We start from the raw sequence: 71,477 nt of genomic DNA, 5'->3' as shown, positions 1-71,477 counted from the left end.
TCTCCACAGAGGGCCAGTTGGTCTACGTGCTGTGGAATATTCATTTTTCTGCCTATCCTTCATATTGCAACTGACATTTACTCCTGAAACTTTCTTTAAAAAAAATTTATTTATTTATTATAAGGCAGAGTTACAGAGAAGCAGAGGCAGAGAGAGAGAGAGATTCTTCTATCTACTGGTCTACTCCCTAAATGGCCACAACGGTCAGAGCTGGGCTGATCTGAAGCCAGAAGCCACAGCTTCTTCCAGGTCTCCCACATGGATGCAGGGACCCAAGCACTTGCGCCATCTTCTATGGCTTTCCCAGACCATAGCAGAGAGCCGGATCAGAAGTGGAGCAGCCATATGAATTCCCATATGGGATGCCGGCACTGCAAATAGCAGCTTTTCCTGCTACGCCACAGTGCTGGCCCCTCCTGAAGTTTTCTAATAACCACGCTGCATTTTACCAAAATAAAAAAAAATTAATGTGTGTCATTTTATTGGGATATTACATGATGTATAACACTATTCTTGTTCCTAATTTTCTTTGACATTTTGAAAATACTATGCCTAACTCTTTTGTGTGAATTAAAAAAAAAATAGCATGAATCAAATACTTTTTCTCACTTCCCTTAAAAACTGACGCAAACACCAAAAACAAAATAACATTTGTTGAAGCTCAAAGAAATGAGGCCCTCTGTTTGGAATCTTAATTACTGTCACCCCAAACTTCCCTAATTAGAAACGCTTTCATAATGAGGAAAAATTATTTTCATCGTGAATTAATTTGCAAGCAAAAACACTTCTGCCTTTCCAGAAGGAATACCTTGCATTCCTTACACGCATACTTTAGTTACACACTCTAATTAATAGTCATACTTAAAACCTGCACAATTGATTTCACTGTTAAAGGAAACATCGCTTTGTTTTTTGACAGTATAAAAACACAACTTTCCTTCTTGTAGACACTGGGCTACACATATAAACTTAATTTTCAAATTGGACAAAATGGAAATTATTTCACCAAAACGATTCATTTTATTGACTTTAGCCACTTCAAGTTTATGGACCTCAAATATCTTTTGTACAGATGAATTAATGATGTCCAATCTTCACAGCAGAGAAAATTACAGCAGATATTGTAAGGTAAGTTTTTTAAGTCTATCTGACATGACCAGCATGAATTATATTTGTCCTCAGTTTAATGATTTTGTAAAAAGTGATAAGTATGTTTCTTTGTGCTTTATTTGTGAACTTCAGCCTTCCTACAACAGTGTATTGATGCAATTTGCATTAGTTAGCACAAAAGCAGATAGCTTGGCCTCTCCAACGATAGTTTAAGTGGAGGCTATGACCCTTAGACTATGATGCTTAGCAAGCATAACATGCATTAACAATCTTCAGTTTACTCGGAACTGCACATTCTTAGTTATAGAACTAAGATCTAGATATAGTCAGCTGGTCATTTCCGTCGTCTACAAACTACAAACAAAAAATATCCTCACAACTTCTAGTTAGCAATTCCAAGCTGGTAAGTTTGTGGTAAATTCAACATTTAACTAAAATGATTAGCTCTAAAGGGAAGAATTTTAAGTTAGTTTTATTTTCTTCTTTATGTTTGTATGTATTTTCCAAACTGGCTGAAATTAGTATGTATTACTCATTTTATTCAAGTTACAATAGAAGAGCAATCATTTAAAAATCTTCCTATAAACTTTCATGATAAAACTAAATCTAATTAAATATTCACTGCTCATATTTTCCATGAGCCCTATAAAGTTGATAGATTTGTGGTATAGTAACTCACAAACCAATTGGTTCTTTACTAAAAATGTAATTTATGCTTTAATAAAAATACAATTGGTTTCTTGAGAAATGCTTTTAGAGTATGAAAAGGTAAAAATGAAATTCAATGGGAACTCCTCCAAGTGCGCCCTACACCTGGCTGGCACCTGTTTCCAGGTACCACGCTCCATGTGCATTTTGGTCTATAAATGGGGGTGCAACAAGAGACCTGGAAAGGGAGTGGGTACTTCCTTTAAAATCAAAATATAAAAATATGTAAAATATTTTACAGCATGAATCAAATAACTGAAGGAAAATAATTGTAGTAAAACAAACTTTTTGCTTCATTTCAATACTTCATTATATTCCTGCTGCTTGAACATATTGCTCTGTTCACTATATATATTTTATTAATATTTCATAGTTGTCTTACAATAGTCTAGGGACAGAGAAACTAGATTGTTTTAAGAAGCTTAATACAAATTATTTATTAAAAAATTCTGCACTTAAGAACACAAACTTTGTTTATAGCTCTAACAACTCTGCAAGATTAAATTCTGGATTCAAGTTCATTTGGGGTTTAAATCTGTAGCTTATCTCAAGAATAAATTATTTTAATGGTCAATCCTAATTATAGCTTAGAGGACACCCAGAAGAGGAAAAGGAAAGAAGTCTCCATTTTGAAGAATTAAAAGATTGGGGACCAAAAGATGTCAATAAGATGAGTAGCCCAACAGTCAACAAAATGCCACATGCGGCAGCCACCTTGCCTTTGAGATTTGGGAGGACCACGGAAGAAGAAAGCAGCCCGGGGCCAGTGGCCAACCTGCCTCTGAGATTCGGGAGAAATATGCAGGCGAGCATCTTGAGACGCATTCCTAACCTGCCCCAGAGGTTTGGGAGAACGACAGCAGCCAAAAGTGTCACCAAGACACTGAGTGACCTGCTGTCACCGTCTGCCATCGAGTTGCTTTACTCCATGGCCTGCCAGCACCAAGGAACTCAGAATTCTGACCCCAAACACCCCAGGTAAATATCTGAACACAGGCAGGGCGCAAGGGCCATTATAGAGAGCTGGTCCAGAAACTTGACAATGGACTGCATCTTTTGCAAGTAAGTTTCTTAGAAGGAGAAAGACAAAGACACAGGGAAATAAATACCTGTAAATTTAGAACCACAGGGATGCAGGTCTAATGAACATGGCTATAAAGTGGGATGGCTTTCCCTAAGCCACATCTGGGCATCAGTCCTATAACCCTACAGCCACACACTAGGCCCATGACTGACAGGATGGGGAATTTAAGCCTCAGACATATGGTCTGACACTGGACCTCTCTCAAGAGTCCCGGATGAGAGCACTGTCCTCAGGGAAAAAGAACACCATCCCAATAACTCGGGTCTCAAACACAGACACTTGTTCTCCCCAGCTTTTCATCACAGTTGTTTTTCTGTTTGTAAGTCAATCCATTTAGAATAATCCTTGGTATTCATGAGCAAATATTATCTACCATGTACAAATCAGAGTGCAGATGACTAAAGAGATTTTAAAATTAATATAACTTTCTAATAGAGTGTGTGTGTGTGTGTGTAGTGATATAAGGTAGGATACAATGCAGAAGGAATGGTAGTAGCTCTATCAGCTCATGAGAGAGGCCCTCTGAGAATATTCCTGTTTAATTCTTCCCATGGTACTTTATCCCCACCTGACAGATTGTACTCATAGGCCCATTTCCTCCACTAGAACTTCATTTCCATAAAATCTCATCATTTTTGTCCACTGCCAAATCCTCCATGTCCAGAAATGTGTCTGCCTTCACTAATGGCCAGAATGAGTGAAATGACCAGACGGCCCTCCTGGGTGACAATCTGGGGATGCGCCACGCACTGCACGTTGAAAGGCAGCTCTACTTTGGATGGTCAGAGGCTGTTGGGAGGAGAGAGGTCATTTTCAGGCAAAGGGAGGACTTTCAGTAAAGGCACAAAAGCAAGATGAGCCAGGAACAACCAGGTTCAGTTTGCAAGGGCACACAGTATGTGGAGAGGAGAGGAGAGGAGGCCAGAAGGTACAGTAGGCACAGAGTGCAGGCGCTACTGCTGGGGCAAGGACGCTGAGTGTCATTCATCGAGAGCGAAAATCCCTGACGTGCCTGCTGAGGTCCTCTGATACCATACAGAGGAGGACTCTCCGCTCACTGGATGTTAGGAGAGGGAGATCAGAGATTCAGCAGTAAGTTCTCAAGCCTGAGTGCCCATCCAAAAATTAGCATCCCACCCCCAACTCACTCACAGCACGTGCAACACCGCTCCCCTGACGTGTAACTAGCATTTTGGAGTGTGGGTTGTGTGTTACATGCTTTTGCTGACTACTGTTCGGATGCATGAGAACGTTTTGCTTCTTACATTTTAGGGGACTGGAATTCAGGAAAACAGACAATGCTGAGCTGCAGCAAGAAAAATCAGAAAAATCTGGAACCTGTCCCTAAAGATAATAATAAAAAAAAAAAAAAGGTGACCTGTGACTTACAAACAGCTCTACAGTGACAGCAACAAGGAAGACGGCAGCTCCCATCTGATGTGCTATGTATCACTGAGAGCAATTTTCCCTTGTCTTTGCAGCTAGTATCTTGAGAGTTATTAAAAACGACTTAGAGAACATTTGTAATGTATAATTGAAATCGCTTTTGTCTGAATAAAAAGAACACTGCAAATACTTAAAACGTCTCTGGTAATAGAGGGAGACTGAAACCACATCACCACCTTATGTAAAAATCATGGGCACAGTTATACTTACGAAAAAAGAACTAATAGGGTATTACTATTTCATCCAATATGATGAAAATTAAATGAACAGAATAACACGGGTTGACAAATAAATGGACACAGATAATCAATCACTTAGAAACATTTTGTACTTAGTTTTTCACTGTTAGTGAATTTATGACAGAGTATAATTTAAAACCTGGTATCTTTCTGAATAACATTACAAGATAAGGGAAACTCTTAGATTTTAGGGAGATAAAAGAAAAATGCAGCCATTAGTTAAGCTTTTTCTAGTGTCTCTTCTGCCTGTGTCCAGAAGTTTGCCCTTGGTGCATTTCTTTTCTCTTCACATTTCAAGTTTTGGATTTGCAAAAGAAATCTGGTCACTTTTCCACTAACAATGTATAAACTCAAGACTCCAGAGCCGGCGCCGCAGCTCAATAGGCTAATTCTCCACCTGCGGCGCTGGCACACCAGGTTCTAGTCCTGGTCGGGGCGCCAGATTCTGTCCTGGTTGCCCCTCTTCTAGTCCAGCTCTCTGCTATGGCCCGGGAGGGCAGTGGAGGATGGTCCAAGTCCTTGGGTCCTGCACCCACATGGGAGACCAGGAGAAGCACCTGGCTCCTGTCTTCAGATCAGCACGGTGCGCTGGCCGTGGCGGCCATTGGAGGGTGAACCAATGGCAAAGGAAGACCTTTCTCTCTGTCTCTCTCTCTCACTGTCCACTCTGCCTGTCAAAAAAAAAAAAAAAATACTCCAGAACACAAATGCCCGGTGATCTAACTTGAGCTTTTAGAGTATGAAGTCCTTTATCAGACATAAATGGTTCCTGTCTTAGGGTAAGCACAGGAAATAGTTTTATTTTTCTCCCATCGCACCTTCCCCTGCTGGGCAGAGATCCCCTAATGATACCTCGGACAGACTCCACAACTTCTCTGGCCACCTCTTGATATTAAAAAACTCCATCAAGTCCAGCTGAAAACGTCAACCTCATAACCAAGGTTCAGTGTCCCCTCCCCCATCTCTGGTAGGGTAGGGACTGGAAGGACCTGAACTTGGAAAGGAACAAGATCCACTCTTCTTCTTTTTCCCCACCTTCTCACCCTAGGGGCAGGGTGGTGGGAGGGAAAATGGCAGGTGGAAAATTAGTCTCCCCTCCTATCTTCTCCAGGGTATTGGGGTGAACAGGGGAGGGATGGGGGATTGAATTTCTGGCTCCTGGTTTCCTCACTGGCCCAGTCCTAGCCATTGTGAATATTTGGGAGCATGAACAAGCAAATGGGAGCACGCTCTCTCACTCTTTGTCTCTCTCTCTCTCTCTTCCTCTCTCTCCCTCTCCCTCTCTCCCTCCCTCTCAAATACACTTTTAAAACTTAAATTTAAGGGTTGGGGACAAGGTAGGGACAGGCTTCCCTGGTGGAAACATGACCAAATGCCATGATCTTCGTTGCTGTTCACAGGTAATGTCAGTCAAAGATACACCAGATTAATTGCATTCTCATCAACATTTCAACCTGCATTCAGCTATCGGTTCATTCTTTTTTTTTTTTTTTTAAATTTTTGACAGGCAGAGTGGACAGTGAGAGAGAGAGATAGAGAGAAAGGTCTTCCTTTGCCGTTGGTTCACCCTCCAATGGCCGCCGCAGTAGGCGCGCTGCGGCCGGCGCACCGCGCTGGTCCGATGGCAGGAGCCAGGTGCTTCTCCTGGTCTCCCATGGGGTGCAGGGCCCAAGAACTTGGGCCATCCTCCACTGCACTCCCAGGCCACAGCAGAGAGCTGGCCTGGAAGAGGGGCAACCGGGATAGGATCGGTGCCCCGACCGGGACTAGAACCCGGTGTGCTGGCGCCGCAAGGCGGAGGATTAGCCTAGTGAGCCACGGCGCCGGCTCGGTTCATTCTTCTCCCACTTTTCCTATGCCAGGGCCTGAGTTAGAAGACAGGAAGGTAATCGACTTCTGCCCTCTGTTCCTGCTTCATCTGCCTCCTCTCTCCCTGGCTGCTTTTTTTAGACTCCACTAGAGTGGAAGAGAATTTGGAGTGACAGCCCAGGAAACAGGACATTTCTCCACATCCTGGATGGACTCACTCTTAGGACCCAGAGGACGGAACTACCCCATATTGCCGCACCCTCTCCCTGTAACTGCGGTTTCCTATGACATCGTCCACTTCCAGGCTGGCTGTGAGCCTCAGCCATGAGCCATAGGCATCTACTCCATCTGTATGCCCAGCTCTCTTCCAGGGGTCCCTTGAGTAGGACTTGAAACAGATCCAGCAAATGTCCCTCCCCTGCAGACTACACCTTGCCCTCCACAGCTGGGCACCATCCCAATGTGGCTCCCCTATCCTACTGCCCCTGGCCTCTTTAGCTTTGGCCTTTGCTTCTCCCAACCACACAGAACATGGTTCCTCATGAAGGGTCAGTGACACAGTGACCCCAAAACCTGGACAGGGGTAGAAGCAGTCAATCCAGATAACACCTCTCCCCAAAGAAGTCTCTGCACAAACTCAAATCCTGCCCTTTTATCTCCTCCAAGTGGGTGAGGGAACCAAGAACCAGCAGAACTTTTCCAACCACATCCTTCAAAATGTCTACAATTGGTGATGTGGCTTTGGAATTTTACTCAGATCAGATTTGGGGGGTTTTGGTTAAAACTTCCCTTTGAGGACCTTTGCTAAACAGATGCATCTCATCCCATGAGCAACAACTACAGCTGCTAAAGTGATGTTCCTCTGAACCAGGAACCCTCAGTGCATTTTTCTGGGAGGAGTTCTAGGGTAGACTCTCAAAGGGTTTTGTGACCCCATGTAGTTAGAGGATCAATACAATTGAAGATTGTTCCTAGAATTGTTCCTGGTTAGTATCTAATTCAATTTACAGATGAATATGTCTATCTGTTCAGCCATTTAAGTGATGAGATCATAATGTTAAAACGATCCGAATTACTCAAATTATCAAGCCTGAATTTCCTCCAAACACTGGATTTTCAGGGTAGCCCAAAGCAGAAGTAAGGTAATCAACTGTGCTCTTCTGCCCATTGTGCTTCCCCAAAGCAGATTCCCCCAAATACTCCACACTCCACCCCTTCCCCTCTCTTCCAGCACTTCCCTGCCCCCCAGGAAATCCCATCTGGCTTGGTTCTGACCCATATCTCAGCCAGCCCTAGAAGAGGAGCAGAGTGCGGGGGTTGGGGGAAGAGACCCAGCCCACCTTCTACAGCAACATCTGCATGGAGGACAACGTCCACATCGACCCCTAGGTCCACATTTCATACATCGCACTGTGACAGTCACCCTTGGGAAATATAAAAAGGACCGAAAAATGTACTGACTCTGGGACAAATTTCTTAGGGTGGAAAATGAAAGGTCGGGGGCAGCGCTGTGGCGTAGCAGGTAAGGCCGCCCCCTGCCATGCCGGCTTCACATAAGGATGCCAGTTCTAGCCCTGACTGCTCCACTTCTGATCCAGCTCTCTGCTATGGCCTGGGAAACCAATAGAAGATGGCCCAAGTCCTCAGGCCCTTGCACCTGCATGAGAGACCTGGAAGAAGCTCCTGGCTCCTTTTTGGGGGAGTGAACAGTGGATGGAAGATCTCTCTCTCTCTCTCTCTCTCTCTCTCTCTGCCTCTGCCTCTCTGAAACTCTGCCTTTCAAATAAATAAATAAATCTTTAAAAAAAGAAGAAGAAAGAAAATAAAAGGTCAGTGTTCCTGTTAACCATTAGCAACAAAATGAAATAGGCAACAAAGAGGAGTTTAATGGCCTTCACTTTGCATATTTGTTCTTGCTTTTTTCCCCAAAGATCTTCTTGGGAGTATTATATCACCTCTTCCTTTGAAAGTCATCATACTATTTAATGCAAATACCAAATCACATCCAACTTCAGAAAACACAGATTTCATACTTCTATGCCTCTGCTTATGCTAATTCCTTCAGTCCAAACGCCTCTTTACCAACCAAAATTCCCTGAGACACACGTCAAATTTGGGTGTAACTGCATATATAACAGAAATTCCAAATAATAGTTTTCATTGAGACTTTTTTTAACCTCCCTTAAAAATACCTGGAAGGACAGTTCTGAATGGGTGTGCGAATTCCCCACGCACCAGAGACCCAGTGTTCGGCCTTCCCTCTGCACCACCCACTTGAGCCCAAGGCCCCTTCCAGATCATCACATCCCTTTCCAGGCAAAAAGGAAAGGGGCTTTTGCAAAAGAGCCCCTTGAAAGAGCACCATCCAGCTACTATTTTCTCTTTTGTGTAATTAGCTGCCCCAACCTGCAAATGAGCCTCTCCTTAGGCACACTGCTCCAACCACTACTACTATGAAAAACTAACTGTGGAGACTAGGCGAACCACCAGACAGGCTGCCCAGCCACTACAAAATCACTTGCCTATTATATAAATTAGGTAACATATTTGAATTGTTTTCCTTTGCTAGACCAGAGTTACAGTGGCACTATAGCCATCTGGGGCTGGATCATTCTTTGCGGGGGAGGAGCGGGTACCTGGAGCATAGTAGGATTTTCCGCAGCATTCACAGCCTCCACCCACCAAGTGCTAGGAGGACCACTCCCCAACTGTGACAACCCAACATGTCTTCAGACATTGGCAAATGCACTGGGGGCTAGGACCATCCCTAGTTAGGAAGCACTGACTGTCCGTAGCCTCTCTGAGCTCCATCCCCAGCTGCATTATAATAGGACCTATTGTTATGATAACAATATCTCCTGTTCACCATTCAACACTTTCAACTACTCTGCTATACTCATTTTCATACTTTTTTTTTTTTTTTACAGGTAGAGTTATAGACAATGAGAGAGAGACAGAGAGAAAGGTCTTCCTTCCGTTGGTTCACTCCCCAAATGGCCGCCATGGCCGGCGCTGCCCCGATCCGAAGCCAGGAGCCAGGTGCCTCCTCCTGGTCTCCCATGCGGGTGCAGGGGCCCAAACACGTGGACCATCCTCCACTGCCCTCCCAGGCCACAGCAGAGAGCTGGACTGGAAGAGGAGCAACTGGGACTAGAACCCGGCGCCCATATGAGATGCCAGCGCCACAGGCGGAGGATTAACCAAATAAGCCATGGCGCCAGCCCCCATTTTCATACTTGAGAACTGAGTTCAGGTCTGAAGGAACGAGAGCTAGGAAGTGGGTTCAGCAGGGCTGACTTTCAAAGGTTTTTCTCCTCCACCTCCATCTACTGCCCTACCCACTACGGCACAGCCACGAGCCCTCTGGACATATTAAACAGGAAACATGAAAAATATAACAAAAAGAGTGCACTACAGCCCAGGAATAAATCTTCCATGTTTTTTCTTCTTAAGATTTATTTATTTATTTGAAAGGCAGACTAACAAAAAGAGGCAAAGACAGAGAGAGCTATCTTCTGCCAGGGCTGGGCCAGACCAAAGCCAGGAGCCAAGAACTCCATCCAGGTCTCCCACATGGGTGGCAGGGGCCCAAGCACTTGGGTCATATTCTGCTGCTCTCCCAGACACATAAGCAGGGAGCTGAATTGGAAATGGACAGCTGGTGGTTTAACCTATGGTGCCACAATGCCAGCCCCTAAATCCTCCATATTTTAAAACACTGTTTACAAATTTTATTAGGAAGGAGCGACAGAAAAAAGGCTGGGAAGGAAGGAGGAAAAGGAGGAAGTAAAGGAAATGGGAAGTGAGAGAGGAAAAGAAAATGAAAGATTCTTGGATAGCCTGATTCTAGTTGTTCCTTAATTTCCATTTAGAGGTCGGGAGATGCCGACATTATCAGCAGTGCCTGTAAGGCGTAGATGCATCACAGGACACAAGCAGGACCAAAACTTAATTCTTCAGGATTAACTTGGGACTTTCTCCCCGTATGGCAGACAAATGCCACTGCTGATGATGAAATGCACCTGTCCATGTCTGCTTCAGGGACAGAACTGTGCTGGCCCTGGGAGTCCCTGGGATATGCAGTTGTATGAGGGGAATGGGGTGGTGGTGGTAGTAAACTTCTGCCTGGATACTGGATCCTGCACTCCAGGGGAATCTGCAGTCTGTTACAGATCTCAGGATGTGGAACAAAGCAGTAAAAGAATTAAAATAAATCAGAAGTAAGACACCGTGGGCCACTGGCAGGGATAGCAGTGGACTTTCCTTTCCTTACTCCTCTCAGATGGGTGCTTGGTGGAATATAATCACCTTGCTTCTTGGAGTCAGGCTTGAATTAGTAAAACATTATCGGATGAGTATTCATTCCTGAACTTAGTATTTAGGAAGTGGCTCTGAGTTCCTGAAATGCTTATTAGATGTTACATGTTTTATTCACTGTTGTTAAAAGTATTAAAAATAGGGGAAGAGGCAGGCATTTGGTACAGTGGTTCAGATGCCCACATGCCATATCAGAGTGCCTGGGTTCAAGTCCTGGTTCTGCTCCTGTTTCCAGCTTCCCACGTACTCTCAACGACTCAACCATTTGGTTCCTTGCCACCCATGTGGGCACCTGGATGAATTTCTGCCTCTTGGCTTCAACTTGGCAAAGCCTTGGCTGTTGTCATTTGGGGAGTGAACCAGTGAAATCAGTCTCTCTCTCTCTCTCTCTCTCGCTTCCTTTCTTGTCTTTTTTTTTTTTTTTTTTTTTGACAGGCAGAGTTAGACAGTGAGAGAGAGGGAGAAACAGAGAGAAAGGTCTTTCTTTTTCTGTTGGTTCACCCCCCAAATGGCTGCTACGGCTGGTGTGTTGCAGCTGGCATGCTGCGCCGATCCGAAGCCAGAAGCCAGGTGCCAGGTGCTTCTCCTGGTCTCCCATGCGGGTGCAGGGCCCAAGCACCTGGGCCATCCTCCACTGCCTTCCCAGGCCACAACAGAGAGCTGGCCTGAAAGAGGAGCAACCAGGACAGAATCCGGTACCCCAACTGGGACTAGAACCTGGGGTGCCAGCACCGTAGGTGGAAGATTAGCCTAGTGAGCAGCAGCGCTGGCCCCCTTTCTTGTCTTTCTGAATACTGTTTTTTAAAAAGATATTTTAAAAATTGTGGAGATTTTACTTTCCTTTTTTAATGATTTTATTACAGCAAAATATACCCAGCATCAATTTTACCATCCTAACCATCTTTTTTTTTTTATTTATTTAACAGGTAGAGTTATAGACAATGAGAGAGAGAGACAGACAGAGAGAAAGGTCTTCCTTCCGTTGGTTCACTCCCCAAATGGCCACTACAGCCGGAGCTGCACCGATCCGAAGCCAGGAGCCAGGTGCCTCCTCCTGGTCTCCCATGAGAGTGCAGGGCCCAAGCACTTGGGCCATCCTCCACTGCCCTCCCATCCACAGCAGAGAGCTGGACTGGAAGAGGAACAACTAGGATTAGAACCCGGCGCCCATATGGGATGCCAGTGCCGCAGGCGGAGGATTAACCAAGTGAGCCACGGCTCATCTTTACGTGTATAGCTCAGTAGTATTAAGCACATTTCACTTGCCTTCTTATATACCCTAGCACTTCTCACACTATTAATAGTTACATAACCACACTCAAAACTTCACCATGGTTTGTTGCCACCAAAAAAAAAAAAAAAAAAAAAAATCCTATGAGAACAATAACTCTGATGGGGTTTAGAGATACTCTTATTCTTTTTTTTTTCTTTCTTTCTTTTTTTTTCTTTGACAGGCAGAGTGGACAGTGAGAGAGAGAGAGACAGAGAGAAAGGTCTTCCTCTACCGTTGGTTCACCCTCCAATGGCCGCTGCGGCCAGCACATCGGGCTGATCTGAAGCCAGGAGCCAGGTGCTTCTCCTGGTCTCCCATGGGGTGCAGGGCCCAAGGACTTGGGCCATCCTCCACTGCCTTCCCGGGCCATAGCAGAGAGCTGACCTGGAAGAGGGGCAACTGGGATAGAATCCAGCGCCCCAACCGGGGCTAGAACCCGGTGTGCCGGTGCCGCAAGGCAGAGGATTAGCCTGTTAAGCCACGGTGCTGGCCGAGATACTCTGATTCTCACAGACTCGTATTGTTTAGGAATGTCATCTTCTTTCCCTTTGAGCCTCTTTGAAACACGCTAATTGTTGCTAATCCTTTTTCCCCTTGCACTAGGCCATCTCACCAGCTCACAGCATGCCGCATTCACCTGGGGCAAACTTGGTGCTTTTTGGAAATACCTGGGACAGCCAAGGTGTCTGGGAGCAGTCAGATATGGGGAGACACTGATTTCACAGCAGTAATGGAAATGACCGTGGAGGTGTCCTGGAACATGGAGGATGGTCAACACTCACTCCTACTCTGTTCTACACCACCTTCCTTCCAATGTCATTGCTCCACAACATTCTTCCTATTGCCTATCTTTACTGTGCTTCTCATGGGTTTCCCTGGTCTCTTTATATTACAGTCAGCAAAATGTAACATCTTAGGATGCACAATAAGAGTAATTAGTCAAATAGATGTCCAAGGATAACTAAAAAAATAGTGTGAGGTTGGTCTGTGCTGCAGTGGATTAAGCCACCTCCTGTGATGCCAGCACCCCATACTGGCACACCAGTTCAAGACCCAGCTGTTCCGCTTCCAATCCAGCTCCTTGCTAATGCACCTGGGAAGGCAGCAGAAGATGGCCCAGCTACTTGGGCCCCTGTCACCCACATGGGAGACCCAGATGGAGTTTCAGGCTCCTGGTTCTGGTCTGGCTCAGGCCCTGCCTTTGTGGTCATATGAGGAGTGAACCAGCCAATGAAAGATCCCTTTCTCCATTTCTCTCTCTCTCTCTCTCTCTCTCTCTCTCTCTTCTCTCTCTCTCTCTCTCTTTTTCTGCCTTTCAAATAAAATAAATCTTTAAAAGAAATTAGTGACTTATAAGATATATCATGGCATTTTCCTCATAATATTAATGTAACATATAGTTTAGCAAATTGTAAGTAATAACCCATTATTCTCTTCCTAAAAACAGGAACTAAAGTATGAAAAGAACCAAACAGGAAAACTACTATAAGAATTAGGAGTAGAATTAAATTATAACTATATTAGTGTCAAATTAATATTCTCTTTGAAGAAGTAAGGAAATATTAGTTTAATCCTGAAGAAAAATTATCTTAAAATTTATTTATATCTTGCTAAATTTCCAGGCACCGGGACATTGTGGTTAATAAAACATAAAACCATTTTTTCTCTTTCTTAAAATATGCACCAATGGTAATTAACTACAGCCATGCACCAACATAATTTGCAAACCAGTTTTAAAATATCATGTAGCTTTCCCCCTAGTAATTTAAAGCTCAGAATTGTAATCCACGTTGCAAAATTACTTTTCACCACTAGAGGGCAGAAAATGCTCCACGTTTGTTCAGAGTGAATTTTTAAATCCTTGGACCAAACAGCAACCTCCACCAACTACTCCCACAACAAAAAGGCCTCAGGGTTGTGTTTTATTCCACGCAACATACTGTACACCTAAGACTCAGTTAATAACCTGAAAAATGTTTTTAAATGTTAAACTAACATGCAACCTCAATGTGACAGTTTATAGAAACTTGAGTCCAGCTCTGAGTTAAAGGTCACTTATCAGCATCAGTAAGCCCTCAAGGAAAGGCAGAGTAAATAAAACAGTGCCCAATTATTTACATTAGGATATCTACTATGAAATGCAAAAGTGATATTTATGATAGAATCATAAATTTGTGACACCAAAGTCACAAAGCTACTACATGTTAATGAATCTGCATTTGGGGGCCGGCGCTGTGGTGCAGTGGGTTAACACTCTGGCCTGAAGTGCCGACATCCCATATGGGCGCCGGTTCTAGTCCCAGCTGCTCCACTTCCGATCCAGCTCTCTGCTATGGCCTGGGAAAGCAGTAGAAGATGGCCCAAGTCCTTGGGCCCCTGCACCCGCGTGGGAGACCCAGAAGAAGCTCCTGGCTCCTGGCTTCGGATCGGCCCAGCTCCAGCCATTGTGGCCAATTGGGAAGTGAAACAGCGGATGGAAGACCTCTCTCTCTCTCTCTGCCTCTCCTCTCTCTGTGTAACTCTGACTTTCAAATAAATAAATAAATCTTTAAAAAAAAAAAAGAATCTGCATTTGAATCTTTGTGTATGTTCTTGCCTTTGCAACACAAACCAACAGTGGATCTAATAGTGGTGAAGATGTTTTTAGTTTCCTGTTAATTTATCTTTGTGACCTAATTAACTTTTATTTCCCTCCCAATGAAGCCATTTTCATTTCAGTAACTAAAGCATTACTTTCTTTGATTAGAAACCACAACCTCTTCACTTTTCCACTCTCATTAATTAAAACACATCATGGTGAATTAAGCCATTTAGATTTCAGTCTGGGTGGTGACATTTTAACTACTGCCCCTTCAACCTTCTTCCTCTGTCAATCTCGGCCATGTCCTACATCACAGGACAGCGAGAGGGTGGTGGCGACCGGCTGATGGGGGACTGAAGCAGGCAGGGAGCCAGGGGCTAATATATCACACCGGCAGATGACTTCTCTGATGCATGAGGCTCTCGCTTGCCAATCAGACCTGAGACAGCTTCTACCTTGCAGGGTGCTGAGTGACTCTACCCGAGGTGCTAAATCATTTCTGCAGTCTCGTTTCTTAACCTGAGCAAACCTAAGCAAATCTTCTCCCCTCACTTCTCAGGGCTGTGGGCACTGTTCACTCTGACACTCATAAACAGTGCAGTGGCACAGAAAGCTGGAGGCAAGACAGGCAAGGGTGTTGCTGCTGGTGGATTAATGAAAACAATGCACTTCCTCAAGCGAGAGGAGTCACAAAAGGAAAAACGTCCTGTGTTATTACCTACTGGTGCAAGTTGCAAACTGACAAATTTGAAAAAAGCGTCTAACAAGGGTAGCTGCCCAGGAGCAGACCTGGCTAACATCAGCCAGAGAAAGGAGTACAAGACTAGTTCTATACATCAGGAATATCACAAAAAAAGTAGAGAAGACTCAAATAAAATAAGAAGTGGAAGTGAAAACGGATTATAATGGATGCCTCAGAAATAAAAAGACAGTAAGGGACCAGTATGAACAATTACATGACAAGTTGGATAACCTGGGGAAAATGGATAAATTCCTAGAAACATGCACCCTACTGAGATGGAGTTTGAGAGACAGAGGCTGAAGCAGTAATCAAAAAACTCCCAGCAAAGAGGAGTTCAGGACCAGATTGTTTCACAGCTGATTTCTATGAAGCATTTGAAGAATTATCACCAATATTTCTTAACCTCTCCCTAAAAAAGCTAAAGGGAATACTTCCAAGCACATTTGATGGGGCCAGCATCACCTTAATTTATAAGCCTGAAAACACATCACAATGAAAGACAACTGCAGGCCAATCTCTCTGATAAGCATTGGTGCAAAAATCCTCAATAAAATATTAGCAAGCCAAATCCAGAACAAAACATCAAACAACATGGCTAAGTGGGATCTGTCCCTGGCAGGCCAGGCTGGTCTCGCACACCCAAATCAGTGTGATACATCACATGCACAGAATGAAAGATGAAAGTCACATGACCATCTCAACGGGCAGAGAAGAAAACATTCAACAACATCAAATGTCTTTCTTGGTAAAAATTCTCAACAGTTGAGGTATAGAAGGAACATGCCTCAATATAATAAAGGCAATTTGTAAAAAAAAAAAATGTGACATATTATATAACACCATCAGTGAAGCAAAACCAAAAGCTTTTCCACTATGATCTGGTACAAGGCCAGGATGCCCACATTCACTATTCAGTGTAGTACTGGAAAATCCTGGCAAGCACAGACAAGAAAAGAAAAGGCATCTAACTTGGGAAGGAAGAAGGAAAGTTATCTGTAGTTGCAGATGACGTGATCCTATGAGAAAAATTCCAAATGAACACAATAAATTCAAACTAACAAACAAATGCAATAAAGTTGGAGAGTACAAAACCAATATTCAAAAACTTAAAACATTTTTATATATCACTAACAACCTAAATAAAAAAGGAATCAAGAAAACAATCTGATTTACAGTAGTCTCCACCACCACCAAACAATAACAACAACTTGGTTCCTTCTAGGAATAAATTTAACCAAGGAGGTGAAAGATCTGTACATGGAAATCTATAAACATTGATAAAAGAAACTGAAGAAGATTGAAGTAAATAGAAAGTTTGCCTATGCTCATGGACTGGTAGAAATACTATTGTTAAAATGTTAACATTACTCAAAGCAACGTAAACATTCAATGAAATCTCAACTGAATTCCGAATGACATTTTCTACATAGAAGTAGAAAAATCAAACCTAAAATTCATATGAAACCATAGAAGACCCTAATAGACAAAACAATTCTTAGAAAGAAAAAAAGTTGGAGGCATCACATTTCCTGATTCAAGATTATGTTACAGGACCAGTGCTGTGGCACAACAGGTTAAGCCACTGTCTGCAGTGCTGGCATCCCATAGGGCGCTGGTTCGATTCCCAGCTGCTCCACTTCCCAGAGGAAGCTTCTGACTCCTGGATTCAGCCTGGCCCAGCCCTGGCCATTGCAACCACTTGGGGGAGTGAACCAGCAGATGGAAGACCTTGCTCTCTGTGTCTCCTTCTCTTTCTTTACACTCTGCCTATCAAATAAATAAATAAATATTAAAAAAAAAATAAAGATTATGTTGCAAAGCTATAGTAGTCAAAGTAGTACAAAACTGATACAAGACTAACTTCCATTTATTAAAGAAGGAGAGAGAGAGAGTACTCTCATCCACTGATTCACTCCTCAAATGCCTATAATGGCTGGGGCTGGGCCAGGCCAACACCAGGAGCCAGGAATTCGATACAGGTCTCCAATGTGGGTAGCAGGGACTCAACTACTTGAGTGAGCAGTCATCTGTTGACTACCAAAGCCTCTATCAGCACAAAGCTGGAATTAGAAGTGGGATCCAGGACTTAAATCCAGGTACTCCAATATAGGATGCAAGCAGCTTAACTTGCATCTCACCATTAGGCTAACTGCTCATCTCACTGGCATAAAAATAGACACATAAACCAATGGAATGAAAGTCAGCTCATGAATAAATCCAAACATAGGCAGTCAAGGTAATTTTTGACAAAGACGCCAGGAGGACATAATGGGAAAGGGATAGTTGCTTCGATAAGCTGTGCTGGGAGAACTGGACTTGCAAATGCAAAAAGGACGCTTATCTTACGTTATATAAAAAATAAACTCCCAATGGATAAAAGACCTAACTATAAGGCCAGAAACGATAAAACCCCTAGACAAAAATATAAAAGCTCCAGGGCATTGGCCTTAGCAGTGATGTTTTTTCTTTTTTTTTTTGGATTTCACACCAAGAGCTGAGGTTACAAAAGCAAAAATACACAAATGATTGAGACCAAATCAGACTAAAAAGTTTCTGCACAACAAAGGAAACAATGAAACGAAGTGGCAGCCTATAGACTGGGGAAAATATTTGCAAGTGTTAATATTGGAGATGGCATTGTGGAATAGCAGGTTAAGCCACCTCATGTGATGTCCACCCAAATGAAGCTCCTGGCTCCCGGCTCTGGTCTGGCCCAGTCCCGGCTGTTGCAGACATTTGGGAAGTAAACCAGTAGATGGAGGATCTCTCTGTCTCTCCCTCTCTCTGTGTAACTCTGGCTTTCAAATAAAAAATAAATCTTTTTTTAAAAAGTCTTAATAGCAAAGATATATAAAGAAATTATACAACTCAACAGTGGAAAAATAAATAACCCAATTTTTAAATGGGCAAAAGACTTGATATTTCTTCAAAGCAGACATAAAATGGCTAACAGGCTATGGAAAGGTGCTCAATATCATTAATTATCAAGGAAACTCAAATCACAACCACGTAAGATACCACCTCATATTTGTTAGGATACTTATCATCAAAAACTTAAAGGGAGGGGCCGGTGCTGTGGCATAGCAGGTAAAGCCGCCACCTGCGGTACCAGCATCCCATATGGACGCCTGTTCAAGTTCCAGCTGCTGCATTTCCAATCCAGCTCTCTGCTATGGCCTGGGAAAGCAGTAGAAGATGGCCCGGGGCCTTGGTCCCCTGCACTCATGTGGGAGATCTGGAAGAAGCTCCTGGCTCCTGGCTTTGGATCGGCGCAGCTCCAGCCATTGCAGCCATCTGGGGAGTGAACCAAGAGATGAAAGACCTCTCTCCCTCTCTCTCTGTCTCTTTCTCTCTGTCTCTCTCTCTGTCTCTCTCTCTCTCTCTCTGGCTCTCCTTTTCTCTGTGTAACTCTTTTCAAATAAATAAATAAATCTTTAAAAAAAAAAAAACCTCCTTTCAAATAAATAAATAAATAAATCTTTAAAAAAAAAAAACAAACTTAAGGCGGCTGTCACTGTGGCACAGCAGATAAAGACACTACCTGCAGTGTTAGTGTTGGCATCCCATATGGGTACCGCCAGTTTGTGTCCCAGCTGCTCCACTTCCCATCCAGCTCTCTGCTATGTCCTGGGAAAGCAGTGGAAGATGGCCCAAGTGCCTGGGCCCCTGCACCCATATGCAAGATTCAGATGAAGTTCCTGTCTCCTGGCTTTGGCCTGGCCTAGCCCCAGCCATTGAGGCCATTTGGGGAGTGAACCAGCAGATGGAAGATAGAGCTCTCTCTCTCATTCTCTCTCTCACTTGCTCTCTTTTTCTCTCTCTCTCTGCCTCTCCCTCTCTTTCTGCAACTCTACTTTTCAAATAAATACTTTTTTAAAAAAAAAAGTTACAACAAACGGCAAGGGTATGGAGAAGAGGGAACACTCATATACTGCTGTTAGGAACGCAGTTCTGGAGAGCCATTGTGGAAAACAATACAGAGGTTTCTAAAGAAATTAAAACTAGAATTACCCTGTGACTCAGAAACCACTCTTTTGGGGACGTCCCCAAAGGAAATGCTATCACCACCTCAGAGACGGCTGCACCCCCATGCTCACTGCCCTGTGGTGCACAATAGCCCAGATAGGGATTCTGCGTAAGTGTCTGTCAATGGGGGAATGGATAAGGAACTGGGACATTTGTATAATGCGAGATTATTCGGCATTAAAAGAATGAAATCTTGGGGCTGGCATCATGGCACAGGAAGATGGGCTACTGCTGTGACACCAGCATCCTATATCAGAGTGCCAGTTTGACTTCCAGCTGTGCTGCTTCTGATCCAATTCCCTGCTGATGCACCTGGGAGAGCAGTGGAAGATGTTCTGAGTGCTTTGGCCCCTGCAACCCATGTGGGAGACCCAGATGGAGTCTCAGGCTCCTGGCTTCAGCATGGCCTAGGCCCATGGGGCAGTGAACCAAGAGATGGAAGATCTCTCTCTGTGACACTCTGCCCTAGGAAGGAAGGAAGGAATCGAGGAGGGGAGGAAGAGAGGAAAGAAGGAAGTAATATTTAAAAAAATTTTCAAGTGAGACACTGCCATTTGCTAAAACGTGAATGAGCACCAAGGACTTTATGCTAACTGAAATAAGCTCAATGAAAGGAAAATGTTGCATGACCTCACTTAGATGTGGAATCTAAGAATAAAAGTCACAATACAGTCATGCATCACTTAGTGTCTGAAATATATTCTGAGAAAGGCATCACAAGGCAAATTCATCACGTGTGACCATCATGGAACACACTTACACAAAGTCACTCGGTGGTGTAATCTTATGGCATACGGCTGACCAAATGTCAGCACACCACTGTATACAAGACAAAGAAGAAAAGAGTGGTTACCAGAGAAGACATGGAGCTAGGGGTCGGAGGGTATAAAGTAGCAGGTGCACAGGATGAGGAGTCTAGAGCTCTGCTGGGTAACGATGTGTCAGAAATTTCATCTCCAAGTCCACACCAGAGGTGTCTGGAGAAGCTTTGGGAGTGATTAGGATTAGACATGGTCATGAGTGTGGGGGCCCTGGTTGCATTAGTGGCTGGAGGAGATGGAGAGACCCTAGCTAGCACGCTGGCCCTGTCTCGCAGTGTGGTACCCTCTACCAGGCTATGACACAGGAGGAAGGCTCTCCCAGAGAGCCTTGCATTTTCCAGCCTCCAGAAATGCAAGCCACATAAACCTCTCATTTTTATAAATTACCAAGTCTGTGGTATTTTGTTATAGCGTAAGAAAAGAGACTAAGAGTTCCTCAAGGCAAAAAAGTTACTATTAAAATGTTGCTTAACTCATTTGCAGTTTAATTTCAAAGTCAGCAGAATACTTTCATGTATTAGTTGCCAGCCTAGTAAGTACAGTGGAACTAACGAGGCTTAAAGTTTTGTGATTTAAGGGGAAAAAATGAATATTTTAAATCACTAACAAAAGTTTCCAAACACGGCAAAAGTCAAAATTGAATTAAATAAAGTCAAATCTAAATTTTATTCATTTAAAAAATATCCCTATCTTCCAAGAAGTACTGAGCCCATCAAAAACCTACCCATTTTCAAATACCACCTTAAGGTCTCTATAACAATGTAAAGGACGGGGCGCAAAACGCGGCTTCTATGCCTTTTCTTTGCTGTGGGGTGGAGTGCGGGGGGGCACGCATGGAGGACAGAGGCCGCAGGGCTAGACCCTCAGGGACGGAGCAGGTGAAGGACTGCACCTGCAGGCCTGGTGCCCACCTGTCCCATGCGTATCACGACCGGTAAGACAGAGCAGAGCGCTGCTGGGTGCTACCCCCGGGCGGCCCCTGCAGAATCCAGCCACCCGTGTTGTACCCGAAGTGTCAGATTTCCACCAATTAAGACCACCAGGAGCCAAGGCTGATGCTAGCGCAAGAGTTTTATTTTAAACTCGAGTTTGGACCGACATCCACACCAGGCACAGCTGGGCTGGATCGGCGGCCCCTACAGTAAGGTCATCAGGGTTTTTATACAGTTGAACAAACAAGTTCGGCTGTACAGCATCTGATAGGCTTATATTTTAAATTTATACTTGTCGTTTTATGATTGGCTAAAGTTAAGGTCCGAGCTGCTAGGGGGTACGTGCCAAACTGCAGGGTTTCAGGGTGTCATCAATCACCGTAACTGTCTGCAAAGACACCTGGAACTTTGCGTATTTCCCTGCTGTTAATTGGCTGTTGCTAGGAGAGTTTATCATAAAGGGAGTTTTATTTTCTTTTTTAGGAGCTTTGTCTTAGGGTTCAGGGCCCGCTCAGGCCCGAGTTACAAGATGGAGGTCTAGGCCGGCGCTGCAGCTCACTAGGCTAATCCTCCGCCTGCGGTGCCGGCACCCCGGGTTCTAGTCCCGGTCGCTCCTCTTCCTGTCCAGCCTTTGCTGTGGCCCGGGAGTGCAGTGGAGGATGGCCCAAGTCTCTGGGCCCTCCACCTGCATGGGAGACCAGGAAAAGCACCTGGCTCCTGGCTTGGGATCAGCGCTGTGCGCCAGCCGCAGCGGCCACTGGGGGGTGAACCAACGGAAAAAGGAAAACCTTTTTCTCTCTCTCTCTCTCTCACTGTCCACTCTGCCTGTCAATAAATAAATAAATGAATGAATGAATGAATGATGGAGGTCTAGTCTAAACTAGCTGCGCCTTGATCCAGGCTCAGGTTTCTCACCTGACGCAACATCCCCGGCGCTGGTGAAAGACACAATGCTGGGGGCTCAGCCGGGTCTGTCACCCCAGCCATCTGCCCCTGCACCTGCGCTCTTCCTCCGCCCAGCGCGTGAGAGGCAACGCCCTCTCCCGGGGACACCCAGACACCAGCCAGCCCTGCCAGCACTACACGGTGCCACCGCAGCCGCCAGACGGCGCCCTGGCCGAGAGCCTCGGCGGTGGGCGGGGACAGGGACTGGCAGGGGGCGGGGACAGGGACAGGCGGTGGGCGGGGACAGGGACTGGCAGGGGGCGGGGACAGGGACTGGCGGTGGGCGGGGACAGGGACTGGCAGGGGCCGGCGGGGCTTCCGCTCCTCAGGGCTTCCGGCCGGCTTCCGTTCTTCCCAGTCCCAGACTCCTGGGCCGCCAGTCTTCGAGACCCCCAGAGCCTGTCGCCTCTCCCTGCCGCTCCCCGTCAGCCCCCGCCCCCCCCCCAGGGATGTATTACCTAGTGCCACGGTCACCGTCACCGTCACAGGCACCCTTGACCACACCCCCGGTCTGCGCGCGGTCCTTCTCCCTCCCTTTCCCGCACCTGCCCGCAAGCTCCCGGGGGCCGCAGGTGCGGACGACCGTGAAATTCCACGCCCCGCGGAGACCCGCCGGCTCTGGGGAGGGGACGGGGAGGCGCGGTGCAGCCGCGCTCCCAGGCGGATGACCCAGGTGCGTCGCTGGCACGGGAGGCCTGGTCGTCGCCGCTCCTCGGGCCTCCCGCCTGTCCAGGGGGCCGGGACAGGGTCACCCACAAGGTCAGGGGTCCGCGGACCGGACTCTGTCCAGACCCGCAGGGGCTGTGGAAGGACAGCTCCTGATGGCGCTGGGGAACCCATCACCCTGAGTCCGCAGACCCGGGGGAACGGCCGGCTCCGCTTTCTTGAACTGGCATGGTTGGCGAGGTGGACACACAGGCCTCCCATTCGGCGGAGCGGTGTCCGCGGCACGGAGCTGGCGTCCGAGGGGCTTCTGGGGAGGACAGCAGTCTCCGGGCGTGTGTGCAGGGCCAGTGGGCGTGAGCATGCCCACTCCCCATCGGAACGCATCCCTCTTTCCTTTGCAGAGCGTGCCTTGTTAGCCAGCAAGCATGGCGGTGGTCCACGGCGGGCCCTTCTGCTGCCGGGAGCTGGAGGGAGCCGACTTCCTGTCCGACACCTTTTACTCAAATGAGGTGCACACGCCCCTGCGAAGGGTCACTCGGGCGACGGCCTCAGACGACAGGTAAAGGTCGCCTGGGGAGAGGGGTCGAATACAGGAGTGTGCTTCTGCGTGTGCTTAGAAACCTGCACCGTTCTGGGGCTCCCCTGCCTGATGATGGCCGTGCGCCTCTGTCAGCAACTCCGTGACAAACTCAGGTTCTGTGCACCAGGAAGTCAGAGTCACTGCATTCCCCAGTCCCTTCATTTGCAAATTATTATTATTATTATTATTATTTTGGACAGGCAGAGTTAGACAGTGAGAGAGAGAGAGACAGAGAGAAACGTCTTCCTTTTTTCCATTTGTTCACCCCCCAAGTGGCTGCTATTGCTGGCGCCCTGCGCCGATCCAAAGCCAGAAACCAAGCGCTTCCTCCTGGTCTCCCACACGGGTGCAGGGACCCAAGCACTTGGGCCATCCTCCACTGCACTCCCGGGCCATAGCAGAGAGCTGGTCTGGAAGAGGGGCAACCGGGACAGAACCGGCGCCCCAACTGGGACTAGAACCCGCGGTGCCAGCGCCACAGGCAGAGGATTAGCATAGTGAGCCATGGCGCTGGCCTTGCAAATTAATCTCTTAATCATATACTTCCTGTTTTATAGTTTACAGTCATTCTCTATCATCCCCTAGTACTGTCTGTCCCAAAAGACTCGCAGAGTCTTGCTCATAGTTGCTGTCTAAATTTTCACTTTAACCACTAAATGCCCATTAAGGTTGAAATTCCACCTAAAATGATGAGTGATTAGGATGTGTCAGCACTTGGGGCCTGCATTGTGGCCTAGAAGGTTAAGCCTCTGCCTGGGATGCAGGCAGCCCATAAGGACACTGCTTGGAGTCCTGGCTGCTCCACTTCCAATCCAGCTCCCTGCCAACATGCCTGGGAATGCAGTGGAGAATGGCCCAAGTGCTTGGACCCCTGCACCTGTGTGAGAGACTCGGAAGAAACTCCGGCCTCCTGGCTTTGGCATGGCGCAGCAGCAGCCATTTGGGGAGTGAATCAGCAGATGGAAGATTCCTTTTCTTTCTCTACTCTCCCCCCCCCATTCTCCTCCCACTATAACTCTTCAAATAAATAAAAAATAAATCTTAAAAAAAAAAGAATGTGTCAGCACTGTCCCACGTGCTATAGTAACTCTTAATCCTCCCGCAAGTACTATTATTTGACCCATTTTAAATATGAAGGCACAGGAACAAACAGGAATTTGCCAGGCTCTTACTGCCAGCTTTTTCTGTATTGCATCTACTGGAATCATTTGGGGGGGGGGGGGACAAAACCCACTTGGACAGTGGAAACATACCCTGTGTGGTTGTTTTCTTTTGTGTTTTTTCATTTCACTTGCTCAGTTCTCATTTAATAATTCTTTCTTTAGGAAATCAGACAGGGAGTCACCTCACCCCAGTTGAAACATTTACAATGGGACATCACTGCCACACAGGCACTCCACTCCCGCTTTTTAATGCTCCTGAATATTAGATAGTTGTCTTCCTAATAACAACATTTTTTTCCTTGTAATTTCTCTCTGCTAACTGGTTCTTTCCTCAGACACCAGTCAAAATAATAATCCACCATGCTAGCAGCTCTTGAAACGTTTGAAGATTCGTTTGGCCTGCGAGTTCTCTTAGCCAGACTAACCACTGGTTCTCCCAGCCCCTGCTCTTTCTTTGTACATTTAGGCTTTTATCAAATGTAGACATCCATTTGTAGGTTCTTTTCCAGCTTTTTATATTAAAAAAGGAAAAGAGGGGAGGCCATTTGGTGCAGCAGTTAAGATGTTGCTTTGCTGCCTATATTCAAATCCTGGCTCTGCTTCCTGACCGGTTTTCTGCTGTTGCACACCGTGGGAGGCAGCGGCGATGGTTCCAGTGCTTGGGTCCCTTCCACCCATGTGGGAGACCTGGATTGAGTGCTCAGCTCCTGGCTTTGGCAAAGCCCAGCCCTGACTTCTTGCAGGTATTTGGGGAATGAACCAATAGATGGAAGAGCACCATTTATCTCCCATTCTCTATCTCTGCCTTTCAAATAAATAAATAAAGCAAATTTTAGAAAGAGTTTTCTACCTAATTATAAAACACATGTTCCTTATAAATAATTCAGAAATTATAGAAATCCATAAATGAAGCAAATTCCATTTTTCCAACAGAAAAATTTGGAAATTAAAGTATAAAGTAGAAATTGTCTGTACTTCAGTTATCCAGAAATAATAGCCACTATGTTAACATCTCAATATATGCCCTCTCCATTTATTTATTTTTACCTGAGGGGTACAAAAAGAGAGAGCTCCCGTCTGTTAGTTTATTCCTCAGATGCCTGTAGCAGTCAGGGCTGGGCTGGGCTGGGCTGGGTTGGGCCAGGCCAAAGCGGAGAGCCAGAAACTCAGTCCAGGTCTCGCACATGGGTGGCAGGCACCCAGCCACTTGAGCCATCACTGGCTGCCTCCTAGGGTGTGCATGAGCAGGAAGCTGGGATTGGGAACAAAGCCAGGACCTGAACCTGAGCACCTCAGTATGAGATGCAGACATCCCAGGGGCTGGCTTCACCACTGGCCAAATGCCTGCTCTTCGTTAACAGGAATGCTTTTCATATTTGGGGAGAGGGGCTCAGGTTGCTTAGACTTCCGCGTCAGTCTTCCCTGCTTCTACTCCAGAGTCACTCACAAGCGTGACTGTCGGCCCTAAATTCCTGTTTGGCTCCAAGGGCCGCAGATTAGGCAGAACTTCTCTTGGGTCCTACGAAACCCTCAGCAGATCTCGTGTGATATGGGGAAGAGCAGTTGTTCCTGGCTCAAAGGTGGCGAGGTGAGGCTTTGTGTTTGGCCAAAAGGGAGCTGAGGAAGGATCTAGGGCTGCCACATCTGGTTGGGTGCACTGTGCCTTCAGAAAGACTTGTCACAGGCGTGGACCTTCGGGGTAGTCGGTGGCAAACATAACCTATGGTCCCTTACAAGAGGGTACTGTCTAAGCCAGTATCTAGGTACACCCATGTTCCTGGCTCTAATAACTGAACTTACTTGCTTCCCTTTGGTTTCGTGTGAATTGTTTCACAGTCCCCAGACTGAGAAAGCCAGGATGATCCTGTATGCTTGGAGCCGCTCCTCTTAACTCCCTCCCGAAAACCAGCCTGTCACCCTAGAGAAGGTTCTCTCTTCTCACAGTCGGATCTCTCTGAGCTGCTCGGGAAAGTGTCTTCAGAGTAGTGTGGGTCCCTCTGCCCTGTCGTGGCTGAGGCTGGTTTCTATCAGCCCGGGCTCAGGGTCCTGGCTCCCCGCTGGAACCACAAGGTATCTCAAAAACAAAACAAAATGAGAAGCTTCTAGATTCTAGGGATTTTGCAATGATAAGGAAGAACATAACTCCTGGCATTCTTTAGCTGACAGCAGTGTGCTTTCTAAACACTGGTGCACTTTCTCACTGTCGTGATGTCTCTGGAACTAAGTGATTTTTAACAGTGACGCAAAATGATTTCCTCACATTAGCCTACCCTTTTCTGGAAAAAATTTCACAGTAGGCACTGCAGTCTAGCTCCATGTTTACCCAGGCTCAGTCTGCAGACTGGACACGTCAAAATCATCTGAGATACCCTGGGAAACAGCGATTCCCAAACTCCTAAAGATTCTAGCTCATTATGTCTGAGGTGGGGCAAGGGAATCTGTATCACTTAGAAGTTTTGCAGCCTATTTTGAGAACAGAAAGCCAGGATTATGGTCTGGATTACCTACTGAGAACAAGTTCATCTTCATACTTCCATTATCTTATTCCCTTGTACATTGGAACCAATATAATAAGATTCTCACTTGATTTCCCTTAAAATATTAAGTAGCCAGCAGGCAGTATAGCTTTGTATTTCTCCCACTGAAACTCTGACAGTGCTGGGACAGCTGTTCAAAATCTGCAGATTCCTATTGCCTGTCTGCACTGGCTGACTTCTTACCTCCAGCAGTTTCCAGCCTGTCAGGCAAACACATGTCAAGTAAGGAAGTGCCTGGAGAACTGGATGTCACTGAGGTCCTTGCTGTTTCTGGATTCACTTCCTTGCCCTTTTATTCTTGAACAGTTTTCTTTTAGTATTAGTCCTCTGCCAACTAAGAAATGAGGGTCATATTTTTCCGAACTTTACTGGCCAAATTCAGCCCCATGAATGTGGGATTAGATACTCAAAATTCTGTGTAGTGATTACAAAATGAGATCTTGGTTTACCCACAGGGGATGTATGTTTCTCAAAAACAAGTAAACCCTTAACTGTCCGTGGCCACAAATTGCAGCACTGATAATTTGATTACTAACCTTCTTGTTAAGGAGATATCCTTTATTTAAGCTTTAAAACTATTGTATCATAAAACTTCTGCATTTATTTTAATTGGTTCCTTTATCATGCCTGCAGCATTGAAGCAGAGGGGTGGGGTGAGAGGACACGATCCTAAAATAAGAGAGAAACAAGATGTATTGATGTGCTGCCTTTTATCTTAAATGATTTCTCACCACTTCTCAGCCTTAGATGGGTGCCAGCCCAAATGATTGATGAACATTTTCTCCTGGCTCATCTTCTGGGACAATGTAATATATGGGGTCAGATGTGGAAAAATTGACTCATTTATGATTTAAATGTAACTTTTACAAATTTAAATATTAAAGCTCAGGTTGTCATTAATCAAATGTGTTTAAATATTTTTCACTTGTCATGTCCCCCAAACCATGTTTGTTGATCATAGTGAGGGAGCTGGTGGGGGCTTGGAGGCCCGACAGCTGAGGCCAGCACCCCTTCTGCAGTGCCCCAAATCAGTAGTGCAGGGCCAGCAAATGTTCTCTGAAAGAGCTGGATAGTAGACACCGGAGGCTGTCCAGTCTGTCACCACTACGCAGATCCACCGCGATGGTGCGCAAGCTGCCACAGACTAGAGAGATGGCTCAGACATGAACAGCTGTGGCTGCGTTCCCATAAAATGTTATTTACAAAAACAGGTGGTGGGCTGGCGCCGTGGCTCACTTGGCTAATCCTCCACCTGTGGCGCTGGCACCCTGGATTCTATCCCGGTTTCTCTTCTTCCAGTCCAGCTCTCTGCTGTGGCCCGGGAGTGCAGTGGAGGATGGCCCAAGTGCTTGGGCCCTGCACCCCATGGGAGACCAGGAGGAGGCAGCTGGCTCTTGGCTTCGGATGGGCACAGTGCACTGACCGTAGCGGCCATTTGGGGGGTGAACCAACGGAAGGAAGACCTCTCTCTCTGTCCCTCTCTGTGTGTCTAACTCTGCCTGTCAAAAAAAATAATAAAATAAAAAAACAGGTGGTAGGTTGGATCTGACCCACGGTCCACAGTTTGCCAGCCCTCCATCTAGTGACTTCACAAGATAATCCATTCCATTTAAAAGACAGTCCTTAGTGTTCCTTCTTCATTCTATTCAGCAGTTATTGCAAGCGGATTAGGTTAAGCCAGGCTTGGTACTAGTACAAAGAAACCAGTGATTCCACAATTCCCGCCGCCTCCTCCATGTTCCCAGCTGGCTCCCCTTGCTCGCCCTGTGTGGTCCCAAGCGCTGATAAGGCCCCACAGAACGCTGTCCTTGTTTGCCTCTCATGCTTCACCCCTCACCAAGGCTCATCTCTACTGTGCCCCACTCCCTGACTCTGCACCAGCTCTACTGAGATGGTACAACATTCAACTCTGCTTCCACAGCCCTTAAGATCAGTTAAGATCCACTCCTATCTTTGCCCCATGCCTTATTTAATTGCCCCGATTTTATCTATGTTCTCAGGATGGGACCAGCTGTGGCACTTTAAAGTTCCTACATGTCATCCTCTGTCCCCCAGTATTCCCTCTGTTACACTTAGACTGATGCCTGCTCATCCTTTAGAACTCATCTTGTGATTCCCCCAAGAACCCTTCCTCCTACAGGGATTCCTGTTTTGTCAGCAAGGCTCCTTGGGTATATTAGCACTCCAGGACCCCTTAAGCCAAGGTCAAACATGGGAGATCACAGAGCACTGGTTTCCCTCTGACTCACCTGCAGTGTGAGAGGGTAAGCTCTTCAGGTCCTAGATGTTCTCCTTTGGATTCTTATCTGGCTGGTTTCTGTAGCCTCACCCTTCTAACGAAAATATAAATTTGCCGAACTGGCAGCACCCCAAGGGCAAAAGTGGCTTCTGTGCTTGTTTCCCTCACTGGCTTCCTATTCTCCCTCTTATGTAGCCTTCATATCCCTCTATATCTTATCAACAACTTGTTATTCTTAAGAATTGTTTTCTCCCAGCATTTTTAGTTGTTTTCGGTGAGAAGTTTGGTCCAAATAACCTAGCCTGCCATTACTAGAAAATGGAAGTCGTTAAAACCTACCTAGGAGGCTGTTCTTTCGCTATCTATGTTAAGAGTGTGTGTGTGCACGTGCCCGTGTGTGTGTTCTCTCTCTCTCCTTAGGCTGAGGATTTTATTCCTGCATCATGAGCAGCAGTCCAGGAAAGAGATCCAGCTCTTTGGCCTTGTTCATTCGCTTGTGCGTATATTTACTCAATGGATACTCACTGAGCTCTTTCTGGGGTACAGCATGTTTACAACAGTGAACAAGACAGAGCCCCTGCCTCTCCTGCCTTTGTGAAGAAGGAGCAGAGATAATCATCTCAGCTACCAGTTACAAGATCAGACTAAGCCTGTCTCTAGACCACTCAATGGTACTATTGTAAGGGATGGGATATGATCTCATTACCGTAGAAGGCAACTGTTGAATAGGACAGAGCATTTAAAACCTTAGCATGCATGAGTCACCTACAGTCACCTTGTTAAAAACGGTTGACTGGGCTCTATCCCCGGAGACTCTGATCAGTAGGTTCTGGGATTGAGTCTGAGAATGTGCATTTCTAAAGAGCTCTCAGGAAATGCTTATGCTTCTAGTATGGAGACCACACTTTTTAAAAAAGATTTATTTATTTATTTATTTGAAAGAGTTACAGAGAGGCAGAGGCAGAGAGAGAGAGAGAGAGAGAGCAAGAGGTCTTCCATCTATTGGTTCACTCCCCAAATGAGCCATCTTCCACTGCTTTCCCAGGCCATAGCAGAGAGCCTGGATCAGAAGTGGAGCATCCAGGACTCAAACAGGTGCCCATATGAGATGCTGGCATTGCAGGCAGCAGCTTTACCTGCTACGCCACAGCGCTGGGGACCACATTTAAGAACTGTTGTTATGTTCCATATAGAACTTAGCAACAAGAACCCTTTATCATACTTTACATCTTTGAAAATCTAAAGATACTCTGTAGCCAAGAATATTTAATGAAGAAGTCTTTTCAACAGTTGATGATAGAAAAACTGGACAGCCACATGCAAAAGAATAAAGCAGTAACATATTAAAAAGTTATTTCATCATAAATCAAAGGTCTAAATGTGAAGACTTGGTCCCGCGTTGTAATGTAGTGGGTAAAGACATCACTTGCAATGCTGGCATACACATGGGTGCCAATCCGTGTCCTGACTGCTGCACTTCCAATCCAGCTCCCTGCTAATGGCCTTGGGAAAGCAACAGAAGATGGCCCAAGTGTTTGGGCCCCTGCCACCCTTGTGGGAGACCTGGATAAAGCTCCTGGCTCCTGGCTTCTGGCTTTGGCCTGGCCTAACTCTGGCTACCATGGCCCTTTGGGAAGTGAACAAGTAGATGGAAGATCTCTAACTCTCCCTGTCTCTAATTCTGATTTTCAAATAAATAAATAAATAAATAAGCCCTTTTAAAAAAAATGTTAAGAGCTAAAAGTATAGAACTCTTAGAAGAAAATATAAGGGTACATCTTCATAATGCTGGACTTAACAACATGTTTTTAGACATGACACCAAAAGCACAAGCAACAAAGGGGAAAATAGATAAAAGGAACTTCATCAAGATTAAAAACTTTCATGCTATAAAAGACACTTACTTAATAAGGATGAAGAAAATGCCCAGAACAGGAGAAAATGTTTACATAGATCTGAAAAGAGACTTGTAACCAGGATCTATAGACGACCCTTGAACCCAAGAGTAAAATAAATAACCCATTAAAAACTCTAAAGGATTGGAGTGGGTGTTTGATGGTCCCATATCAGAGTGCCTGGGTTCAATTTCTAGCTTCCTACCAGTGCAGACCCTGGGAGGCAGTGGTGATGGCTGGGTTCTTGCTATCCATATGGGAGACCTGGATGAGTTCCTGGCTCCAGATCCCAGCTTTGTTACGAGCATTTGAGGAGTGAACTGCTGACAGGCTCTGCATCTCTCAATCTGTCTCCCTGCCTCTCAAATAATTAATTTTTTAAAGGTAATGAGCTGGCGCCGCGGCTCAATAGGCTAATCCTCTGCCTAGCGGCGCTGGCACACCAGGTTCTAGTCCCAGTCAGGGCACCGGATTCTGTCCGGTTGCCCCTCTTCCAGGCCAGCTCTCTGCTGTGGCCAGGGAGTGCAGTGGAGGATGGCCTAAGTACTTGGGTCCTGCACCCCATGGGAGACCAGGAGAAGCACCTGGCTCCTGCCATCGGATCAACGCGGTGCGCCGGCCGCAGCGCACCGGCTGCGGCGGCCATTGGAGGGTGAACCAACGGCAAAGGAAGACCTTTCTCTCTGTCTCTGTCTCTCTCTCTCACTGTCCACTCTGCCTGTCAAAAAAAAAAAAAAGGTAATGAAGTACTGGTACATGCTACAAAATGGATGAAATCATGCTGAAAGAAGTCCATCCCAAAGGATCACATTTGATTCCTTTTATACAAAATGTCCTGAATAAGCACATCTATAGAGACAGAAAGTAGATCAGTGATTGCTTAGGACTAGGGTAGGGAATGATGGTATCAGAGTACAGGGTTCCTTTTCAGATGATGAAAATGTTCTCATATTGACTATGATGATAGATGCACATATCTGAATAAACTAAAAGCCACTAAACTTTAAATGGATGAATTAAAAGACACGAGAGTTATCTCTCAATGAACCTGTTTTTAAGAAGTAAACTGTTTAAAAACAAAAGGGAGAAAATTCATAGGAACTGAACTTCATTCCTTCAGCGGTCCCATGAAGCCTAAAAAACTATCATAGTCCACTCAACACAGAGAATTCTGTGTCCCTAAAATGTGATCTACAAGTACTTAGGAAGTGATAGGAATTTTAGTTGTTGCTGAAGCTGTTTCACAAGTCTCTTCTTTTTCCCAGGTATCAGGAATTAAGGGATTCACTACAACAATGCCGGCTGCCATGGGGTGCAGAAAGGGAGTATGGGGGGATAATACCCATCTCGCTCCCCGAGGATCACAGACCAAAATGTGAACCTCCCCGTGTCATGGGCAAAGGACATCAACACTATGGTTTTGGTGGACAGACCTGGCCAAGGTAACCATAGTGTCTTTATTACTCACTTTATTTCTCTTGTGAGCCTTTTATTCATTTAAATCTGCCTCCAAACTTACTTTGTTTGATGCTTATTAAAAGACACAGAAAAACTAATTATATAATTTCTAACTGCAAAGTCAGTAAAAAGCCTGTGTTTATGAACTTTTATCAGAAATTTTCATTGATTCCCTCACTTATCCAAAACTAAATGGGAATATCTGGAGGAGGCAGTTGGGGGGTCTTGTGAGAGAGCTGTTAAAGATGTTTTTGCTTAGCCATTGTAATCCATAAACTGTACTTTGGAAATTTATATTTATTAAATAAAAGTTAAAAAAAAAAAGATGCTTTTGCTTAAGGAAACAGTTGGCCTTTGTATCAGCCAACCTTTTTTCACCACAACAAAATACCTAAGACAAGCTACTTATGAAGCAAAGAGATTTATTTTAGCCCAATTTTTGAAGGTTCATAGTCCAGGAGTGGGCAGGCCCCAGCGGTTTGGGCATTGCTAAACAGCAGTGGTAGAGTACGTGCAGAGGAAGCAGGGAGAGAGACGGGTCCCAACCTTGCTTTTACAACCAACCCCCAGCCCCCCGGGGAGAACTGCCTTCCAAGGGATGCCTCCAGGGACCCAGGACCCATCTCCTAAACACCACGTTTGGATTAAGATTTCTCCCTCTTCATGCCATTACTTAAGACTTTGGGGATTGAACGTCTGTGTGAATTTGGGAGCCACAGCCTATTGAGATGTTCTGGTTGTAGCACGGATGGTTTGTAATGTGTTCATCAGCCTTAAAGTCATTTCAGTCTGCTGAGCATTGTTTTTAAGTTTTAAAATATTTCAATCATGATTTGTAAATCTTGCAACTGTATTCAAAATACAGGTTGAAACTGAAGAAAAGCAAAAAAAAAAAAAAAAGTTAAACACCATACTGAAATTAGGAAATTCAGTCAGCAGAATCCATCAAACCTTGGCATGGAACCTACCTCTGCCACTTGGTTCTCTAACAAATTAGTATTATATTGAATTAAGTTTGGCCTACAGCTCTCTCCTCACATATTTTAAGTTCAGCCTAAGGTTTCTCCATACACTGCTAACCAAAATCTAACTTGATGTGTAACCAGCCTGTAACCTACTCTTATTACAAGTAGCTGCACCTCAGCCAGTCACAAGGAGCCAGCTGTTCAGATCCTATTCTAAGACAGAAGGGAGCTATACCCTCATTTGTAGCTGTCTCTACTTCACTTCTATCTTTGCTTGTCACTTACTTCTCCCTGGCTCTAAGTAAACCTGCCTGTGTGGGTAGGTGGAGCACTCTGAACCCTCTGTGGTCCACACTGCTGCCTGATGCTGGAATCAGCCAAATCCTACAAAAATAGGATGTTGTGGGGGAATTTTGTAATTTTGTCTTTTAACAGTTTTGTCATTCAATGTGGACCCTAGTAGAGGAGCTATGTATGGTTGCCTATAATTTTATTTAACAAAATTTGTTAATTAGTTTGTTGTTGTAAGCAAATCAAAGAAATGCATTAGGAATGAGAAGCCACAGCTAAAGAGACATGAGCAGGGACGTGTGTGGCTGATGGCTACAGCAGGCAGTAAAAAGCCAACAAGTGAGAAAGCCAGTAGGAAAGATTCAGGCATCAACACACATTATACAGAGTGAAGACCTCAACTTCATTCATTCATTGAACATGTTTTAAGGCCCTGCTCTCAAGCAACTTAACTGTTTAAATTGGCAACTGTTTAAAGTGGTTACACCGTGCCAAATTTTTTCTACAAACTGCCTCTTTTTCTACAAACTCTTTGAAGCACACTCATATGTATCCATTGAAAATATGTGGTGTTATTCTATTTATGTGTGGAATATATAACAGCAGGCACCCTGGGGTCTTTTCCTCTCTAGAATCAAGAGTTGCCCCCATATCAGTAAGTACAGATCTATGTCCTGCTTTTCCATTGCTAACAGTGGTGCACAGTGTGGGTACATCATGGATTAAGTGGCCCCTCATGTGCTATCTTCCTCTGTCTGACATTTATACTCTGATCACCCTTGTCCAGGTTGTCCAGGGCTCCTGGAGCTCATGTGCAAGTGCCCTAGGCAAATCCCAAGAGGAAGTTCTTAGCCATAATATGACTATTTTTAATTTTAGTAGTAGCTACAACCCAAATTATTATATTCTCATGCCACTGTCTTTAATTATCACTTGACACTCTCAACCATCTGTATTATACTGTCAAACTCTAATTTTTCTCAATTTAATAGGTATAAAGGGCGTCATGAGTCTAAGAATGGGTTTGTTTACTGGATAGATTGAGCATTTGTCTTAAAGTCTGGTTTATTGTTTTTTTTGTTTTGTTTTGTTTTGGTTTTTTTTTTGACAGGTAGAGTGGATAGTGAGAGAGACAGAGAGAAAGGTCTTCCTTTTTGCCATTGGTTCACCCTCCAATGGCCGCTGCGGCCGGCGCATCTTGCTGATCCAAAGCCAGGAGCCAGGTGCCTCTTCTGGTCTCCCTTGCGGGTGCAGGGCCCAAGGACTTGGGCCATCCTTAAAGTCTGTTTTATGTGTGGCCGTTTGCATTTCCTTTCTGCTGTTATTCCGTGCCCAATTTTATTGTTTATATACCTATAGATTCTCACTGGCTCTTTATGTTGTGGATATCAATCTTTATTGTGTTATTGTTGCAAATATTTGTCTTCGAATTGTTTCAAGCTCTTAATGGTAGCTTACAATTTTCAAAATTTTATTTCATCAAATTTCCATTTTGCTTTCAAGTTTTAAAAGAGAAATCCTATTGGATACCTTCCCTACCACCAAAGGAAAAGCATATTCCAGTATATTTTATTTTAATGTTCATGTAGGTTTTTTCTCCCAGTTCTTTAGATTTTTCACTATCTTTATGAATAGTGTGAAATAGAGTGAATGAACAGTGAATTTTCCTGTACAATTTATTGAAATAATATATCCCTTTCTGCTGATTGAAAATGTTACCTTTGCATACACAGAATTTCTACGTGTAAGTGGTTGCATTAATATATTTGTCTTTATTATCTTTCCTATACTTTGCTAATTTAAGAGACGTTTAAATTAATCTTTTCTTTCTTTCCAGGAAGCTTCCTATGGAGCACTTCTGTCATCTGAGACGGAACAGAAGAAGCGACATCTCTGGAAATGACTCTCTGCAAGTCTGCGTTATTTTTTTTTTTCTTATGTGAGATCAAGTAACATTTTTATGTGGAAATGAGAATGTGAGAAATTTAAAAGTCCCACAGTGTGGACTTGTAGAGAAGCAGGTTCATCCTTTTTTAAAAAGAATAGTAATCATGAATCTTGGAAACCAAGACAAAACCAAAGATAAAAGCAAGTAAACCAAAAAAACAATGGTTGGAAATATTTAAAGTCAAGACAAATAGGGGATAATGAATCACAATGTTCAAAGGGATTGCTACAGGTGATCTTGGTCCATGTCCGTGTCTTTAACCCACTTAATCTAAAAAGAACTGTCACATTTCTTAAAACATTCATAGAAAATATCACAGTAGCCCTCAACAAATTTTCTATCAGAATTTTGAAGAGAGAAGATTTCTGTGATCATCTATAAATAACTTAATAAATTCATCCCCTATGTCTCTTTTTTGGATAAAGAATACTGATTAAATTTACTCTTTGCTTAAAGGTATTCTTTTCCAGAATATTAAATTGTGTTGTACTTATTGAAATAGTTTATAATGTATAATATAAAAGCATACATTTTTATTTTCATATAAAATAAAACACTGACAGCACTGAAGTAACAAAAAAAAATCCCTTCTTTAATAAGAAATTGTTTTGGGTAAAACATTAATATAAATTTCAGCCACTAGAGGGAGCCAAAAAGACAAAACTTGTGGCTGGCTGGGCTTTATCCCTTTGGCATTAGTGAAGTTTGCAAAATATTTGTGCAGCTTAGCAGTAAAATCAATGGACTAGTTTGGCTCAAGGACTGGCGTGTCTGAGCATTTGTTACTTTCATCTTATCCTTTCAAATTTTGAATTTCATTAAAGGTGCCCTTTTGTTTTTAAATAAAAACTTTAAATGTTTATACTTTTTTTTTCATTTTGAATCAACTCAAACATATCAAAATCAAGAACAATTTTCATTCTGACATGATGTTTTATAGATTTAGTAACCAAGCTGAAACTCTAGGATCCTTGGATCCATGTAGTCATCACCCTGCATCTCCCCAGTTCAACAATTAGCCGGAAGATGGGGCATGCTCTCTTAGTGCCAAGTCCACAAACACAGAGTACACATAAAGAAGGCTATAAACTTTTATAGCTCATATGAATTGTATATTGATAATACGTAGTGGGTAATACAATTATATGGCTCACCTACCTACCTGCTGAATATCCCCAGCATGGAAGAACTTCTGAAAATATTAAACAGGATATTTAATTTCAGTTTGATGGCATTCTGTTTACTTTTAATGCCTGAAATCTTTTGAATGTTACTTGCACAGGCTTAAACTAATTATTGGAATCAAATATAAGTGGATGTCTGTCTGTCTCTCAAATAGACTTTGGCCGAGTACTGCACTATTATTTCTTCGCATTTAGGGTTCAGAGTAAACAATAAACACATGACTTTGGAATGAACTGATTCAGGAAAGTGATTGCCTCCAGGAACTTGATCACTTTTATTCCACCCTCTCTGTTGACTGGGAAACACAGAAGAGATCAACAGTCCTGAGCAGGACAGAGCACACACATGGTACTTACGTATCCTCTCATCTGAGCCACACTCAGGTCATTTTAGGTCATTTGATTGCAGCGCATGTATGGTCAGGCTTCACCAGGGCACTGTGGCTAATGCCTTATCATGGCGAAGGTCATGAAAACCAGAGACCTCTTATTAGAAATAGCAATCCCCCACCCCCATACCTGCACTGCAAATGAGCTGCAGAATGGTGGTGAGCAGGACTGTAGTTAGAATAAACAGAATGGAAAAATCACCAATGACATGAACAGGCCACATCTCTCTGTCTTGTCAATATTCAGGGTTCCAGAAAGTTCAACAAGAACATTATTTCTCATTTTTATTTACTTGAGAGACAGAGAGGGAAAGTGATCCCATCTGCTGGTTCACACCCTAAATGTCCACATGGCCAGGACTGGGCTGGAGTGAAAGCCTAGAGGCAAGAACTCAGCCCAGGTCTCCCATATGGGTGGCAAGAAACCCATTACTTGAACCATCACCACTGTCTGTATTAGCAGAAGCCCGAGCCAGCACTCAAACCCAGGTCCTCCTTTGTGGGACTCGAGTGTCTTAACCACTAGGCTAAACACCTGCCCCAAAATATTATCGTTATGACATGGTAGTTTGAAATGGAATACATCTTTACTCTTAAGCAAGTTTCTAAGAGGATAACCAGCTTTAAAAACTAAATATAAATTAGGATTTGTTTCCTGTTTTTATTCTAGGATGCCCAAACCACCTAGTTCAATAGTAAGGTAAGTATACAACTTTATACTTTACTTTCCTGTAAAAATCAAGAAATATTCCATTGGCATTCCATATGTCTTAGACAAGTGTGAAGATGAATGGGACTTTGTGGACGCTATGAACAATTGGGGGGGGGGGGATTGCTGCCAATTTGATTTTTTTTATTTATTTATTTGAAAGGCAGAGTTAGAGAGAGAGAGAGAGATGTCTTCCATCCTCTGGTTCACTCCCCAATGGCTACAATAGCCAGAGCTGGGCTGATCCAAAGCCAAGTGCCAGGAGATTCTTCTGGGTCTTCCACATGGGTGTAGGGGCCCAAGCACTTGGGCCATTTTCCACTGTTTTCCCAGGCACATTAGCAGGGAGCTAGATGGGAAATGCAGCAGCCAGGACTTGAACCAGCGCCCATATGGGATGCCAGTGCTGCAGGTGGTAGTTTTATCTGCTACACCACAGCGCAGGCCCCACCAATTTGATTTTGATTTCTCCCCAGTCATATCCTCTGTTAATTGTTTTAAAATAAACTTTTCTGGTATAGCATAAAATTACTGGGAAGACAGTACAGAGTTCTCATTTACCCCACACCAGGGTTCTCCTTTATTAGCATCATATATGTAAGTTGCATATTTTTCACAATTAATTAACATGGAAGCATTACTATTAACTAATGTCCATCCTCTATTCAGATGTCCTCGGTTCTCTCCTAACATCCTTTCTCTGTTCTGGATTCCATCCGGGACACCAGATTACATGAGCTGTCATTGTCTCCTTAGGTTTCTCTTGGCTCTGGCCATTTGTCAGTCTCTCCTTGGTCAGGTATTTCATAGGATGCCCCCCCCCCCCGCCCCCAGCTGGGTTTTGATGGATGTTTTCCTTATGGCTGCATGGGGTAATGTGTTCAGGGAGAAAGGCCACAGAGGTATAGTGGCATTTTTCTCACATGTCACAGGCACCCGCTGTTGACAGGCTGTTCTCTGCTGATGTTCACCTTGAGCACCTGAAGGAAGGTGTTTATCAGCTCCTTTCCCCCTCCTGTCCATGGTGAATCTTTAGAAGAAAGTCATGGTTGCAGCCCACACGTAAGGCATCTGGAGCTCCGCCCCTTTCTCCCGGGAACAGCACCTCCCTGAGTTATTGGCTGCTCTTCTGCACAGGCTCTTTACACCGGAGTTCACGGACTCAGTCTCTATCAGTGTGGACTTGTGGATGTTGACTTGGTGCTGTGTGCTTGGCAGTAATCCAGAACCACTTTAAAGGAGCTCTTTCAGGTCATCCCTTACTTTTCCTCTTCGTGGCGGCGTGGGGAGTGGGGTCATCATAGGGTTTTTTCTTTCAGCATTTCCTTGCTTTTTGGCTCATGCTGTATGTCTCCTGCCCCACCTCTAGAATTGGCCATGCTCCAGGAAACCCTGGCCCTTTTATTGGAGACTGATAACAGAAACCAAGATCTGAGCACTAGGTGCTTTTGGTACCACTGGCGTCCCATGATTTATTAATTTTTTTTTTTGAAAGATAGAGCTCCCATCCACCAGCCCACTCCCCAAATGCCCACGGTGGTTGGGGCTGGGCCAGACCAAAGCTGGGAGCTGGAAGCTCAATGCAAGTCTCCCACATGGATGGCAGGGACCCAACAACTGGAACCATCACCTACTACATCCCAGGATGCACACCAGCAATAAGCTGGAATCCAGAACAGAGCTGGGATGTAGATACAGCCTAACTACCAGGCCAAATGTAGCCCCCTCCTACCCATATCAATCTTAACTGAAAATATTACACTGAGACTTTAAAACTGTGTTTTAGTTAAAGCAAAAACCTACTTGACAGCTAGTAAAATTAAAGTTCAAGAGGTTTTTAATTTTTTTTTACTTTGTTTAAAAAATTTTGTGAAGAACTCCCACCCCCCCCCTTTTTTTTTTTTTTTTTTTTTTGGACTTCTCAGATTTTCCTCATAGGCACAATTAAAAGTGAAGTCTTTTGTTGTGTTTTGTTGTGTTTCCCAGATTCCCCTTTGCTTATGGTATGGGAGGCTAGACTCAGACCAGAGCGACGGCAGGGTGCGTTCCTTCTGGGGGCTGGGAGAGAAGCTGTTCCCAGCCTGTCCTGAGTGCTGCTGGTTTGCTGGCAGTCTTCAGTGTTCCTTAGCTTGTGTGAGAGACCTCAAAATGTTCATTGAAAAATGGAGTTAAAAGGTTAAGTTTATTTTGCTGCAAAAAAAAAAAAAAGTGAGAAATCCAAGCACAGTTATATTTTCCATGAATTTTTTTAAAGCATTTTCACCACACAAATGCATTACTATCCTGAGGACTATCTTCATCTTCACATATTGTTCTTGGTATGTGTTCATCTGTGTCCAAATTTCCCTCTTTTAAAACATATTTATTTGTACATATTTGATGCGCTGAAAGAACCTCCAACTGCCAGTTCACTCCCCAAATGCATGCAACAACTGAGACTGGGCCTGGCTACAGCCAGAAGCCTGAAACCCCATCTGGGTCTCCTACCTGGGTGGCAAGAACCCACCTACTAGAACCATCACCTGCTGCCTCCCAGGGTGTACATTACCAGGAAGATGGAGTCTGAAGGAGGGCCAGGATTCTAATGAACCCAGGCACTCCAATATGGGATGTGGGTGTTTCAAAAGTTTAATTGCTATGCCAAATACCTGCCCCCAAATTTCCCTCTTTTTAGGGACACCAGCTCTATTGGATTCAGGACCTACTCTACTCTAGGATGACCCCATCCTAAACAATTGTATCTGCAGTGACCCTACTTCCACATAAGGTCACAATATGGAGTTAAGACTTCAACATCTGTGTTTGGGAGGGAGATAAAATTCAACCCATGGCCAGCGCCACAGCTCACTAAGCTAATCCTCCACCTGCGGCACCGGCACCCCGGATTCTAGTCCCAGTCGGGGCACTGGATTCTGTCCTGGCTGCTCCTTTTCCAGTCCAGCTCTCTGCTATTGCCCGGGAAGGCAGTGGAGGATGGCCCAAGTGCTTGGGCCCTGCACCCACATGGGAGACCAGGAAGAAGCACCTGGCTCCTGGCTTCGGATTGGTGCAGCACACCAGCCATAGCAGCCATTTGAGGGGTGAACCAACGGAAGGAAGACCTTTTTCTCTGTCTCTCTCTCTCTCACTGTCTAACTCTGCATGTCCAAAAAAAAAAAAAAAAAAAAAAAAAAATTCAACCCATAACACTTTTCTTGGTTTTTTTTTTCTATTAACATTCTAATTATAAGTAACATTTCTCTCCTGTATGGACTTGCTAATCTTGATTTTCCTCTAGTTCAGACAGCGCCTTCATGGTTTTTTTTTTTTTTTTTTTTTTTTTTTTTTTTTTTTTTTTTTTTTTTTTACTTCTTCCAGTTCTCCAAATTATAAGCAAATTATATCCATGTGGTCTTTCCAACTTGGTTTCTTTTTTTCTTCCTTCAGCATATTAGCTATTTTTGGCTTTCTGATTTTGAAACGGTACTGTGTACATAAATAAGCAGTATATTTTTGTTGATTGCTTACAGAAACATCATTTGGGTTCAGTGTCCAACCTGAGCTGGTTGGCTATCAGTTTGTACTGCTCTATTACTGTGTTCCCACAATGATTCCATAAAATATAGTACTAGCACCCTCTTACATCCAAAAGCAAGAATTAAAGCAAGTAGGAAGTCTTCCCTACCATTCCAAAAACACAAAACTCATGTATTTTTTTTACCAGTTATAAAAGCTACTCACTGATTAATAGGTATGTTTTAAAACTTAGTTTTTATTTGTCTAGCAAAAGTGTAATGCCCTGTGTTTTATGGACATGATGCCCCAGAGTGGTAACTCCATAAGTACAGGAGCCCCTGTTCGCTACCACCTCCCCAGGATTAGAACTGCCTTTGTAGGCCGGCGCCGCAGCTCAATAGGCTAATCCTCCGCCTTGCGGCGCCAGCACACCGGGTTCTAGTCCCAGTTGCTCCTCTTCCAGGCCAGCTCTCTGCTGTGGCCAGGGAGTGCAGTGGAGGATGGCCCAAGTGCTTGTGCCCTGCACCCCATGGGAGACCAGGAGAAGCACCTGGCTCCTGTCTTCGGATCAGCGCGGTGCGCCGGCCGCAGCACACCAGCCGTGGCGGCCATTGGAGGGTAAACCAACGGCAAAGGAAGACCTTTCTCTATGTCTCTCTCTCTCTCTCACTGTCCACTCTGCCTGGCAAAAAAATAAAAAATAAAAGAGCCACCTTTGCCTCAAAGAAAGGTTCCAATAAATATTGTATGATTAATTTTCTCAATAACACTTCTTTCTCTTCTGCTGTGTTTTATTCTGTTTGCCAATCTTAGGGAAATCTGCTCACCATTTCCAGTTGAGCACCCCTACCACACACACATCTCTCGTGGTGCCATGTTCCCAACATTTACGTCACCTAAGGACCTTTACACCGGCATCAGAGCTCGCAGTCAACGGCCATTTCCCCCCACTGTGCCAACCAAGACCTATGATACAACTCCTGTTCTGAAGACAAGAGGTAAGGTGTGATTTGCAATCAGAACTGTATTGATTCTTATTGACAGACCTTACTCAGTAAAATTAAAGCAAGAAATGCAAGGACTTGTCACAAATGCATGAGCCACCAATGGAGAAGCATTCTCCAGCGTGTCTGCACTGTAGGATCAGCTGCAGGCTCACCAGAGAGCAATCAGATCAGATTCTGGGCTGTCACTCCCAAGCTTGCCACCCCTGACACGCATCAATTTCCCATGTTAGAAACCAAAGCTTTGTAGACCTGTTTTGATTCTACCTGTATTTCTATTTTTTTCCTTCCTGTACCATCTTATGGTATAGCTTTTAAACCACCGTTGTATGGTTTAGCTTTTAAAAATTCCACCTGGACTCAGGTGATGAGCACAGAGAGCACATCTGGCTCAGTCATCAGGGTCTGGATGTGGGTATGGCAGTAGTTGTTAGACTGGAAGACCCCCACTGGAATAAACTCGGGAAGTAGTGGAGCAGTTTGCTCAGGGATCTTACCACCTACAGCATCCTCTCCCAGTCACACCTCCAACTCCTGGTGGGTATGTGTGACTGGGAGAACAGCGTTTCCCTGACCTAGGCATTCGGTCTCCTCCATTGGACACCTCAGACTTTATGTATGTGTGAGAACAGAAGAGACCTCTGGAGAAAAACTGAAGATACTAACCGAAAGTGACAGGAAAGGCATGTGGTAAGCTGGGAGGTATGTAAGACTCAAGCATTGTCCTAAAATTCACTGCCTCTTTTGTCCAAATGACTATTTGGACAAAAATCCAAAGACAGGATACTGCCATCATCAATATCAACACCCGTACCTTATCAGTGATGGGAATGTTTTGGAGCCGTAGTGGGGTGCTAAGAGCACGAACTCTGGAAGAGACTGCACGTGTAGAATTCTGACTCGGCCATCCTTCTCTGCCTCTGCTTCTCCATCTATAAAAAGAATATTTGCAGGGGTTAATCCTCCACCTGCGGCGCCAGCATCCCATGTGGGTGCCGGTTCTAGTCCCAGCTGCTCCTTTTCTGATCCAGTTCTCTGCTGTGGCCTGGGAAAGCAATAGAAGATGGCCCAGGTCTTTGGGCCCCTGCACCCGCATGGGAGACCTGGAGAAGCTCCTGGCTCCTGGCTTTAGATCAGTATAGCTCTGGCCATTTCAGCCATTTGGGGAGTGAAAAAGCAGATGGAAGACCTTTCTCTCTGTCTCTCTCTCTCCTCTCTCTCTCTCTCTCCCTCCCTCCCTCCCTCTCTGTTTGTAACTCCATCAAATAAATTTTAAAAAAAAAACTTTTAAAAAAAGAATATTAGCACCAAGTTCAATGATAGCAGAAATACATGTTATCAGTCACTGTTTTTTATTACTTTGCTAATATATAATGACACTGCTATCACATAATTCCACTTTTATGTTACTTCTCAGATAAGTCAGCATGATAAAGGTAGTGAATGCTGGGTCAAGTTTACTCCTCAGGGTTGGCTGCCATATGTGGTTATATGAGGGGAATTGTTGTGGGGAGGGGGGTGGCTGCTGTATAAAAGAACTACAAAATAGGATACCTAAATAGTGAGATTTTGATGATCCTGTTAGGTATATTGTCAAAGTAGTCCTTAAATCTTGAATTAAACAATTTATGAAATTATGCCAGTACACAAGTACACACAGCTAGCAAGAAATCACAGAAATGCATGTTGCATTCATGAAAACACTTTTCAGTGCAGTCATAGATGAGGCACCAAGAAACAAGTGTCCTCCTTCATAAAAGTGGGGATAATCCCCTTTCTCATAGCCATGCTACAGAATGCATGCTCAGTACAGTGACTGGCAAGTGTGAAGTGTCAGTAATGCCAGCCTTTGATCTTTCTTCCTATGAGCCTTCCTCAGCTTGAAACATGGGGCCAGAGGAAGCCAGGCTAAGTATGGTAAATCTTACCAAACCACAAACCCAAATAGTCCTCATTCAGTCCCTTTTTGGTAAAAAGTAAGTACTAACTTCATTTTGGAAAATTCTTGATGTTTAGACAGAGAAAAGCCAAAACAGGGAGTAAAGAAATCACCCAGCCCCCAGAGAGCAGAGAGAGGACCCAGGAAGATTTACTATTTATTTGAGAGCTCTCCCAAGCAAGCAGGTAGAACTCCCACTGAGGGCTCCTCCTCACTCTGTGTGGCCCTCACCAAACTGCACACACCTGGGAAGGCTCAGGGCTCCAGGTGGGCTGCAGGGCGGACATTGTAACTGGACAGCTGAGGTGGACGGCAGCCTCCACTTCCACCTTGTGTGTGCTTATTTCTAATGACTGTTTACTGACCATAAACCCCACTAGTGAAAGGACTGCTCCGACGTATCCAGGATAACATTGCTTTCCCTGAAATTTTCAGGTAACCCTTACAGATATGAACTGCTTGATTATCCCATGGATTCAAAGAAGGCAGCACTAACGTGGCCAGGTCAGGCCGTCTATTATGACGTAAGTACTTTATAAAATGCATGTTTAAAAGAAAGTAGAAAATACTTTTACTCAGTAAGTTTATAAAAATCCAAAAAATGGATTTTTATTTTCTATTTTGATGAAAAATTTGAGATTTTTAACCACAATTCACATTTTTCAATTTTCTTAGCTTAGTTCATGAAATTTTGGCACTTGTGGAACATTTCCACAATTATTTAAAAAACAGGGACCATCCTTGTGGCACAGCGAGCTAAGTTGTCACAGACATCCCATATTGGAGTGCCAGTTTGAGTCCCAGTGGCTCCACTTCCAATTTAGCTTCCTGCTAATGCATCTGGGAAAGAACAGAAGATGGCCCAACTACCTGGGTCCCTGCCACCCACATAAGAGACCCAGATGGGGTTCCAGACTTCTGGGTTAGGCCTGGCTCAGCTCTGGCTATTGCAGCCATTTGGGAAGTGAACCAGCAGATGAAAGATCTCTCTCTCTCCTCCTCTTCCTCCTCCCTCCTTTAAATACATTAAGTAAGTAAAAAAAAATTAAAAAATTAAAAATTTTTAAAAAATGACAACAACAAAAAGAAAACAGATTCCTCCTTCCCCTACCCCTGAAGGATGGTGGAGAAGGACTGTTTCATGCAATCTGTGTTCCTCTAGTTTTATTCTCAGGATTTACAATACATCAAATAACTCCACATATGCACACAGTAAATGGGAGCTTTTCAGAAAGATTTACAAGCTATTATTGTTCCAAAATACATTTGTGTCAACTCTACAATAAAACAACAGCCACCATACTGACCACTATATATATGCACGTCATTCAGCTGTCAGAATAATCTCAGGGTCAGAATCATCATTCTCATCACATAGATAAGGAAACTGAGGCTTGGAGAGTTTGTGATGATGTCATGACCACAGAACTCAGGTTTGTGGGACTAATCTCCAAACTCTGCACCATAACTTGACATGGAAAAAGGGAGATTTTAACATGAAGGAAAGTATCTAGATATTTGAACATAACCATAGTCAACATTTATTAAAGACAGGGAGAGAGGTCTTCCATCCACTGATTCACTCTTCAAATGGCTGCAACAGCCAGGGCTGGCCCAGGCTGAAGCTAGGAGCCAGGAGCGTCTTCCAGGTCATCTACATGGGTGCAGGGGCCCAGTGACTTTGGCCATCTTCTGCTGCCTTCCCAGGCTCATCAGCAGGGACCTGGATCAGAAGTGAGCAGTTAGGACTTGAACTAATGTCCATGTGGGATGCTGACATCACAGGTAGCAGCTTGTTATACCACAATGCTGGCCCCTCCTGTCTGCGTTTTAAAGTTATACATCACTAGGAATCCTTAAAAGGTCAAATGCTTCACTGGATCTGTCATTCTTTTAAGTGAAACGTAAGAGTTTATCCTGGAGATCGTCTCATCACGACATTTACAGCTCATATTGTCCTCCTGCTCGTTGCAATGCTGCTTTCTCTTGTCTCACAGCCCCTTGCGACCACTCTGAGTAGCTCCCTTTTCCCAGGTGTAAATCCCAGTGCCTTAGCTGAGTTATAAAGACCTTTCAGCATCAGGCCCTACTTCCTCCCCTGAAGCTCACATGAGAGGTTTGGAAAAGAGAAAAGACTAACTTATAAGTGATGATACTCCAGCAGAAACGGTTTCTCCCTTTTCTGACTTCTACCACACCTACTGTAACAAGTAACTTTTTAGGTATATTTTCAGTCTCGTCAACTGAATTATAAGTTTTATGATTTTTTTAGGATTTGTTATTTGCTTGAAAGGGAGAGTATTGGGGGGGATTAAGAGATCTTTCTTTCAGTGGTTCACTCCCCAAGTGGCTGCAAAAATTGGAGCTGCTCCAGGCCAAGGCCAGGAGCCTGGAACTGTACCCTGGTCTCTGAGAGGGGAGGTAAGGGCTCAAACACTTGGGCCATGTGCTGCTGCTTTCCAAGGCACATTAGCAGGGAGCTGGAAAAGAATCATAGCAGCAGGGCCTCGAGCCAGCACTCCAAAGTCAGCACTGCAAACAGTGGCTTAACCTACTGAGTCACAATGCTAGGCCCACAAGCTCTTTGGAGATAGAATATTTTATATATTTATCCCTGCAATGTAAATATTTATTTGATTCTTCCTCTTTTCTCTAATGAGTGATTTCACTTTGTTAATCTGTTCGAACTGGTCTTAATTTTCACTGTCAGTCATTCTGGCTCATCCCTAACCCGAATCAAGTTTTGCATTTTCCAGAACAAAGAAATAAAAAATAACATTGATAGTGAACTTGACAGCACTAACACATGGCTCATCTTTGTTGCCATTTTTTAATCTCTAGGATAAGGTCCTGTCTTGTCCCCCCCACTACTTAATTGGAGGAGGTGGTCAAAGAGCTTCAGCTTTATCTGCAGTGCTCCATTTTTTATATTATGTTTACCTCCTGCTGGAGCAGTGGTCCTCAACCTCAGCTGCACATCAGAACTAGCTGGGGTGCTTTTAGAAATCCCGTCCCCAGGCTGCATCCCACTTCTATGAAATCATTTTCTGAGGGCAGGATCCACAGCAAGGATACCTTGTTATTTATCTGCCAAGGTCTTCTCACTCCTCTTCTTCCTCCTCCCCACCACCAAGAGTGGGGAACATGTGACCTACAGGCCATACAGAGTCCATAAATATGTAGGCCACTCCTATTAGTTCAGCCAGTACAAGAGACAAGATTAATCTAGCCCCTTAGAACAATGTTTGGGGGCCAGCGCAGTGGCGTAGGGAGTAAAGCCATCACCTGCAGTGCCAGCATCCCATATGGGCACCGGTTCAAGTCCCGGCTGCTCCACTTCTGGTCCAGCTCTCTGCTATGGCCTAGAAAAGCAGTAGAAGATGGCCCAGGACCTTGGGCCCCTGCACACACATGGGAGACCTGGAAGAATCTCCTGGCTCCTGGCCTCAGATCAGCCCAGCTTCAGCCACTGCCACCATTTGGGTAGTGAACCAGCAGATGGAAGACCTCTCTCTCTGCATCTGCCTCTCTGTAATTCTGCCTTTCAAATAAATTTTACAAATCTTTAAAAAAAAAAACAAAACAGTATTTGGAAGGAAAAAAAAAAAGTCCTTCATATTTCCAAGTCAGCTGGCTCTATAAATAATGAAAAAGATAAGAGAACAAAGAAGGCTTTCTTTACCCCCTGAATAAGTAAGCCACAGATTTAGAAAAAAATTTTTTCGGTTAAAGATTTATTTGAAAGGCAGAGTTACAGAGAGAGAGGAAAGGCCAGAGAACAGTATTTTTCATCTACTTGTTCACTCCCCAAATGCCTACAACAGTCAGGGCTGAGTCAGGCCAAAGCCAAGAGCCTAAAACTCCATCTGGATCTCTCACATGGGTGGCAGGAACGCGAATTCTTGGGCCATCATCCACAATCTTCGAGACACATTAGCAGGGAGCTGGATTGGAAGTACAGAGAAGCCAGGACTCAGATCAGGCACTCCAACAGAGGATTCAGGCATTCCAAGCAGCAGCTCACCTGCTGTGCCACAACACCTGCCCCACAGGACTTTATGTGTCATTTACCATACATGCTCTCGGTGTGTTAAAATGGAGATCTCTCCACCCTCGTGGTTGTTACAAGCAGCAGCATCCATAGGCCTAGGGACTTGAGACGGTCCAACCTTGCCTTCCTCTGGCTGTGGCCTCTCTGTGTGGCCAGGAATTTATGAGGCAAAAGGGTACACATATCTGGAGCCCATGCTCCCCATCTCCCATTCTGGGCTATGATCTTGGACCTCAGTATCCCCTGACCAGTTGACTTTGAATCCAGTCCCAGGATTCCATCAATCTAAGAAAAGGTGCACTTTTAAGGAACCAGAAAGATGGCAAAGAAATTCAGTCATATTTATCACATTTACCTACACATGTAAAACTCCACAGCTGTGTCTCAAGAATGGAAATAACTTTGAGTGACTTCACCTTCATCAGAAAGTCATAAAAGCCATTGAATGGTTTCATTTCAGGCAAGAAAGGAAAAATAGGAGGCGGCATACAATTGTAACTAAACTGAGCCCAAAGAGTGCCTTGGGGCCCTGTGTATCTGAAGTAAAACTCCACAGCAGGTGGAGGATTCAGAGCACTTCTCCTACGCACGTTGTCAGAGTCCCTGCTAAGGAAGAGACTAGAAAGACCTTCGCATTCCCTTGGTAGGCTGTGTTTATACCTGGGTACAGATTCAGAATATTTGTAAGTAATGAGGGAAAGGCAGTGTCTGACTCTTCTGGAGTTTCCTTCTGCCCCTTTCCTGCTGACGTAGCGAATCAGCTCTTACTCCACCAGAGGACATTAACAGCAATAATCTTTCTGTTCATATTTTAGTTTCCTAAATGTGTTGAGAAAACTAAGCCAGTATTCTACCCAAAACCTCCTAAAACCTTCGCTCCTAACACTTCTTTAAATTCATGGGACCCTATTTATCCTGCAAAAGAAGCCAACATACAAAGAAATCTTGAGAGGAACCACTGGATCACTTCGTACACTCACGACTTTACAGGTATGAGTTCACCTGAATACAGGTGGAAATTCAAACAAAACTAGAATAGCTGGCAAAGGCGGCCACACGCTATCCCCTTCTAATAGTTCTCTGTTTCCCAGTCCAAGTACTACTATCAATTAAGGTGGGTGGTCAGTTTCTCTTGATGGTCAGCTGGGAGATACAGTTGTTTTCATTTCATTGGCTTTTTATGAGTCTTACAAAGATAGTGGGTAAGTTTCTTATTAAGGATAAGGGTAATTCAAGCCCCATTATTTTCATGTACTCTGACAAAATAATAAGACAATGTTTCCATTAAGGTCTGGGGCCCATGGACCCCCTTGAACTGGATGATTACCATGAAAAGGAGGTAGCAGAGTTAACTGGACAGATAGGATTTGACCCAGAGCCTGTAAGTAGTTACAGTCAACTCTCAGTTACTTAGGGGTTGGGCTCCTGCTTACTGTACTTTTTATTTGTATCATGAATACTGGTGACCACGCTAAAGCTAGCAAAGGGAAACTTTGCAACTCATGTCAGAAGCTGATTCTAAACTGATCTGAATTGATCCAAATACCCTGTCAATTGTCTGGAAAAAAAAATAAGCAAGGTTTCCCTTCCTCTTCATAGTGCTATTTTTTAAATATATATATATATATATATATATATATATATATATAGAGAGAGAGAGAGAGAGAGAGAGAGAGAGAGAGAGATTTTCTACCACGGTACTTGTAGCTATTTTCTACCATGCAACTTGTGCAGTTGCTAAAATGACTTACAAGGAAACTGATTTACCAAAGAATAGACCTTAGCTAGTAATTTAATGGGATTCTCAGTAAGTTCTGGGCACCTTTTCCTATCTGTCCATCTTGTACATTACTGGTGCTTTTGAGACACAGGCTTCCTCACAACAGCCTCAGTAATTGAGGGGTGGCTGAATTGCAATCAGAAGCCCATAAATTCTCTGCAGATAGCAACAGAGGCTTCTCACTTGGTTATGGGAAAGAAATGGCCTGAAAGAACTGATCAAGGCCTCCAGGGACAGAAAGTACCATTTGTCAGCTTAATTGTGCAAGTGAAATGAAACAACCTAACAGTATACATATGTGTTGTTTTATTTCAGGCCTAAATTTTGTCCTCTACCACTGTAAATTTTAGAAACAAAATTATTTTCAAACATGTATGAAAGACACATGTAAAACAACTGTAAGAGTCTTTCAATTTAAACATTTTTTAGATTGAGCTGAACATACTCATTTTGCACAAGCTTCAGCATTTCAGAAGGTGATACAAAATCCTAAGTGCAAAAGCAGTCTTGTAGACTTTGCCTTATCACTTACTGGGTGTTTGTAACTGTTTTTTTTTATTTTTCATTTGTGACAAGCATTCCCTAAGGCTCAGAGAACTACATGTCCTCTGATTCTGTCAGGGGAGGTCAGCAGTGGTCCAGAACCCCACAGGCATGGCCCCTCAGGAAGCAGCTGTATGATTATTATGAAAAAACAGATGGGCAATTATACCAAGGGTGCTTGTCAAGTATGTTACACATAAAAGTATTGTGCTAGCAAATCAACAAGTAAATATTAATAACAAAATAAAGTATATCTAAAATAGTTCAAAGTTTTAAAAAGAAAATTCCAGTGAATCTGGTTTATGACAAAAGTGTAAATAACAAACTCTGGGAAAGTATATTTTAATGGTAATAAAAACGTGTATGAAACATTTTGCTGTAGAATGAAAGAAAGGTACTAAAACTACTTCTTGCATAAAGGAATACTTCTAAATATGATAGATAAGCCCTACTTGTTTTTGTTTGTGACAAATTAAAGAAAACATGTCAAAGAGCTGAGAGCTTTTCCTTTCTTCATAGTATTTACTCGGGGATTATCTAAGTTACAACAATTTTTGTAATAACTCAGTATGGAAATTCTTCCAACTATGAACAGATTAGGTTCCAAAAGGATGTCCATTTTTTTTAAGTTCAAGCTACAGTTAGTTTAGCAACACTCTCATTCTTTGTTGTCAATTCCGTCATAATCATAAATACATCCTTTTTCAGTTTATTATTGTAAAAATTTTCAGAGCTGAAATAATTTTAGTTAACACCCAAATACTTACCTAGATTCTATTATTAACATTTTACTGTACTTATTTTAACATATAATCTATTCATCTTACCACCCCTCTAAACCAACCATCAATAATATAGTTTAATGTTTTTATGCACTTTAGAGTATGCTGTAGAGTTTACCTCTAATCACTGATCATACATATTATTAACCAGAGGTTTAGCATTTGCTTGCAGGTTTTTTTTTTTTAAGGTGAAATATACATTCAATGAAATTGCACAGATCTTAAGTGTGCATTCACTGAGTTTGACTAATGGATACAACTTTGGAACCTAAACCCCTATCATTCCAGAAAGTTCCTTCGTGCCCCTTCCCAGTCAACCTCTCCCTTTTTCCCCCACCTGACATATCTATTAATAGCACTTTGAATACACACAACTTTTGCGGTTATCAGACATGACTGAGTTCATAGCATTTACAACACATCTCAAAGAGAAGCACAGACACACATCAGAAAGCACACGGGCCTGACACCTGGAGCCAGATAAAAGAGTCACCTCAGATCTCCCTTCCAAATCACAAGCTGGGAAGGTCAGGCTTGGGACTTTCTTCTCTGAAAGTGATCCTGATACATTTCAGAACCCTTGCCCTGGCCCAACACAGAAGGCATCAGCCCAGTCACATAATTGCACACGGCTGCTAATGCCATCTGTTGATGATGGGCAGAAGTTTCATTTACCTGTCTATCTTTGAAAGCTGAAAAGCATAGTGCTCCTACATAGAAGTTTCCCTATAGGCCAGCGCCGCAGCTCAATAGGCTAATCCTCCACCTTGCGACGCCGGCACACCGGGTTCTAGTCCCGGTCGGGGCGCTGGATTCTGTCCCAGTTGCCCCTCTTCCAGGCCAGCTCTCTGCTATGGCCCAGGAGTGCAGTGGAGGATGGCCCAAGTGCTTGGGCCCTGCACCCGATGGGAGACCAGAAGCACCTGGCTCCTGGCTTCGGATCAGCACAATGCGCCGGCCACAGCGGCCATTGGAGGGTGAACCAATGGCAAAAAGGAAGACCTTTCTCTCTGTCTCTCTCTCTCACTATCCACTCTGCCTGTCAAAAAAAAAAAAAGTTTCCCTATAGCCAAATACAACATGTTCTTCCCATACTATCTGAAACTAGAAAAGAACAGTTATTTGGACCCAGATTTCAGTACTTCAGATACACTGCAATATGTACACCTACACCCATCCCATGTTTGCTCAAAGAGTGAAAATGGGTATGAGTTTTGACCTGCCATTGTGCAATATCCTTATAATGCCATACTTATTGATTGATTTTCTTCTTTTTATTCAACCACTACAGCAAGAAAAATCCCATCCTGTCTTAAAACCTGCCAGGCCTTTGGAAGGACGAATTGCTCGACTGATTCAAAAACAACGTCCTCTGGAGGCTACTGTACAGCAAACACCAACTTCCTGTCCAGATTGTACCCCTAGAGTTTTGTGTACTTTTCACACCTTTGTACCCAGTTCTGCAGAAATGATGGCACTTAGTGATAATGTCCTGGCTGGTGTGACCCACAGAAACCAGGATACCGAGGAGAAGATTAAGGAAGAACAAAGCTTGCTGTCTACCTATGCACTGCCACCTTATTACCACACAAAAGATCTGACTAGTATTTACAACATAAAACCATTTCCAAAAATCACAGATACTAGAAAGACAGAAGATTTGTACTGGAGACAGCTATCTTTAAAACCCCAATCCACGCCTTACTATAAATCTAACAATTACATTGACTACCAAGATTTAAAACCGGCCATATATGATAAGTATTCTATGTGTCAAAACCCTTACAGTTTTACAAAACCTGGTATTCTACAAAATAATCCATCCATGGAAGATTTCTCTTTAGAACATGTTTTAAGTAAGCCAGAAGAATCATGCTTGAACTTGGAAAACAGTGAAGAAACAAGACCTATTCTGGGCTGGATTCCCAGAGCAGGAGTGGCCAAACCTCAGAGCAGCCTGCTGGAGCTTAAGAACTCTTTTTCAAAAACTGGTGCACAAAAGCGTTTCCTTAAATCAATTCTAGATGACCAAAAAGACCTCAGGGACAGGGAGCATTCAGGGATGAGACATCAATTTTATGGCTATAATTCCCATTATTTCTATAATTGAGATATTCGTTCTTCCCTTCAAAACCCAGCTTCTTACAAGAAAAAAAAAAACCAACAGTTTCCTGTATGTTGCTGAATTGTTTGTTGGATTAAGCCAAATGACTTTGTTAATTAGGATTATGTTTTCAGGAATTTACATTAGGATCTGATCAGAGGAACCCAGAAAATGTGATGTTCTGATTTCTTGAAAAGTTAACAATTTGGCAACAAAATATTAGAGCTAGAAAAATATAGTCTTTAATCTCATCTTCAAATTATACTCCAAGGAAATTTCTCAGAATCATGAAGAGCAATGTGTACAGCAAAGTTTACATCATCCATTGTTTTACAAAAAAAGGAAAATTTGAATTCAAACGTTCAATAATTGACACATGACTATTCAAACTATGGTACCTTAATAAATATGTAAATACTGTCCCTTTTGTGACTTTTTGTACAAAACAGCAGTACATAGAAAAGACAAAACTCAAATGCACAGTTACCTGAAGGATGGTCAGCTCTATAATCTCTATTACCTTAATACAGTAAACATTAATAGTCCCTGCTCCTTTCAGGACTGGGGAAGTTCTGTTCTGCCAAGGGCCATTTCAATATTGATAATATCACTTGCGGGCCATATAAAATTATCAGCTTAAAAATTAGCTTGCTTTAGATTTATTGAATTTTGAGTCCCGCCAGCGGTTGCCCTGGCACAGACAGATGTTCCCCACCCCTGCTTTATGTAAACATGTAGACAAAATCACAGAAGACATGAACGCCAAAGTGCTTGCATGCACGCATTTCAACTTGGGTATGTTTCCTTCAACTTTCTGAAAGAGAAAGGCCACTATTCCTTTTGTGTAATACAATTATTTTGTCAAGATAGAGCAAAGACTTTCATTAATAACTGACAAGTTCTAATTGTGGCAAGAGAGGATTGCTTGAATCAGTTATCCTAGAGCCCCAAGTTAGCACTTCTGGAAGGCGTTCACCAAGAGTTTAGTTAACTCCCTCCCATATGCAAGTCAACTCACATAATGTGCCAAAAAGTACATTTTTAAAGCAGTTTATTGGGATATTTCAGTATTTAAGTGATTTTTTTTTTCTTGTTTCATGACAAACCTGTCATTTGATTACACTGTTCTTAAAACTATTCTGGGCTAAAATTACAGAATTTTGTTTTCTGCTGGATTAGTTACATTAGGTATCGTGGAAGGCAAAAAAAAAAAAAAGTGGTCAAATATTAGAGAAAACTGCGGGCAACAAAACCAATCACATGACTTAATCACTGGATTCTCAATAGCCTTTAACAGGCAGTGGAATTGGGAATGGCCAACACGAGATGTATGCAACTTTTTAATTTGGTTCTTTTATCATAGCCCCTTGTCACTGAATTGGAATTCCAAAGAACAAAGATACAACTCTGAAGTACAGGAATTGGAGGTTTTAACTACACATTCTCCCTCGGGTAGGAAGGAGTGGGCCTGCATTCTGATGACACTCTGTTCACTCTGCCCACCTCCCTCCAGGGGTTGTTCAGCCTTCTCTTCATACAATGTCACTGTCTTTCTTCCCAACTCTTAACTCTGCTGACTGATAGGACTAATGGATCTGGCCAATCCTTTAAGAGGTGATGTAATCAAAAATATCCAGGTATGCTCATCAAAAACTCAGTTCTGGAAAATATTAACGGAAGCTTCCATTCATACACTGAAGATTAAGATAGATTGAATCCATGCATCTAATTTCTCTTACTGTAAAAAAGCATGTTAAAACTAAAATTTTTATTGTCACTGTATTTTTTGTTTTATCATATATGTACAAAAGCAAGAATGAAGCAGGTCGGTAAGAGCTATCACTAACATTTTGGAAAGGAAATGAGTGAAAGGTACATCCTAACTGGTTGAAGACATTAAAATCCTAAACTGTCAATGGACAGAACTTTCAAATCAGTGCCAGGAGCCTGTAGGTCTGAGAACAATGGAAGGGTTGGGGTTGGGGATGGTGGCTAAATTCAGAAACATCATGGGGGAAACAGAGACACCTGCCCCCTGGACCTTCTCTACATCCTATACCCTCACCCTACACCACAGCACTGGGGGCACTTACCCTCCCTCCCCTTGACGGAAGTCTGAAGGATTGTTTTCTGAATACAGGTAAAACAGAGCTTTGGCCGGCGCCGTGGCTTAACAGGCTAATCCTCCGCCTTGCGGCGCCGGCACACCAGGTTCTAGTCCCGGTTGGGGCACCGGATTCTATCCCGGTTGCCCCTCTTCCAGGCCAGCTCTCTGCTATGGCCCAGGAAGGCAGTGGAGGATGGCCCAAGTGCTTGGGCCCTGCACCCGCATGGGAGACCAGGAGAAGCACCTGGCTCCTGGCTTCGGATCAGCGAAATGCACTGGCCACAGCGGCCATTGGAGGGCGAACCAACTGCAAAAAGGAAGACCTTTCTCTCTGTCTCTCTCTATCTCACTATCCACTCTGCCTGTCAAAAGAAAAAAAAAAAGAAAAAGAAAAAAACAGAGCTTCCGGTACAGAAAACGCCAAGCATAGCTGGGGCACGGGGGCTGTTCTAAAACCTGGGAATAAGTGATTTACCAGAGTCTCAGCAGGAATCAGATGCTCAAATGATTTCACTGAAGGAGTTTTGTGCAGAGTCTGGGTACAGCCATGTAGGCAGGGTTAAGGGAAACTGCAGGGGATGGGGAGGCTCCCAGAAACTAGCAACAGCAAAAAGCCTCACCACTTCTGGCCCCCCAGGGAAGGGGAAGGCCAGAAACATTTTGTTTCTCCAGTCATCCACTGATGGACACTTGGATTCTTTGACTATTATAAATAATAATTTAATATATTGGTGAGGATAACTGAAGTTGCTGTTCATATGTAGTAGTAATACACTCTTTCTCTCTCACCTGGAAAAATTTATTAAAGTTATTTGGCTTGTTTATTCCTCAAATATTTTGTCTAGTTTTCCACTGGAGCCATCTGAATCTAGTCTTCCTTGTGGAAAGCTTTTAAATTATGGCACCACTTTTTTTTTTTGACAGGCAGACTGGACAGTGAGAGAGAGAGACAGAGAGAAAGGTCTTCCTTATCCGTTGGTTCACCCCCCAATGGCCACTGCAGCCGACACACTGTGCTGATCCAAAGCCAGGAGCCAGGTGCTTCTCCTGGTCTTCCATGCGGGTGCAGGGCCCAAGGACTTGGGCCATCTTCTATTGCACTCCCGGGCCACAGCAGAGAGCTGGACTGGAAGAGGGGCAACCGGGACAGAATCCGGCACCCCAACCGGTACTAGAACCCGGGGTGCCGGCGCTGCAGGCAGAGGATTAGCCTATTAAGCCATGGCACCGGCAATTTCTTTAACAATTACAGAACTATACAACTTTGCTTTATGACTATGATCTAAATTGCATTTTAAAGAAAGTTTTTCTTTAATCTATATTTTCTAAAAGGTAATTATTTAAAAAATTGACAAATAAAATTGTATATATTTATTGCACAAAAAATGACATTCTGAAATATATACATTGTGGAATGGCTAACTTGAGCTAATTAACACATGCATTACTTCCCTCAACTATCATTTTTATGGTGAGAACACTTTAAACCTACTCTCTTCACATTAAACACATTTTTTTACTTATTTAGAAGGCAGAGAGTGAGTGAAACAAAGAGGGAGTTCACATTTACTGGTTCACTCCCCAAATGCCTGCAATGGTTGGATGATGCCAGGAGCTGGAACTCAATTCTGGTCGCCACATGGGTGGCAGGAAATTACTGGCACCACTGCTTCTGCCTCCTAGGATCTGCATTAGCAGAAAACTAGAAAGATGAGCCAGGGCCTGGCACAAAACCCAGGCACTCAAATGTGGGACACGAGCATATTAATCACGAGGCTAAATGCTTGCTCTCCTTCCCCTCCTCCCCCTCCTCCTCCTTCCACCTTCGTCCTCCTCCTTCTCTTTCTCCTCTATGCCTCTGCCTCTTCTCCTCCTCTTCTTTTATTTGAAAAGCAGAGAGACAGTCTTTTAGTAATTTTTAGAATATAGCATGTAAACTATAGTCATCACATTCCACAACAGAACTCTTGAACTTGTTTCTCATAACTGAAATGTTGTATCCTTTGATCAACTGTCCCCAACTCGGCCCTCCAGCTACCACACCAGCCTATGATAAACATCTATTCTCCATTTCTATGAATTTAACTTTTTTGGATTCCTCATAAAAAGTGAGATCCATGAGATCACATGATTGTAAGTTTTTCTGCACCTGGCTTATTTCACTTACTATAATGGCCTCTGCATCCACCCACATTGTTGCAAATGATTGCCTTCTTTTCATGGCTGTATAATATTTCCTATGGACACTGTACTAGTCAGTTTTTCTTACTACAATGAAATACCAAAGAAAACTAACATTAAAAAGAGAAAAGGTTTATTTACCTACAGTTTTAGAAGTTCAAGACAAGGCAGCCCCATTCGCTTCGTCTCTGGTAAGGGTGGCAAATAGCAATGGTGGCAGGTGCGAGGAGGACGGGTCACATGACAAGCCAAGATGCCATGAGGAGGTGGGCCCAAATACAACCTTATACCAACCCTCTTATGAGAATTCAGGCCAAACAAAAACCACCAGTGACCCAACCACCTCCCACTAGGCCTACTTCCTAAACAGTTCCATCATCTCTCAGGGGACCAAAACCTCTATTACCTGGGTCTTTGGGGAACACCGAGACTAATACTCAAACTACAGCAGACACTTAGGCTGATTCTATATACTGGTTATTGTGAATAATACACCAAACAACATGAGAATGCAGACCTATTTCTTTTATTTTTTATATATGCCCATTAATGGGATTGCTGGATCATAATATGATAGTTCTACTTTTAACTGTTTGAGGAACCTCCATTCTGTTTTCCTTTAGGACTGTAGTATATTTACTTTCCTATCCTTGTGTGCAAGGGTTTCCTTTTCTCCACATACACCACCATTTGTTATCTTTCAGCTTTCTGCCAATAACCATTCTAACAGGTGTGAGGTGAAACATCACCATGGCTTTAATCTGAATTTCTCAGATGATATTATTACTGATGTTGATAATTTTTCATATAAGCCATTTGTATGTTTACTTTTTTAAAGATTTATTTATTTATCTGAAAGTCAGAGTTACACAGAGAGGAGAGGCAGAGAGAGAGAGAGAGAGAGAGAGAGGTCTTCCATCCGATGGTTCACTCCCCAATTGGCCACAATGGCCGGAGGTACGCTGATCCGAAGCCAGGAGACAAGAGCTTCTTCCAGGTCTCCCAAATGGGTGCAGGGGTTCAAGGACTTGGGCCATCTTCTACTGCTTTCCCAGGCCATAGCAGAGAGCTGGATCAGAAGAGGAGCAGCTAGGACTAGAACCGGCGCCCATATGGGATGCCGGCGCTTCAGGCAAGGGTATTAACCCACTGCACCACAGCACAAGCCCCTGTATGTTTACTTTTTAAGAAATATTTATTCAGGTCTTTATCCATATTTTTAATCAGGTGTTTTTTTGCTCTTGAGTTGTATTTCCTATATATCTTGGGTATAACTCTTCATCAGATTATGGCTTGCAATATTTTCTCCCATTCTGTGTCTCTCCACTCTGTGGGTTGTTTTCTTTGCTGTACAAGGGCTTTTTAGTTTGATGCAATCCAACTAGTTTATTTTTACTTTTGCTTCCTGTGCTTTGGAGTCAGTAATGCTACTTTATTATCTTTTCAATGTGCACAAGTTGTGTTATAATGCTCTCTTATTCATTTTTCATATGAATTTTTTAAAGATTTATTTATTTATTTGAAAGGTAGAGTTGCAGAGAGAGAGAGAGAGAGAGAGAGAGAGAGACAGATCTTCCATTCACTGGTTCACTTCCCAAATAGCTACAATGGCTGGAGCTGGGCCAATCTGAAGCCAGGAGCTGGATGTTCTTCTGGGTCTCCCATGTGGATACAGGGGTCCAAGGCTTTGGGCCATCTTCCACTGCTTTCCCAGGCCATAGCAGAGAGCTGGATCAGAAGTGGAGCAGCCAGGACTCAAACCAGCACCCATATGGGATGCCGGCACTGCAGGCAACAGCTTTACCCACTACACCACAGCACGGGCCCCTTCACATGAATTTTTAGAGACTTTTTTTCATTATCTTTCTTACCAGATGTTGATCACTTATATAAGCCCATTCTTTTATTTTCAAACTATCTGTATCCTTGTATCTTAGATGTGTCTCTTACAAAGATAAAATATTTGAGTTTTCTAAAATACTTGTTTGGAGCTGGCATTGTGGCACTGTGATGTCAGCATCCCATATGAGCATGGGTTTGAGTACCAGTTGCTCTGCTTCCAATCCAGCTAATATGCCCGGGAAGGCAGCAGAAGATGGCCCACGCATGGGAGAGTTAGAGGAAGTTGCAGCTGTTGTGGTCATTTGGGGAGAGAACCAATGGAGAGAAGATCTCTTTCTGTCTCTTCCTCTAACTCTTCAAGTAAATAAAATAAATCTTTAAAAAACTAAATAATTAAATATCTGTTTTGTAACTACAGATGTAGTTCCTTTAATGTAATAATTGGTCAGTTTGGGTTTTAATCTATCATTTTATGATATGCTTTTTTATTTTCCCTCTCTTTTTTCTTTGGCTTTTAAAAAAAATACCATTCCATTTTCCCCTTACTTTGAAAAAATACACAATTTTTCTATTATTTTATTAGTTTTCCCAGGCACTAAAATATACCCTCTTCCTAAATAATGAAAGAACCTAAGAATACTTTATTTTACCTCCCCCCCATATCAGTAAAGACCAATTACTGCATCATTAAAGTATCACAAAATATCACAGATTGACCTTATAATTCAGAAGATCAATTTCTGTAGCTGGACATACATCATATTCATCAGCCAGCTGAACTGTACTTTTTTCAGAAATTTAAATGTAATTCAAAATATTTTCTGACATATTTCTAACCATTGTGGCTTGCTGAATCAAAGCAAGTGAATTTGAAACAAGCTCAATGTAATCTCCTTCAAGGATCAACTCATCCTTCTTGGCTTCAGATGCTGATCAAGCAATATTCATTTTTGTTAAAGATTTATTTTTTATTTATTTGAAAGGCAGGTTTACAGAGACAGAGGGAGAGGCAGACAGAGAGAGATCTTCCATTCACTAGTTGATGGCCAGGGTTGTGCCAGACCAAAGCCAGGAGCCTAGAGCTTCCTCTAGGTCTCCCACGTGGGTGCAGGGACCCAAGAACTGAGACCATCTTCTGCTGCTTTCCCAGGTGCATTAGCAGAGAGCTGGACCAGAAGCAGAGCAGCCAGTTCTCAAACCAGCACCCATATGGGATACTGGTACTGCAGGCAGTGGCCTAATGAACTATGCTACAACACTGCCTCCCCCAAATAAACAAACCTTAAAAAAAAAGTATATGAAAAACTTAAAGCCTTTGATGTTAAAAAAAAAAAAAAACACTTACCAAAATAATACTGAAGGGAAACTATCACAACACAATAAAAAATATATGCAAAAAACCTACAACAAACCTCACACTCTCTGGTGAAAGACAGAAACGTTCTTCTAAAATCAGGAACAAGGCAAAGATGCCCAATTAAATATTGTACCAGAAGTTCTAACCGGAGCAATTAAGCATGAAAAATAAATAAAAAGCATCCAAATAAGAAAAGATAAAGAAAAATCATTCTGTTCACAAACGATCTTATATGTTAAAAAAAAAAATCCACAAATAAGCAGTTAGAATAAATGAATTCAGAACAGTAGCGAAGTAAAAAATGAACGTGCAAAGTCAGTTACAATTCTATATACTAATGATGAACAATCTGAAAAGAAAATTAAGGGGAGGAAACTACATTTACAATAACGCACACGCGCACTCACACACATACAAAATGCTTAGCAATTAACCAAGAAGGTGAAAGACTTATACAACGAAAACTACAAAGCATTCTAAAAAAATGAAAGGCAAATAAATGGAAAGATATCTCATTTTCACATATTAAAAACTTTTATATTGCTGTCAATATTATACAAAGCAATACATAGATTTACTATAATTCCTATCAAAATTCCAATGATTTTTTTTTTAAGAAATGGAAAACCGTATCAAAAAACCATATGGAATTTCAAGAGATTCTGAACAGCTAAAGCAATCTAAAAGACAACGAATCTGTAGGAATCATACTTTCTAAAACTAAAATGTATTGCAAAATTACAGTAATCAAAATAGTATCATATTGGCACAAAGTCAGACATACAGACCAATGGACTAGAATGGAGAGTCCAGAAATAGACTATGACATATATGGACAAGTGACTTTTGTCAAGTGAGCCAAGATTATTCTATGCAGAAAAGGCAGTCTGTTCCACAATTGGTGCTGTGAAAACAGCACTATCTGGACTCGGAAGAATAAAGATGGATCTAACCTAATACCATGTGCAAAAATTACATACAAATGAATTGTGAACTAAATTTAAGTCCTAAAACTGTAAAAGTTACAAGGAAAAAATAGGGCAAAAGTTTCAAGACATTGGGTTTCTCAATGATTTCTTGGACACGATTCCAAAGCCACAAGCCATAACAGAAAAAGGACAAACTGGATTTCATGAAAATTTTAAAATTTTGTATATCATAAAATACTATCAACAGAGTAATAGGGATTCCTATAAAATGGGAGAAAAAATATTCAAATCAATATTTGATGTGGGATTAATATCCAGAATGAATTGAGAATTCCTAAAACTCTATAGCAATAAAAAATTCCAATTCAAAAATAGACAAAGGACTTGTTAGGCATTCCTCCAAAGAAGATATACAAATGGACAATAAAGACATGAAAAGATGCTCAACATTAATTATCAGGAAAACCAAATCCAGAGCACAAGGTATTATCTCAAAACTTTAAGATGGCTACTACAGGTAAAGCCACCACCTGTAGTGCCCGCATCCCATGTGGGCGCCAGTTTGAGTTCCGGCTACTTCATTTTTGATCCAGCTCTCTGCTATGGTCTGGGAAAGCAGTAGAAGATGGCCCCAGTCCTTGGGCTCCTGCACCTGCATGGTAGACCCAAAAGAAGCTCCTGGCTCCTGGCTTTGGATCAGCCCAGCTTTGCCTGTTGCAGCCATTTGGTGAGTGAACCAGTAGATTGAAGACCTGTCTCTCTCTGCCTCTCTGCCTTTGTCTCTCTGTAATTCTGCCTTTCAAATAAATAAATGAATCTTTTTAAAAAAAAAAAAAAGATGGCTACTATTTAAGAAAGAAAGGGAAGCAAAGGAAGGAGGAGGTGGGAATGGGTACTGGCAAGGATGCAGAAAAACTGGACCCCATGTGCACTACTTGTAGGAATATAAACGGCACATTTACTGCTGCCATGGAAAAGAGTACGTTAAAATAGAACTATCACATAATTCAGCAATTCCACTTTTGGATATATATTTCAAAAGAATAGAAAGCAGAGAAGCCACTATTGTGGAACAGTGGGTTAAGCTGACACTTGTGATGCCAACATCCCATATCAGAGTGCCAGTTCAAGTCCCAGCTGTCACACTTCTGATCCAGCTCCCTGCTAATGTACCTGGGGAGGTAGCAGAAGATGGTGCAAGTGTTTGGGCCCCTGTCTCTTGAATGGAAGACCCAGATGAAGTTCCTGGCTCCACCCTGGTCTCCATGTGGGTGGCAAGGGCCCAAGTGCTTGGACCACCTCCCACTATCTTGAGGCTTATTAGCAGGGAGCTGGATTGGAAGCAGAGCAACCAGACCATTATTCCAATATGGGATACAGGTGTCATAAGCAGCTGTTTAACCCACAGTGGCACATGATGGCCCAGGCCAATGGTTTAACTCTCAGTCAAAGACTGAAACTGTGAGACCACAGAGGGCTGCTAGTGCAGGTCCCAGCGCCCAAAGACTGGAGTTCTGACTTCCAAGGGCAAAAGGAGACCGTGTTTTGGCTCCAGAACAGGGAGAAAGGGCATAAAATTCATATTTCCTGTTTTTTGTTCTATCCACGGAAGCTGGATGAGAAGGGATCTTCCTTACATACTCCACTGATTCTAAGCCAGTCGCTTCTGGAAACACCCTTACAGACACACCCAGAAATAACACCTGATTGCTGTGTAGGTAGTTCTCAATCAAGTCCACACCTAAAATTAACCATCACAATGGGGAGAGACTTTCACAGCTGCAAGATAGAGTCCTGGAAATGAGTGGTAGTGATAGTGGTACCATTTGAATGTACTGCATACCACTGAACTGTACTCCTAAGATAGTTAAGATAGCAAATTTTATGTTGTACCTATTTTACTATGAATAGAATCCAATCCAATCATTAAAATATTAGTAAATCCTTACGTCTATCTGTATGTTCCTCCCCATGCCACCTCCTGCCTGCTCTCAGAATTACAGTATCTTGTCTTTTTTTTAATCATTTCTTTATCTCAAATATAGCTATCACATAAACACATACAAACAAGGGTACTTCAAAATATTCATAGAAAATGGAATTAGAGGCCGGCGCCATGGCTCACTAGGCTAATCCTCTGCCTGCAGCACCAGCACCCCAGGTTCTAGTCCCGGTTGGGGCGCCGGATTCTGTCCCAGTTGCTCTTCTTCCAGTCCAGCTCTCTGCTGTGGCCTGGGAAGGCAGTGGAGGATGGCCCAAGTGCTTGGGCCTTGCACCCCATGGGAGACCAGGAGGAAGCACCTGGCTCCTGGCTTCAGATCAGCGCAGCACCAGCCGTAGCGGCCACTTTGGGGGGTGAACCAATGGAAAAAAGGAAGACCTTTCTGTCTCTCTCTCTCTCTCTCACTGTCTAACTCTGTCTGTCCAAAAAAAAAAAAAATAAATAAAGAAAAGAAAAGAAAAAGAAAATGGAATTGGAATTGGAAGATAACACAAAATCTCCACAAATTTTTTAAACTATCCATTTAGGTGTGTGTCTTAGTTTTCCTTGGACTTTTAGAAAGTGTATCACACTATATGTAGTTTATTTCAATGATTACAATTTTCATTTCTAGAAGTTACTTTCAACTCTTCCTGAAATTTGCCTGGAAAACTCCCATTCACTGTAGCTTTCTGTTTCCTTCTTTTATCTGAATGGTTAAATGCCATTTCATAGTATACGTTTTAAGATAAATAAAAATCACTTACTCTGTCTACAAAGGTCACAGGCCATTTCCCCCTCTTCCTTCCTTCAAAGAATTTCCTTAGAGAATCTCTAAAGACTGAGTCCTCACTTTAAGCTTTTAAAGTAAACCCCTCCTAGAAAGATGGAGCGCCAGGGTCCCTGTCACCTTGGGAGTTTAATGCTGGTATAACCATGTATTTCCAGTGTGTATACAGGGTCGGGAGTGCTCATTATACTTTAGGATGACAATAACGCAGACATAAATGGTTCCTCCAATTCCCAGGTGAATCTACTGGGAAGGAATGTGATAACAAAACAAAGACTCAACCAAGGAGAGGATCTGGCCACAAACTGTGTTGGCAAATCTTCCTCAGGAAAACAGATCATAAATCCAAATACCAGTGATCAGTGTGCTGCCAAACAAATAGGGTACTGATGACCCTGAAGCCTCATGTTACATGCTAGCTAAAAACAGCATGATATAAAAAAAAATTCATAACTTAGGGCCAGCTTTGTGGGACAGCAGGTTAAGCCACCACCTGCAACACCGACATCCAGTGTCAGAGCACCAGTTGGAGTCCCAGTAGCTCTGCTTCTACCAGCTTCCTGCTAATGTGCCTGGGAAGGCAATGCAACAGAAGATAGCCTGAGTGCTGGAACTCCTGCCTCCCATGAGGAAGACTCAAATGGACTTCCTGGATTCTGGCTTTGGCCAGGCCCAACCCCAGCCCCAGCCATGTGTCATTTAGGGAGTGAACCAATAGATCTCTTCCTTTCTTTCTCTCTCTCTCTCTCTCTCTCTCTCTCTCTCTGACTACCTTTCAAATAAATAAATCTTTAGAAAATAAAACATAAAGAGATTCTAATTTAGCTCTGTTGTATAATTATGTGAGATTTTTGTTCTGCTTTGGCAGTTTCTTGTGGGTTACCTATATATGCACTTTTTTGTTCCTGCTCAACAATAAACATGACTGCTTCTTTTTTATATGGATGTGAAGCAGTCTCTCTGTTGATAAGATTTTCATCTCCAGTAACTACTAATTCCAACACCTGTGACCTTCTGGTGGTTAAAAATTTTGCTCTTTGGGCCGGCGCCGTGGCTCAACAGGCTAATCCTCCGCCTTGCGGCGCCAGCACACCGGGTTCTAGTCCCGGTCGGGGCACCGATCCTGTCCCGGTTGCCCCTCTTCCAGGCCAGCTCTCTGCTGTGGCCAGGGAGTGCAGTGGAGGATGGCCCAAGTGTTTGGGCCCTGCACCCCATGGGAGACCAGGATAAGCACCTGGCTCCTGCCATCGGATCAGCGCGGTGCGCCGGCCGCAGCGCGCTACCGCGGCGGCCATTAGAGGGTGAACCAACGGCAAAGGAAGACCTTTCTCTCTGTCTCTCTCTCTCTCACTGTCCACTCTGCCTGTCAAAAAAATAAAAATAAAAAAATAAATAAAAAAAAAATAAAAAATTTTGCTCTTTGTTGCTTTCCATTACAATCTCATGCTTGGGACCTCTCGTGACTATGAGAGTACTCAGGGGCCTGGGTCAAGATAGTCCTCAGGGAAAGATTTGTGTTTGTTTTCTGCCAGACAACAAGACAAGCTACTCAACCACGACTACTTGGTTCATTTTCAGACATTCTTCAGACCCTGCGGTTGGGCAAAATCAAACCCCAAGCCTGTATGAGGGTGGCAGACCTGTAGTGATGAATCCTTGGAGAATAACTTTTTCTCCTCATCCAGAACCAAGGCCGAGACAGAGGAGACTACCCTGGTCCATGCCTTTGCCATAAACAGACTGCATTTTGTCCTTTGGATTCAGGGCATCAACTCCACCTCCGACCTCACCTCACCACCCTGTATGGGCTTCACTTTCCTTTTGCTGAGGTGCTGTTCATAGCACAAGGCTCCTCCCCTGCAGCAAAGGTCCATAGGTTGGCCCTGAAGTCAGTTCATGTCTCGTACATTCACTTTCCCTGTTTTTTCCCCTAATTCACCCTCTCCCTCCAAACAGAGGATTTTCCTTACTTCTTGTGGCCTCGTTATTTATTTTGATGGGGAGGAGGTAGATAACTAGATTTTTTTTTTTTTTTTGACAGGCAGAGTGGATAGTGAGAGAGAGAGACAGAGAGAAAGGTCTTCCTTTTTGCTGTTGGTTCACCCTCCAATGGCCGCTGCGGCCGGCTCATCGCGCTGATCCGAAGCCAGGAGCCAGGTGCTTCTCCTGGTCTCCCATGCGGGTGCAGGGCCCAAGGACTTGGGCCATCCTCCACTGCCTTTCCGGGCCACAGCAGAGAGCTGGCCTGGAAGAGGGGCACCCGGGATAGAATCTGGCGCCCCAACCAGGACTAGAACCCGGTGTGCCGGCGCCGCAAGGCGGAGGATTAGCCTGTTAAGCCATGGCGCCGGCCAATAACTAGATTTTGTTCAGTAGAAGGTTTTTAAAAACTAAGTCATCTACTCTGTTGCTGGAAGGAGAAACCAAAGGCATTGCTTTATAATAGCTGCATCCTCCACTGGCCATTGATCCAAGCTCAGGGATAAGACAGAGACAGAGGGAGCAGACACAGATTGAACTATGAAGCAAAAGCAACCTGCAGTTAGCTATTGTTCTCCTCAACTAACTTTCTCACCTGTCTCAAGTCAACTGTAAGTACTGTGAATCTCTTTAGAACACAGATAGGCACAACACAGGATTTATGGCATAGGTTGAGCGGCCCCAGTCTGAATGAATCGGAAATCCAAAATGCTGCTAACTCCAAAACTTTTTAAGTGTCAGTAGGATGCCACAAGTGGAAGATTCCACACCTGACTTCATGTGGCAGGTCACAGTCAAAACATTGGTACGCTAAATATGCTGTACAGAATATGCGCGTCAGGTATAGAGGAAACAGAGGCATTTCAAGGCTAGACTTGGGTTCCATAACCAAGGTATCTCCATGTATATATACAGTTATTCAAAATCCAAACAAATCTGAAATCCAAACACTTCCACTCCCAAGTATTTCAGATAAGGGACACTGTGTTCTGCTTCACAATAGGAAGGGCTAAGTGTCTGTTTTCATTACCATTCTTTCTTCTCATCTGCCCATTACTTTCAATAACAAGACTATCCACAATTTCTTAAGTCAAAAAAAAAAAAAAATTGGGGCCAACAATGTGGCATAGCGTTAAAGCCATCATCAGCAGCAGCAGCAGCATCCCATATGGGTGCCAGTTCAAGTCCTGGCTGCTCTACTTCCCATCAGCTCCCTGCTAATACGCCTGGGAAAGCAGGAGAAGATGGCCCAAAAGCCTGGGCCCCTCACCCATGTGGGAGACCAGAAAGAAGTTCCTGGCTTCAGATCTGCCCAGCTCTGGCTGCTGCAGCCATTTTGGGAGTGAACCAACAGATGGAAGATCTCTCTCTGCCTCTACCTCTTTGAAACTCTGCCTTTCAAATAAATAAATCTTTAAAACAAAAAATTAAGGAGCTGGTATTGTGAAATAGTGAGTAAAGCCGTTGCCTGCAATGCTAACATCCCATATCAGTGCTGGTTCATGTCCCGGCTGCCCCACTTCCCACCCAGCCTGTTAATGGCCTGGGAAAAGCAGTGGAGGATGACCTAAATGCCTGTGCCCCTACTACCCACATGAGGGACCTGGAAGAAGCTCCTGGCTCCTAGCATTGGCCTGGTCCAGCCCTGGCCATTGTGGCCATTTGAGGAAGTGAACCAGCAGACAGAAGATTGCTCTCTTGGTCTCTGTCTCTCTCTGTAACTCTTCCAAATAAATAAATATTTTAAAAAATAAGAATTTCCAATTTTGTATTTTCTTCCTAATGGGTATAAATGTAAAGGGAAATCCATCCATTCATGAGGCCAGTTGATTTATTGGTACATCTATATGATCTGTGGCATCAGCACTCTGACACCCCATCAGTCAACTCCTTAAAGCACAAACACTAATAACTCTTGATACTACAAACATCAGAGATTTGCACAGAACAACTACCTGCTGAAGGACCACATTTTCCTTGGGGAGGTATGGCTGGCAGTATTAGGACTTGGCTTCATAAAGATGCGTTCAACATGTACAACTAATGCACATTACACATTGTATTTCATAGTGTAAGGAATTTAGAAGAAATTTAAAGCATACAGGAGGACGTGCATGGTTTGTAAGCCACTCCTGTTTGCACTAGCAGAGAGGTACCCAAGGATGACCACACTCTAATCTTAGAGGGAGATAGAGAACTTGGAGCAGAAATCACAGGACCAGAGATATGCAAGCCTGGGGTAGTGCAGGTGAACTTCCTATGGTCTACTGCTTCCATTGAGGGGTGGGAGAAAGGACACCAGAATCTAACTTCCGCCAGAGTGCTTACTGACTCACTCCAGGCACCAGGTGAAGCGCCTGGACATGCGTACACGCATTCCATAACCACTCGACGTTATGAGTGTGGCCGTGCCAGACGCAAAACAGGAATGGAGGAAAGAGTCAGAACGTAGGGGCAGAGTCTGGAAGAAAGCTCCCGGGGCCAGAACTGAGTGAGTGGGGAAAGGGGAAGCTGAACAACAACAAAAAAAATCTGCATTTCTGCTATGACCTCAACCGCACTGGCTACCTGGGACGTGACCTTTACCTAGTTTCCAAGGACAAGACTTCCTAGACGCCGCCTGCACACCCTCCCGTTGCTCCGCGTCTTGGAGGGTGTCCCCGCCCCAAGGGCATGCCTCCCCGGGTCTCGGGCGTCCACCGGGCAGAGCTGGGACAAAGGTGAGGGCAGAGCAAGGGCCCCAGCCCGCAGGGTCAAGGTAAAGGTCGCCAGCTGACTGGGGGACAATCAGGTCACTTCTCGGGGCGTCCAGGTTAGGGCGTGAATCGACCGTGCTTTGACTTAAGCTCTTTACACCCTGCGCCCAAGAACTGTTACCTCAGGAAAACAACGCCCAGGATCCGGGCGGAGACTCCGCTGCGCGGGCGCCCGGAGGCGGCAGGGTGACGTCATCGCCCCCCGCCCCACCTCGACGCCCTGTGTCGCAAGGCCTGCCGTAAGGGCCCGGCAAACCAGGCCTCCAGAGGAAGGGCACCCGCGAGGGACACCCTACCCTGCTAGCCGGCATGCGCGCTGGCGCAGGCGCCTGACGCCGGGACCAATGAGGAGTCGCTACGTCACTGCGTATGGGCCGCCTCGGCCGCACGTCGGGCCGCGCGGGGGCGGAGCGAGTGCGGTTGCACCAACGCCGGTACTTAGGCGCGGGCCGGCGTGTCCTTGGGCTTAGAGAGCGGGACGTCCAGCTTCCCGGTGCAGTCCTTTGGGGCGCGAGCGACTAACGGGCGGTGAGCGCGGGAGTGCGGAAGCCGCCATAGGTGGCGGGCAGAGCTGTGGGATGGGCGCACATGCGTGGGGAGCGCGCGGTGGAGCGCGGGCCGGCGCCAGGCACTTCCGAGTGGGGTTCACGCGGGCCGGGCCGGGCTGGGCCGGGCTGGGCCGGGCGGGAGAAGCGGGGATTGCCTGGCCAGCTGGCGCCCGGGAGCTCACGGCACGGGCTGGGGCAGCGTCCTGAGTAGGCAGAGGGGCAGACTCGCTCGCGGACTGGCAGGGACGCGGGCCTCCCCGCCGTGGGTGGTGAGGGACCAATAGGCAGGATTTCACCCGCGAGGGCCGGAGCGCGGCCTTTCACGTCCACCTGCAGAGAGCAGAGCCTGCTTGCTGCTCGGGTCAGGGAGGGGTCCTCTCCCGGTAACCGCGCGGGAGCTCCACCAAGGGGGGGCTTCGTGAGTCCCCGTGAACCTGAAACCGACCTGCATGGTCGCCCGTGGGCGTCTTCGAAGTGGAGAGAGCGGATGTGCCCCGCGCGGCCCGCCCGAGTCCTCCCAGCCACCGCCGGCGCCTTGGTGCTGGTGTAATTTAAGCTGCACGGGTGACCTCCAGGGCCCGAGGGGACCAGGGCCTCGTTTTGTACACAGCGTGCTTCACCTGATCCTCAAGAGAGGTGGCTTTCGGTTGTAGTGTGCGTAAATGATCAGGGCTTGTAAAAATTCGGGATTTGGGGTGTAAGGTAATCCCAGGTCAGGTTTATGACTTCGTGACCTTGACTTATGCTGTTGACACTGGGTCATGAAGTAGGTCTCCACTTTGCACGGGCTTCCAACACGTGTACACACAAGATTTTCAGGAGGTTCCTTTAAGTAGTGTTTCAGTATTAGAGTATTGGGAGTCTGCGGAGTGAAACAAAATTTGTCCAGACGCGAATCCTGTAGAATAGCAGTGATGTAGTAGCTCTGTGACTGCAGTGGTCATTGGTTCCCAGTGTATTTGTTTCTTAAGGGAAAAAAATTACTAAGCTGGATCTTTCGTTTTTAGAGTTAAAAATGGGTGATGTTGAGAAAGGCAAGAAGATTTTTGTTCAGAAATGTGCCCAGTGCCACACTGTGGAAAAGGGAGGCAAGCACAAGACTGGACCGAATCTCCATGGTCTGTTCGGGCGGAAGACAGGTCAGGCCGTTGGATTCTCCTACACAGACGCCAACAAGAACAAAGGTAAGAGGAGGGCGGTTGCTCAGTAGTGCAGCACCAATTGATTGAATGTGCCCTGTAGCCAGCTCTT

The 71,477-nt window shown here is 44.1% G+C and overlaps 3 protein-coding genes across 4 annotated transcripts in view; all 3 read left to right on the top strand.

Annotated features, from left to right (window-relative positions):
- The first annotated feature begins 990 nt into the window (after nt 1–990).
- On the top strand, nt 991–4,250 carry NPVF (neuropeptide VF precursor). Its single transcript, XM_062178543.1, has 3 exons — nt 991–1,128; nt 2,405–2,796; nt 4,175–4,250. The coding sequence occupies exons 1-3, from the start codon at nt 991–993 to the stop codon at nt 4,248–4,250; spliced, it is 606 nt and encodes a 201-aa protein (XP_062034527.1).
- An 18,206-nt stretch (nt 4,251–22,456) lies between these two features.
- SPMIP4 (sperm microtubule inner protein 4) lies at nt 22,457–54,146 on the top strand. 2 transcript variants are annotated; one of them, XM_062178339.1, is made up of 10 exons: nt 22,457–22,706; nt 23,101–23,258; nt 32,379–32,555; nt 35,665–35,766; nt 38,019–38,048; nt 42,366–42,550; nt 44,931–45,019; nt 49,362–49,536; nt 49,836–49,927; nt 52,943–54,146. In XM_062178339.1, the coding sequence occupies exons 2-10, from the start codon at nt 23,125–23,127 to the stop codon at nt 53,759–53,761; spliced, it is 1,803 nt and encodes a 600-aa protein (XP_062034323.1). In that variant the 5' UTR covers nt 22,457–22,706; nt 23,101–23,124; the 3' UTR covers nt 53,762–54,146. The 2 variants fall into 2 exon arrangements, with proteins under 2 accessions (XP_062034323.1, XP_062034324.1); XM_062178340.1 differs by lacking the exon at nt 32,379–32,555.
- A 15,933-nt stretch (nt 54,147–70,079) lies between these two features.
- LOC133749499 (cytochrome c) overlaps nt 70,080–71,477 on the top strand; it is a 2,103-nt gene continuing 705 nt past the window's right edge. Inside the window, exons 1-2 of the mRNA XM_062178671.1 lie at nt 70,080–70,206; nt 71,234–71,410. Of these exons, the coding sequence (XP_062034655.1) occupies nt 71,242–71,410 (169 nt within the window). The 5' untranslated portion in view covers nt 70,080–70,206; nt 71,234–71,241. The remainder of the gene's footprint in view (nt 70,207–71,233; nt 71,411–71,477) is intronic.

The sequence above is a fragment of the Lepus europaeus genome, chromosome 20 (assembly GCF_033115175.1).
Source record: "Lepus europaeus isolate LE1 chromosome 20, mLepTim1.pri, whole genome shotgun sequence".
NCBI classification, from domain to species: Eukaryota; Metazoa; Chordata; class Mammalia; order Lagomorpha; family Leporidae; genus Lepus; species Lepus europaeus.
This window is presented reverse-complemented; position numbering and strand designations above follow the sequence as displayed.

What these genes read in the sequence shown, in the direction of transcription:
- NPVF (XM_062178543.1), top strand. Translation starts at nt 991, where the DNA reads ATGGAAATTATTTCACCAAAACGATTCATTTTATTGACTTTAGCCACT. An exon ending in ATTACAGCAGATATTGTAAG is followed by an intron (nt 1,129 to 2,404) that starts GTAAGTTTTTTA and finishes TCCTAATTATAG; the next exon opens with CTTAGAGGACACCCAGAAGA. An exon ending in TCTGACCCCAAACACCCCAG is followed by an intron (nt 2,797 to 4,174) that starts GTAAATATCTGA and finishes CTTACATTTTAG; the next exon opens with GGGACTGGAATTCAGGAAAA.
- SPMIP4 (XM_062178339.1), top strand. Translation starts at nt 23,125, where the DNA reads ATGGCGGTGGTCCACGGCGGGCCCTTCTGCTGCCGGGAGCTGGAGGGA. An exon ending in TCCTGTTCTGAAGACAAGAG is followed by an intron (nt 42,551 to 44,930) that starts GTAAGGTGTGAT and finishes TGAAATTTTCAG; the next exon opens with GTAACCCTTACAGATATGAA. An exon ending in TAGGATTTGACCCAGAGCCT is followed by an intron (nt 49,928 to 52,942) that starts GTAAGTAGTTAC and finishes CAACCACTACAG; the next exon opens with CAAGAAAAATCCCATCCTGT.